The 72,089-nt window shown below is 41.0% G+C and overlaps 1 protein-coding gene and 1 long non-coding RNA gene across 3 annotated transcripts; both read right to left on the minus strand.

Moving 5' to 3' along the window:
* Positions 1–24,298: 24,298 nt before the first annotated feature.
* On the minus strand, positions 24,299–26,110 carry LOC147890283 (uncharacterized). The gene is made up of 2 exons (XR_015542791.1): positions 25,280–26,110; positions 24,299–25,161 (listed from the first exon to the last, which is right to left on the minus strand). It is a non-coding gene; the product is annotated as an uncharacterized LOC147890283 (long non-coding RNA).
* Positions 26,111–26,864: 754 nt separating this feature from the next.
* Positions 26,865–28,030, minus strand: LOC147890284 (glycine--tRNA ligase, mitochondrial 1-like). Of its 2 annotated transcripts, none has more exons than XM_087391121.1 (3): positions 27,734–28,030; positions 27,212–27,612; positions 26,865–27,099 (listed from the first exon to the last, which is right to left on the minus strand). In XM_087391121.1, the coding sequence occupies exons 2-3, from the start codon at positions 27,278–27,280 to the stop codon at positions 26,941–26,943; spliced, it is 228 nt and encodes a 75-aa protein (XP_087247247.1). In that variant the 5' UTR covers positions 27,281–27,612; positions 27,734–28,030; the 3' UTR covers positions 26,865–26,940. The 2 variants fall into 2 exon arrangements, with proteins under 2 accessions (XP_087247247.1, XP_087247246.1); XM_087391120.1 differs by having other exon boundaries at positions 27,212–27,635.
* Positions 28,031–72,089: the final 44,059 nt, after the last annotated feature.

Raw genomic sequence — 72,089 nt, forward strand, 5'->3', positions numbered from 1 at the left:
GAACAGTGGTTGCACAGCAAAAAAAGGGCCTTTTCCTAAGTGCGTGCGGAGAACTTCTGCCTCCAAAACGGGCCTCGAAATGGCCTCGAATCAGAAAAATAAAGTCACTAAGACCTTCGCCCTTCCCTGCAGCATATACTGCCCTCTCGCCACACCACGAAGGGCGTCTCAATCTGAGACAATGCACTCTTGCACTTTCCCGCTGTGCTACCTGCAGAGATTTGCTCCCAACTCGAGAAAGGAAAGCAACACTGGTCCTCTTACCAGGACACTGTGAACTTGGTTTGCTTTCTTGAGCTCCTTACCATGAACCAGGCTCTGATGAGGCTCTGATACCATGTGAAGATAGTGAGAGAGAAGGAAGGAGTCTCACTTGCGGCTTTCTCACATACACAATGGGGGAATACACACAAAGGTGGAGGCTAAAAACAGTTTTCCTCTTCTTAGTTGTGAAAGCCAAAAAAACTCTAGTACAAAGAAGTAGAAGAACCCTATATGTGGGTCCCAAACCAAACTCAGCTAACTAAGGTGGCATACTAACTGAGCCATGAACTAGAGTACATAAGGATAGCTGTCATCCAGCTATTATTCATGGGCGGTGTACCAACCGCATCTGCAGCTAACAAGTCGGCAAAATAAATGCACAATGGTCACCCTGGAATATCACGAGTGGAGCTCAATATCTCAATAGGCAGGGCATGTCCATGTGCCACCCTTCCAAGTAAGAGGACCCATAGGTGTGATGTACATAGTACATGGTACAAATAATATAGTATGGTGAGATAGCATGGAATCTCCATGTGCCACCCCTCCAGCTAGGCGGTCCCATCAAGTGATGTATGGCCAAGGCCAAGGGGACATATTGTATTTAATTGGTAGAGGTGGAAGACTTTCTCATCTATGTGGGCTAGACCCATGTGGAATAGTCCAAGGGACAATATTTTTATAAAGAGAAAGTAGGTTGAGGTGGCAAGAGTCATTTGTGCCAGCCCACCCGTGTGAGTATTTAAATGAGGGAAAAATCAAGTGCATTCTGCACTAGAGATATGGGGCTTGTAGTATGTGGAAAATGCATCCCTCAATTTTTCAATTGCAATTGAGGGTGCACACCACCTTCCACCCACATGAAAGATGCACTATCCATACCATGCATGTGGGAGGATGCATTTATGGGAGAGAGCCCCCTCTTCTTTGTTATAAAAACAGGGGCTATTACTTTGATGCGACACGCTCATTCTTGTATAGCCACCATGCTCTAGCCTCTAATATATATCGCCATATATTCCATGACTCTCTCCCTTTGTTGTCTATACCATCATGCCTCTTCCTACTCCTTTGTTCTCCACACTCACCTCCGGTTGATGTTCATACCCTTCCCTTTCTCCCTCCTCCTTCTCCTTCCTATTTTTCCCTGTACTCATGTTGCCACTCCCACATCTTCTTCACCTCTTTTCATTTTAGTCCCCCCATGTTGCCGCTTAATTCATCTTCTTATCTCCCTCTCTTGGTTGTGGGAGTTGAAGGCCTTTGACGAGTGTTGATTGATGAAGCTCAAACTCCCACAACAACGGTTAAGGCAGACATTGCCTCTTTTCGAACACCAACAGGGTACATGCATTGCTTGAAAGGAGCATTTTCAAAAAGATATCTCCATATCCAGCATCAAGAATGCTAGGGTGGACTTCATTGAAGCCGTATGCTTGCTTGAGAAGCACTTTTCCTCAAGCATTATGACAACTCCAGTGCACTTGCTTATGCACATAGTTGATGAGGTGGCCATTGCAGGTATCGTTCATAGTCAGTGGATGTTTTTTATCGAGTGGTTTATGAAAACTTTGAAGGGATTTGTAAGGCAGAGAGCAAGACTGGAAGAAAGCATGGCAGAGGGATGTCTTGTGCAAGAGTCATTAGTATATATCACAGAGTTTCTTGCATCCATGCATCTCGATATGCCACAAGCTTAGCATAACAAGGGTGATGATCGCATTGTTGGTGAGGTTCCCCATGGAAAAGGGATTGAAAGAAAGATGATCGAAGAGAAAATGGAGAAATTCAATAAGTTTTGTATACTCAATAGCAAGGAGATGCAGAAGTGGATTGAGAGACAAGTGGAGCATGTGTTGATTTTGTGCATCATCCTGGTTGTCATGTGTGTACTAGCCATGGCTACACTACATGGTAGTTAGACCCAAAGAAACTCCACATTATGTCTAGACTAATCAAGGATTTGAAATTTGAGACAAAGTAGAATCCATAGGCTGATTTCAATTGAGAGGAAGCACCATATCTGACCACACTCAATAATGCTTTAAATTTTCTATAGGGGGATCTTGTTTTTTCATTCATTCCCAATGCAGTAGAAAAGCGTGCTTGCACAAATAACTTGTCATGTTCCCTATCATCTGTAATGTGGAAATGGTATGTGCGTTGCACTAACCAGGAATCCTATGAGTCAGCAAGCATATGGCATAAGTCATAGAAGAATCAAACAAATGACTATATGTGATATGCACAATAATTGTTATCTTCTTGTTATAACAGTGAGCACGTTGTATCTCATCTTGTTCTTGAAATGTATGATTTTGTGCAAAATATGACAGAGACCATAGTGTCCTGAACTGCTTATCCTATCAGTTGGTCGTGAAATTATGAAGCACATATTTTGGGATGGATTGAACCAAGTGACCTCTAAGCTCCCTCGTATGAGTGATCTTATATGATGGTAGCCATATCTTTCTATTGGATCCTTAAACATTCACGTTTTCAAATCTCATCCATTTTAGAGAAGTAGGGTTGTCTTCCCTCATTTCATTTGGATAGACATGAAATTTCCTCTTCTTTAGCTTTAGACTACAATGCTTGCATGTGCCATGAATACATTCAATGTGGTGCCACTCATGGTCTCCCCATTAGGGGAGAATCAGGGTCTCAAAAGGGCCCCATAGGGAATGGATTAAGAAATGGATTAAGTTAAGACCAAGTGAACCCACTATGGTAACCCCTGGGCTAAGGGTGCCCTAGCATTTACTCAACTGACATGGTTACCTTTATTTTGAATTTGATCAACCTTGACTTTTGGATGGATGTGGATGGTGGATGGATCAAAGGCCTAGGATGCTCCAAATGGTTGGAGGCACCTTTGGTGGGGCTCCAAACTGGCAAGAGTTGACAAAAGGGGGGTCTCATAAAGAGGGAGAAGTCGCCATAGCAGACCATTGGATCTTGGACAAATCAAAGGTGGAGATGAAGAGATCAAATCAAGGGCTAAGATCTAGATGCATTTTGGAGGGTGGAGATGAAAGCAATTGATGGAGATGAGATCAAGGGCGGAGATTGAGGTGCATTTTGGAGGGTGGAGATGATGGAGATGAGATCAAGGGATGAGATTGAATCGCATATTGGACGACTCGGATTTCAGCACCTTTTGTATCCATCTCCTCCACTAAATCTTGATGGAATCAAGGGCTCGAATTCTAGTTCCTTTTTCTTGCATCTCCACCCTTGGATCTACCTCTGGATGGATGGCTGAAAATCACCCGCCTTCTATTTTGATCTTATCCATTAGATCCTTCCCTTTTCAAGGGTGTAGATTTAATCCCTTTATCCTTTGATTGTATCCCTTCGATCTAGACCTTGATCTAATGAATGGAAGTGTTGTACGCCAAATTTGAATGTATCCCTTGGATTGTAGATGAGATTAATGGATAGCAATGAAGATCAAGGTCTAAACCATGGGTGAGATGTCTACCCACCCATAAATGCTCAACATGGCCTTTTGTACACATGAACATACCATTGTCCCACACAAAGGAGCACTCTCATTGGTACACCTCAAATCTCTCTCTAACCCCTTGAAATTAGGAAACACTAATTGGAGGCCCTTTTGAGACCCCATTTCTTCCCAAATGTTTGTACAAACCACTAGCACCCACAAAGGCCTTAGGCTACAAAACCTGGTCTCCCTTGCAACACATGATGAGGATCCAAGTGGCCTAGAGATTGCACATTCATTGTGGAGATATGGGCATCGATCACAATAGAGAAATGCTCCAAGACAACCAGATCTCAAGTCATTCATAGCTTGTTGAACTAGGCCAAAGTCTATGTGTGTTTTGTAATAACAAATATTTAGGCCTTTTCGTTTCCTAACGTACTATAGATTACAATGCTCAAATCTCCTTTGCTCAATTGAAATGTCAGGATTTTGATCCCATAAACTTGAGTTATAGCTCCGTCTATTGACCCAACATGCAGGAACAAGAGTACATCGAGCCTTCTTTTTGCACTACTATGAGGAAAACAAAACAAAACATAGTACCTACAAAAACACGATCTAATTAAACTAATCAAACTATGAGAAAACATAATAATTTCAACCCTCGGGTTGGTTCAATACAGTCACATATAATGAATCTAATAATTATACTAATCAAGCTACTAAGAAAACAAAACAATATCAACCATCGTGTTGGTTTAGGACGGTCAGAATTTCAACCACTGGGCTGGTTTAGGACAATCACGATTTAAACCACCGGGCTAGCTTAGGAAACGGTCACAATTTCAACCACTGGGCTAGTTTATGAAACAGTCACAATTTCAACCATCGAGCTGGTTTAGGACAACCACAATTTCAACTACTAGGTTGGTTTAAATTGACTGTCTCAACCTCACATATTATACATTAACAAGTATATTGCTTTTCATTTCTGAATTTCACAATTAGAAAATAACATTTCATTTATGAATTTCACAATTAGACAATACCAGTATATTGTTTTTCATTTCTTTATTTTTGTTCAACCACAATTTCAATCAATAACTACTGTTTTACTTGAAGTAGCACCAGGTTGGTTTAGGACAATGACATTAACTCCAAGCCATCCCAGTCTAGAAATTACGTGGTATATGACCCGAATAATAGGAAATTAAATTCAACTAATTTAAGTTTTAAAAAAATCAGCAATTTCAACCACCACCGGTCTAGTCAACAGTTAATGTCTATTTAACCACACTGATTCAAGACAATCACATAACTGGTGATTGAGCTAAACCAACCACAGTTGCATGATGTTCCAACCATGGAGATGGTTTAGTAAAATAACAATTTATTGTTGTTTTGTTGCGAAAAATATTGTTGTTAATTTATGTTCAACCATGCTGGCTCAAAGACAATCACATAACTGGTGTTTGAGTTGAACCAGCCACCACAGTTGCATAATGTCCTAGCCACTGGGCTGGTTTAGGACAACAATAATATATTTCCGTTCTGTTTCAAATTATATTGATGTTAATTTTTATTCAACCATGCCGGTTCATGACAATCATATAATTGGTTTTTGAGTTGAACGAGCCACGGTTGCATGATGTTCTGACCACCGAGCTGGTTTAGGACAATCACATTAAGTCTAAGCCAACCTTGTTTAGAAATGAAAGAAGTAAAGTATCACAAAGATCAATTATCACAAACAACCACCGAGCTAGTTTAGGCAACCACTGCCTTGTGTTGTACCAGGCATGTGTATGATGTGCTTGTCAAACACCTTGCATCCCGTTCTCTTTTTGCGGATGTCCTTGCTATTCAAAGAAACTCTCGTATTTTTGTGCCAAAATGTCATCACTCTAGCAATGACTTCTGTGCTTATACCGTCTCTCCTTTTCTTGCATTTTGTGGAAGCCCATGGACTTCTCAGATCATGATGATCATGCATTGTTTCCATTCTACGTTCAACCGTTGGAGCCATGCTGGTCCTTCTAATTGACAACATCTTTGACTTTGTGCACCCAAGACATTTCTCCCTTGGTTTAGGGGACACCAACATAGCTAATGTCGCCCTCTTTACAGCTAGTTAATATAATATGTGCACCCTTTTCACTTTCTATGGACCATTTATCAAGTTAGAGAGCATCACCTTTTGGTCATGCATCTCTTGAGGTGCTGGTAGGGTTGTTACTCTATGAACTTTAGGGTGCAAGGTAAATCTTGTGAAGACTCAATTGTCATCTTTCTAGTAAGTTGTCTTCTATTCTTTTTGCTCACCTCAGAAGCTACCTTCTCTATGTTCTGTAGGGCCTATTCTAGACTAATCGTTGCCATGGCATCAATGGCAACATGTGGCTTGCCATATATTGCAAGAGAAACAAATAAAGGCTAGGAGACAAGAAATCTAAAAAGCTTGGTCGAGGAAAAAGGAACAAATTGTGGGTTGAGGAAAGCAATGGCACAGTATCAAAACGGCAACAGAAGACATGTTTGCAATGTGTGCAAAGAAAGAAAAAATGAGAAGAAAGAAGACTCCTTGTTTAGCAGCAGTAAGAAGCAATTGAAGTTGCACACATTCAATCATTGCCATAGGAGCAAATAACATGAGCTATGGTGTCACGATTGGTGGGAGCATTCGAGGCAGCAACATTAGGCCATCCAGGTGAATACCAGTGGTCCGTGTGGGTTATAGGGCATTTGTAGGGTGGAGCCAGGTTTCAAGTACTTAATCTTCCAAGATTCAATGGGGTGGGAGGTGTGAATATTTGAAATTCATGGGAATATAAAAATTTCAACCGCCGTCGGGTGTCCCCCTTCCGACGACACACGCCAACAGAATTGGATATCCCAAATAAGAGCCATGTGGCCTAAAATGCTTCAAGAAACAAATAATCCAAAGGGCATGCTATCGGGTTTGATGAGGTGTATAATGAACTTTAATGACCTTTGGCATGCTTATCAGTCATCTAGCAAGAAGTGCAGGGAAAAATAAATAATTCAAAATTGTAAATAGTGTTGGATTTATTAAAAGATCTTTGCACATGCACAAATTGCGCATTTTCAACTTCTTCCATTTGAGGGTGAATCTATATACGAATATGAACAACTATCAATGTTTTAAGACCACCATGTAGTAGTACCACTAGTTTGGATTCAAAATTTTCAATCCGTTTTGGTTTTCAACAAATTAAAAAAAAGTTATGGAGCATGCCGTCAAATGGGTGTGCATCACTTTAGCACAAAAATTATAGGCCCATTAACCCATATCTAATGTTCTAATTTAGGTATGTACTTGAGATGAGGAGAATCCCAATTAGTGTACTTTTGAATGATTACTTGGTTGCATGTATGTACAGAGAAAAATTTTGATGTTTTTGAATAAATTGTTATTTCCTATACTCATGAGGATGCATGAATCACATGCAGTATAGCACTTGTAAGTCTTTAATGCTCTGATTCCAAATCATTATTCCATAATCTTTTGGCCTCATGTTCAAGTGAGGAATGTGTAATACAACTTGAAGGCAAAGTTTTCCAAATTCCATTGAGCTTCTGCTACCATGTGTGCAATAACCACCACAAAATACACACTCTTCCATCAGTTCCTCTAGCTATACCAATTGCTAAACTGAAATCTACCTGTACATGCACATGTAAGAGCTAAGAAGGACTGAACTTTTGGAAATACAAAAAGTCAACATATCTTTATCTTTCATGTGAAAGGAAAGAAAAATAAAGCTCATATTTGGATCCTCTACATGCCTATGGGGCTGGTAGGAGGATCCTTTGTTTACAACTGGTCTTCACTTCTAAACATGATCAAAGAACACATATATGGTTACAACCTGACTCCCAAAGAGACTTCTGGCATTGAGCCATCACATAGAAATAGATGCCATCACCACCAAAGATGTGGCTAAAGATCATGCCATTGATTTCAGTGCAATTTTTTGCCAGCTTGAAGATGGTTTTGACAACAAATCTATGCTTATCCCAGATCGATAGGAGAGAATAAGTCATGCCATGAGAAGTAGGAATCTAGTAACTGCATGCAATATTCTCATCCAAGTGTGGCCACTAGAGGTTGGAATATCTCCAGCAAGTTTTGTTACAAGATATATTATTTTTCAGCCATGTTGGTTTAGGACAATTAGATAACCAATGTATGGCATGAACTAGCATGATGATATATTACGTGGTATAATTCACTGGGCTAGTTTAGGACAATCACATTAAGTCCAAGCTATTTTGATTTAGAAATTAAATAATTAAACTATTCCAAAGATCAATCATAGACAACCACAAGGATGATTTAAGCAACCACTAACCTGTGTTGTACAAGCATGTGTATGATGTGCTTGTCCCACTACCTACTAACCTGTGTTGTATCAAGTATGTATATGATGTGCTCGTCCCATTGCTTGTGCCATGTCCGTTTTTTGCAGATGTCCTTATTGAAGAAACTCTCGTATTGTCATGCCATTATGTTTCCACTCTATCAATGATTTTTAGACTTAGGCTATTGCTTCTTTTCTTTTGTTTTGTTGAAGCCCACAAAATTCTCGGATCGAGATGATCATGCATTCCTTCTACTCTACATCCAATCACTCGAGCCACCTTGGTCCTTTTGATTGACAACATCTTCGACAGTGTTCCCAAGAAGTTTCTTTTTGGTTTTGAAGATACCAACATAGCTAATGTCATCCTCTTTGCAGCTAGTTGATCTAAGCTCTACACCCCTTTCACTTTTTGTAGCCCATTTCTTCTAGTATAGAGCATTGTTTATTGAGCATGCATCTCTGGAGGTGTTGGTAGGGTTGTCACTCTAGGTGCACGCTACAGCTTTTAAAGACTCAAGATTGGTATTCACTTGAATGGCTTGATGTTGCTACCTAAATGATCCCACCAATTGTGAGACCAAAACTCATGTTCCTCGCTCCGATGGCAATGATGAATCCATGCATCTAAACATCTTCCTGCTCTAAAAGGAGTATTCTTTCTTCTCATTGTTTCTCCCTTTGCAAATGTTGCAAAAGTGTCTCCATTTGCTATTTTGATACCGTGCCATTTTTTTCCTTGCCCCACAATCCATTCTTTGTGCCTTGACCAAGATTTTTTGCTTTCCCAACTAATAGCCTCAATCTAGTGCTTTGGCAATCCACATCTTGCCATTGATGCCATCGAAAGTATAAGTGAACCATCAGAATAGACCCACCAGAATAGAGGCTATCTAGCTTGCGAAGTGAGGAAAGAATATAAGACAACTTACCCTAGTAAAAATGATAATTCTAGAACAAAAGAAGAGGTCATGTCGAGCTAACTCTACATGGTGTAGGTTGTAGGGTGGTAGGAGGAGGATGTACTTTAAAATTTGAAGGTTTGTAGGGAGGGAGATGAAATTTGAAAGTGCTCGGTAATAGAAAAATTTTGAACTACCATGATTTTTTCCCTCTAGTGATATATATCAGCAAAATTGGATATACTGGTTGCCTTTAAGCAAGTGCAATGTGGCCCAAATTGCTTCTAGTAAATACAAAATAGTCAAAAGGGCATCACAACAACACAAATCATCCATAGACGCACAAAATAGTGGGTGTGTCTATAAGTGTAGATAAACTTAATGAAAATATGAGTGCACCTATTAGTGCGGTTATTAAAATGTGTCTATCAGCATGGTTATACATGCGTTTAGTAGCACGTCTACAATGTATAATAGACACGCATTTAGATGTGTTTATAAATGCACATTAGAGTTTAAAATTGTGCTGCATGCTTATAAATGTGCATCACTACATTCCAAACATTGCGCATGATTACCAAAGCACATAATTTAAAAAACATATCAATGCTATGCATGTGTAACACACGATAATATGTTTTTTGCCAAATGCACATGTACAAAAATTAAGTGAGGTGAGGAGAATGAGACAATATATAAAATAATTGTGCCAATATGTAAGAAATTTGGATGATACAATGATGGACTATGGTTCGATCTCATCCTCAATGAGATCAACCCTTGCCAAACTATCTACTTCAATATCCAAACCTATGTGGAGATCTACAAATACATTCAGCCCACTACTACTTGTGCTACTATGCTCATCAAAAATAGCATCACCAATGGCAGGCTCATCCTCATGGGTAATGGCTTGAATATCTATATCTCCTATCTCATGATCATCCTCCTCTCTCGTAGAATGATCATCATCACCTCCATGGCCATGATCACCCTCCATACGCTCCATATTAGTAAATGTACTATACATCACTTTGGAACATGGTGTAATAGGTATGATGTGCCACCACCTATTATTATCCACCATTGGTTGATAGACAACCTATTCAAACACAAATACAAACATGTTATTTTCCTTGCATCAAAGGTATCAAATATAAATAAGTGAGTACTTTTATAAATGTGTACAATACCTATTCACATTGTTGCGGTAGTACTAGTGTGTCCTTCTTACTTTGCCAAAACTTTGTGGAGATAATAGTTACAAAGCCACTTGCATGGCATTTGATTGTTGCATAAGGTCCTCTTTCCACCACATCCTTAAACCACTTAACATCCAAAAAATACAGAAAGAAGGGCCAAAATTCAAGCTTAATAATATCTTGTATTATGCCACAATAATCATCCATGGCTCCATTGGCTCCCTCAAAGCTAGCAATGATGCTACAATATTGTGTGTTTCTCTTATCATCAATCCATTGTGTCTAAAAATGTTTGCCCTCACACCATATAGCATTGAACATAGTACACCACACCAAGAAAAAATCAATTGAATAAGCAATCTAGATTGTTGAGAGATCCTAACTTATGCATAACATTCTATATACCTGGAACCTTTTGCATGCATCCTCTAGCATACTCCCATTCTTCCATTGTGAAATGCATTCCCTCATCTCTCTCTGCTCTCTCCATTTTTTCAAGTAGCCAATCAACATGAATATCCTTTGGAAGTGCCATTAGATGCTCAGGGTATGGTACATGAGATCCATGGTGTGTACAAAAGAGAGCCCTTTCTCCTTGTCTTCTTGCCTTTGCATCCTCATATCTTGTCACCCATCTTTTCATCACATCACTATTAAGCATGGAATAGAGGTTTAGATAATTAAGCAACTCCTTGTCCATTACTTTGCTCCATCCTTTCCCTTGAGGCACAATAGAGGTCATCCTTAGGTCATCTTCATCTCTCCATAGTCGTGGGAGAGAGCTATCCACATCAACAAGAAACTCAGAAATATATACAAGTGACTCTTGTACCAACCAACCCTCAGCCATGCTACCTTTGGGCCTTGCATTTTGCCTCATGAGACCCTTCAAGGTCTTCATGAAGAGCTTGAGGAAGAACAACCATCGTGCATGTACAGTGCCGCATATAGCAATCTCATCAGATCTCATCCACCAAATGCACTATGAGATGTAGTTCACTTGTGAGAATAGAACGTGAAATGGTCTCCTCCACTAAACAAACCACCTCCACTGACATAACTCGAGCATCCTCAAGTGTGGTGGCATCTATTTCCTTTGAGCTTACATCCCTAGAAAGAAAAAATGCACCAAATTAGCAATATGAAAACCTTGCATCATGCATTGATACGCTTCACATTTTGTATAGTGTGAAGTACTTCAAAAGCTCTCCCATCTTGTAAATACAATCCTTCACATCCTTCGATGCACTATGAGAAATGCTAGTAGCTGAGTATGAGCTGAACACATGAGTGATGGTTGATTATTCGCTTCTACACTCACAAATTTGAAAGGAAAAAGAGATTATGCCAAGTCATACTTACTTGGAGCATCTTGTGCCAATCATGAGATTTCAAGACGTATAATTGCTCTACACCTCTTTTCTTGATCTTTGTGAGGGCCCCCTTCAAACACCTCATGCATCTAGTGGGAGTACAAATTGTAGTGATAGCCCACTTCACTGCCACCATCTCTTTCATTGATAACGTCCATGGTGCATGGGGTAAAAAGACACGCCGATTTGGCCTCTCTTGTGGCCAAGCTTCATGCATCCTCCCTATGGTTTGTAGATCCTCCCTTATACTCAAGGAATCTTGTGTCCCATTCAAATGTTCCCAAATGGTAGATGCCACATTCTTGAAGATATGCATGGTATCAAGTGGGTGATTGATGGGACCAATATGGTAGCTAATAAAAGATGGAGTATCTAAAAAAAATATGGTGTTAGCATGCAATCTTTATTTCCATTCAATATAGCACACAATAGAACTTTATGAACCCTTATCAGCTCATGCCACGTGGAGGAGTCGTCGTGCAAAGGTCCCAAATTGGCTTCCAATCTCCTGTAGTGTTGACTGTGGGGGGACTTCATTTGGAGGGGAACTGTAGTGTTGACTGTGTGAGGAGACTTCATTCCAAGGAGTGACATATCTCGAATGATCAGGTGGGAGAAATCGATGGTGATTCTCATGGATGACCTTATTCAAGTCCTCTCACCATGTAGCAACTAACAAAGGACCACAAATAGCACATGCATGGTAACCCGATGTACTGAGACCTAAACAATAGATGAAATTACATAAGCAAGGCAAGCTACCAATGCCACATAGATTGCCTACTCATAATTAAAAGTTCAATGCTTACTTGGACACTTTTATAGCCTAGGAAGTCATGCATCGTCCACATCAAAATTGCCTTACATGTGAAGTCTTGTGACGAGGGAAACATTGTCAATCAAAGGCTCAAAATAAACATCCACATTCTTGACTTTATGTTTCCTTGGAATTAGAAGGGATGACATAACATGTCCTGTCTTAATCAACATTGAGGGTGGAAGATTATAATTCACCATTCTCATTAGCCATACACTGTAAGAGGTGCTTTTGAGACCAAATGGGTTCACACCATCCATACCCAATCCAAGTCTCAAGTTTCTAGATTCTTCCTTGAAGCTTCGCCATGTGTCTTCAATATGTTTCCATGCAGGAGTTTCTGTATGAGATCTCCACTTGCCATTGGTTGATTGATGGAAGGAATGCCATGAAATGAGCTCTGCAATGGATTTGCACTTACACATATGCTGGATGCAAGGGATTATGGGAAAATGTCACAAAACATTATGAGGCACATCCAAAGTTTTGAGATCTGCTCTATGTCTTGCCTCGCCACAAGTAGGACACTCTCAAGCCTCCTTATGTGCTCCATGAAACATTGATACACGCATGGATGCACTTATAATCCAACTCTCCAAGAGATGTCACATGTTGCCTCACCACCTCTCTTGAGGTCGGTAATTTATTCTCCCTTGGAAGCATTTTAGACAATAGCCTACACGTTGTGTGGATAAAAAGGAAAAATATTTTTCACTTGTTGCATGTTGCTGGGTGAGTGTATAGCTATGTACATAGCTAGTTGGTTGTGGAAATGAGCTGTGGGTAGCCTCATGATGGACTCCACACTGATGACATATTGTCTTGAGATGGAAGACGCTTCTACATGGACTTCTGGGAGATGATGAAAAGCAATGTGGGCGCATCAGGCACTTGAGCTTCATGAACTCGCGGTTATATGTGGCAATCAAATAATAAAAATTTGCTTGAAGGATATGTGCAAAGGTGGAGTGCCTAAGGTTGGATAAGGTGCACTAATTGCCTTAGTGTAAAGTTTGAAGGGAAGGGGGAGAGTGGTGAAAAAGCAAAAGGTGACGTGGCCATAATCAAAAAAGCATGCATGCAGGTGGCTACGTGATGAGGAAGAGAAAGCTTCTCGACGACGAGCTGGCAGGGAGTCACGTACGCGGAGAAGACAGCTAGCAGGAGAATTCCAGAGGGGATCGATCGCTCTACGGAGGGAGCTGCTGGAGTCTAGAAGGGGGGATTATGCCTCAGAGGTGGGGGGTCTCTACGATGGAAGCAGGAGGAGGACTTTTGTCGATGGGGGCCGTGGCTCTTGCGGAGAGAATCTCAAACGACGAGAGGTCATGAGCTCCGTGTGTTCTGTGTGTAGAAGAGCAGCATCAATGGCTCGTCGATCCTACGGGAAGAGTAGTTGATAGCGCAGGCTGGGAGCTTTTGGAATCGAAGGAGCTTGACGACTACGCAGGTCTAGAGATTCGTGGAGGTTTCTGGTCGATGGGCGAGGAGGTGCGTGAGTGAACATGAAGCGGGGAGGCCAAGAATATACGAGGAGAACGGGAGGCCTTTGGGTGAGGATTGCGACAGAGGGGGATCCCTCAGAGGACGCAAAAGGACCAGGTAGAGGGGAAGAAGAGGATGGAATGGAAGCTCGGTGGGAGACGTTGGTGTGGGAGAAGGAGTACATGAGGAACGCAATACGCTGAGAGAGCGCAGGAAGGATGGCCGAGAGCTGGAACATGGCCAGGTGAAGGATTGTGCTATAAGCGGGGGGTAGGTCCCAAGAGCGAAGGTTCTGCTGGGGAGGCTGAGTGCTACCGGATGTAGCTTAGGCGTGGCTACTGTGTGGAGGTGATGGGAGAAGCAGCTTGGAGAGAAGGTGGACTACGCGTCACTACTGCAGGGGAGATTCGTCAAGGAGCCTTGCTTTCATGTCTTTGAGCAGTTCGGGATGGGCTAGTTAGTCGTCAAGTGAGCACACAACTGCTTCAAAGCTGAGGGCAGAGAGGCTTTTGGTTAAGCGGGTGCTTTATGAAGAGTAACAGAAGTGTCGGGTGTTGACAATGGTCACGTATATGAAGGGTTGTTGCTCTTGTTGGGAGGTGCAGAAACTTGGCCCTAGGTGTCACTACTATATAAAGTGGATAAAGAGTGAGCACGAGAATAGCTATGAGGTAGCTATTATAGATTGAAGGCAGAGATGAGCAAGAGATGGCAGGCTGCATCATTTCGAGTGCTTGTGATGATCTATGGGAAAGATGAAACAAGATTTCTAACTGAGGCCACTTTGTGGGTGGTTGCCCGATGAATTGTGGGTTGGATGCATTTGAAGCTGAATGCTTTCAGAGTTATTGAAGGAAGGAGTCTGCTTGTGATGGGCTGTGTGGTCCACTGCATTTTTGTTTGAGGTTGTCTGGCTCTGGAGAAAATGTATCCAAGAGTGAGTTGTCTCAGGAGATCTATAGAGAGGAAAATGTTGATTGAATGCCTTTTGCCTTGTGATTGTGTTGTTCGGGTGTTTTGAACGTGGATGAGTGTGGCTGTGAAGGCGAGTTAGGCTCTACTCTTTTTGTCCATCCACGTTTTGGTGCCTCCACGGAGGCAGTTCACTTCAGTTTACAAGATTGGAGGAGCAGGTGTTCTGAGATGTGTTGCAAGCAATGGGGAGAAATCCACACATGAGAGTGATACAGTGTGAGTGGTGTGGAGAATGTGGTCACAGGAAGGACAGATGTATTGAAGTCCAGCTACGTGTGATCCGACTCCGAGCCAGAGTGCAGAAAGCTTTGAAAGTGCTTGCCCGTAGGAAAAAGAATGCTCTTCGGATGCAAAGTGAGCTTCTTCAGTAGTGTGTTTGTTTTGTTGCCTTCCAGTTTTGTTGCGGTTGAGAAAGCGAGGGTGTGTGACAGTTGAAAGATTGTGAGGATGGCAGAGGACTTTCCAGAGTTTTGGGGGATGCCATATGAGAATGCAGTGAGATTCTTGGAAAAGATGGAATTCACAGCACTTATGAAGGATAGGGCAACCCCTCAAATTTTGTTTCAGATCATGAATTATTGTTTGCAGGGAGATGCAAAGGCATGGTTGCAGACTCAAGTGGCTACCTTCAGGACTGCTCATCCTAAACAGCAAAATCCGGAGTATACAGTGGTGAGAGCAGCTTTTATTGCACGGTTTGCACAATCCAGGAGTCCTAATGAAGTATGGAAGGAGTTGTGCAAAATTCAGCAAAGGGATGGTCAGGATGTGGATCAGTATCTGATAGAGTTTGGTAGACTGTGGAGTCTATGGTGTGAGGCTTTGATTCCTGAAGTACCCCCGCAGATGATAAAGAGAGACCGGTTTGTGGCTGGTCTGGAGTCTACCCTCCGTCTAAAGGTGGAGCTGAAGAATATTGATAGTTTTGAGGATGCAGTCAGAGTGGCTAGAGAGAAAGAATGGAAGGTCAAGAGACTGAGGCAGCTTGGCATGCAAGAGGAGCCTAAAGACCTGGTCAGTAGGCCAGAAATGATCAAGGCATATGTAGAGAGAGAGCCGGTGTCTTTTCCTATGCAGGATGATTCCCTGAGAAAGGAATTGCATGAAGCTGTGGAGCTAATGAAAACATTCAGCCTAAATTGGGTGGAGACTGCAGGGAGAAGCAGAGGTCAAAATAACAGCGGAGATGCTATGGATGGAGGAGAAGGAAGTTCAGCTGATGCAAGGAGAGTACCGGATTATGTGATGAGCTGTAGACTGGAATTGGAAGAGGAACTTGAGGAGACAGTCACAGATGAAGAGATAGATTTTTTGAGTGAGACAGAGGAAGAGAGCATTTCATCAGAGGAAGAGAGTCAGTTGTCTTCACTGCTGAAGAAACCGGATGTTGATGATGTAAGGGAGCTGGATATCATTACACTTATGAGTGGAGGCTTGTCACTTGCTATGGAGGAGGGTGTTGCTCAGCTAGATCTGTGCGAGGTGGCAGAGGAGAGCCCGAGAGAAGGGGTTGCTGCCATAGATGGCAAAGAGGTTGAGAGCCCATTAAAGGCAGCTACGGATAAGTCTTATGTGTAGATGATGATCATGCTCCAGTGTTGAGTGGTGATGATGTGCATATGATGGCTGAATGCAATCAGTTTGTGGTTGACACTGTGATTGTGCATACTGAAGAAGCAGAGATTTCAGGTTCAGCAAATGAGGAAGAGAGGTGTGAAATTAGTAGTGAAGATGAGAGCTCGATCATGTGTGACAGTGATGAAGCTGATGTGGCTATTACTGATAAAGTAAAAGACCTACAGACAGCAAGTGTTGATTGTGTGCATGCAAATTGTGATGAGTATGATGAGGTTAAGATTCAGTGTTTACAAGATAATGGTGATTCAAAGGATGAGATGGATTGTGTTCTTGATGATGCACTGAATGATATGTTAGCATTGATCTCTTCAAAAGAGAATGAAAACACCAGTATGCATGTTGAGCTAGATGGCAGTGATAGTGTGATTGATGATCAGCTGGATGTTTTGCTTGATGATACCCTTGTGGATTTTGCATGTGTGGTTGCTGATGATAAGATGTGTGTTTCTTATCATGCCCAAGAGAATGAGTCAGATGTTAGTGAGGACAAAATGCCTGTAAGATCTGTGTGTGAGGTTGTAACCTCAAAAGATGTGGCTGATGTGAAGCTGAGAAAGACTCATGATACAAGTGTGATAGCTAATAGCCAATGGAGTGGTGTAATATCTTGGCAGGATAAGATATGGGATCCTGGAGGCTTAGTGAAGATGAGGATACATGGAAGGAGCTGGTGGCTACATCAAATTGGTGTGCTAATGATTCCATTTGATCCAGGAGGATGGTGGATTATGCATATCTGGCAGTGGAGGGTTCAAAGTTATCCTTTTGATCCGGGAGGAGGAAAGCAGAGGCATAGCGCACAAGCTTGCTTTGTTTTTGATCCAGGTGGTTTGCTGATGTTCTTCTTTAGCTGTTGGACATGAATGTCACAGCAGAAGAGTAGGGGTTGCTAGAGATGTGTGGATAAAAAGGAAAAATATTTTTCACTTGTTGCATGTTGCTGGGTGAGTGTATAGCTATGTACATAGCTAGTTGGTTGTGGAAATGAGCTGTGGGTAGCCTCATGATGGACTCCACACTGATGACATATTGTCTTGAGATGGAAGACGCTTCTACATGGACTTCTGGGAGATGATGAAAAGCAATGTGGGCGCATCAGGCACTTGAGCTTCATGAACTCGCGGTTATATGTGGCAATCAAATAATAAAAATTTGCTTGAAGGATATGTGCAAAGGTGGAGTGCCTAAGGTTGGATAAGGTGCACTAATTGCCTTAGTGTAAAGTTTGAAGGGAAGGGGGAGAGTGGTGAAAAAGCAAAAGGTGACGTGGCCATAATCAAAAAAGCATGCATGCAGGTGGCTACGTGATGAGGAAGAGAAAGCTTCTCGACGACGAGCTGGCAGGGAGTCACGTACGCGGAGAAGACAGCTAGCAGGAGAATTCCAGAGGGGATCGATCGCTCTACGGAGGGAGCTGCTGGAGTCTAGAAGGGGGGATTATGCCTCAGAGGTGGGGGGTCTCTACGATGGAAGCAGGAGGAGGACTTTTGTCGATGGGGGCCGTGGCTCTTGCGGAGAGAATCTCAAACGACGAGAGGTCATGAGCTCCGTGTGTTCTGTGTGTAGAAGAGCAGCATCAATGGCTCGTCGATCCTACGGGAAGAGTAGTTGATAGCGCAGGCTGGGAGCTTTTGGAATCGAAGGAGCTTGACGACTACGCAGGTCTAGAGATTCGTGGAGGTTTCTGGTCGATGGGCGAGGAGGTGCGTGAGTGAACATGAAGCGGGGAGGCCAAGAATATACGAGGAGAACGGGAGGCCTTTGGGTGAGGATTGCGACAGAGGGGGATCCCTCAGAGGACGCAAAAGGACCAGGTAGAGGGGAAGAAGAGGATGGAATGGAAGCTCGGTGGGAGACGTTGGTGTGGGAGAAGGAGTACATGAGGAACGCAATACGCTGAGAGAGCGCAGGAAGGATGGCCGAGAGCTGGAACATGGCCAGGTGAAGGATTGTGCTGCATAAGCGGGGGGTAGGTCCCAAGAGCGAAGGTTCTGCTGGGGAGGCTGAGTGCTACCGGATGTAGCTTAGGCGTGGCTACTGTGTGGAGGTGATGGGAGAAGCAGCTTGGAGAGAAGGTGGACTACGCGTCACTACTGCAGGGGAGATTCGTCAAGGAGCCTTGCTTTCATGTCTTTGAGCAGTTCGGGATGGGCTAGTTAGTCGTCAAGTGAGCACACAACTGCTTCAAAGCTGAGGGCAGAGAGGCTTTTGGTTAAGCGGGTGCTTTATGAAGAGTAACAGAAGTGTCGGGTGTTGACAATGGTCACGTATATGAAGGGTTGTTGCTCTTGTTGGGAGGTGCAGAAACTTGGCCCTAGGTGTCACTACTATATAAAGTGGATAAAGAGTGAGCACGAGAATAGCTATGAGGTAGCTATTATAGATTGAAGGCAGAGATGAGCAAGAGATGGCAGGCTGCATCATTTCGAGTGCTTGTGATGATCTATGGGAAAGATGAAACAAGATTTCTAACTGAGGCCACTTTGTGGGTGGTTGCCCGATGAATTGTGGGTTGGATGCATTTGAAGCTGAATGCTTTCAGAGTTATTGAAGGAAGGAGTCTGCTTGTGATGGGCTGTGTGGTCCACTGCATTTTTGTTTGAGGTTGTCTGGCTCTGGAGAAAATGTATCCAAGAGTGAGTTGTCTCAGGAGATCTATAGAGAGGAAAATGTTGATTGAATGCCTTTTGCCTTGTGATTGTGTTGTTCGGGTGTTTTGAACGTGGATGAGTGTGGCTGTGAAGGCGGGTTAGGCTCTACTCTTTTTGTCCATCCAACGTGATCCATTAACATAATTCACCATGTTTACAAAATAGAAAGCTCACTTGAGTAATGCATTCAAACTTGCATTGCTCCATCCATAAATGGTCTGCAAGTTTAGTAAATTGCTTGTTTTTATGTTTTCATATGTGCTTAGAAGAGTGAGTTTTTTCTTAAATTTTAGCCAAAAACTAGTCCAAAAGTATATGTAAAAATGAATTTGTATATTGATAAGTCCAAAATTAATGAATTAAGTGTTAAGAGTGAAACCATATTAATTTGAAATTAGATTAGAACTTAAAGAATAAAACAATTTAAAAAGTGAGATTACAAGTAGGAGGAGATTAATACCATGCAAGCAGTCACCTCAGTCCAATCAATGTCGCTCCCAGCACCTCCTGCTTAATAAACGATAGCTTCACTCCTATGCGGAATGCGCATCTCATCTCTTTGTCTGTGGGAAGGTGACCCATTACCAGGGATGTTTTTATCGAAGGTATAGAAATATAGTATTATAATATACTGGCGAAATTTTTCATAAATTATTTTTAAAAGTTTCAAAGAATTGGCGAATTATATCTTTTGTTATAATTTTTGTTTCAAAACTTGGCTAAATATTCTAAGGCATTTAAAAAACTTTCAATTTTCACAAATATACTAAAAACTAGTTATATTGAAAACTCTGTCTTTTCCGTTTTACATAATTTCAAAATACATGAAATAGCTAGCATTTAGGATACTGTAGAGTATGCAAAACATAAAATTGTTTAAGGATAATGAATTTCCTTCAAATCCAATGGGAAAAGAAATTTCTCAAAGTCTAGTTTAAGTAGTCCAAAAAAGCTAATTATAGCCTTTTGTTTTACAGCTTGACTTCTAGAGTGCTAATGCTCTATCATACGGAAAGCTACTAACATCATAAGAACAAGAGTATAATCTCAAGCTAAGATCTAAGTTATCATCTAGCTTATTACGAAGCTTATTCTTCAAATAACAGAGAGTACTAAAACGCCTTTCATCCTCAACTGATGAGCCAAGAATAAAGGTTTGACATAAATTTGCAAGCTTGAAGTACTCAGAAATGTTATCTTGTAAGAATGTACTGCGAGAGAGCTCGTTCCAAAGCCGAACCATCGAACCTTGCATTTGAATATTTTTCATTAAATTACTTTGTTGGTGCATGACTTCTTCAAAAAGAGAAGACTGTGAATAAAGCTTTCCAAAATCCAACAAATCATTGTACTTTATATTGTCCATGTCAATGTCCCATCCAAAGTGTTTTTTGAGGGCATCCAAATGATTCTTTAGACCTGCTTTGATACTTTCAAAAGATCCATTGACCCAAAAATGTGAAAATATGATGATAAATGCTTCCATTAGGTCATTTCGTGAAAACCTACTTCTAATCTCATCTACCACTGCACTTGCAACTTCACTAAGAGCATTTTTCACTATTTGTACTTTCTTTAAAAAAGCCTCTTTTTTAATGTATTGTAGTCTTTTGTGTCGTTTGTTTCCTCTCATCATCCTGAAAACCTGATTGTTTACACGAAGGCAAACATATCCTTCCTGGTCACATGTTAAAAGTGAGGAATCCCCATCTAGGTCTATTAAACTTTTCCAATCTTTAAACAATTTCTCGTCTTAAAAACTGGAGCTTGACTTCTTATCATATGCTGTTGTTATACTCAAATTAGTGAGTTTTATTGCCTTGACATATTCATTGATATAAATATCCTTCGATTGCGACATTTTACTCAACATATTCATTTTTTTTAAAAGTAAAATAATTCCACACAATCCCAATATCGGATCTATGTTGGTCTGTTTATGATACAAAATATTTACATTTTCAACCTCTTCTTCTACCTCCATGTGCATTAAATAGACCAAAGTCTTGTATTCATCCCATAATCTTTTCACTGACTGAACCAAAAATATCCATCTAGTATCCACATTCTTCAAAATCTTCCTCCCTTTTGTACCCAATGCTTCTGAAATAACTCTAAATTGATTGTATCTTTTTGGACTCTTGCAAAAGTAAGAGTAGCTTTTTTTAACCAACGTCTCGATTCGTTATACTGATGGAAATGTGGACACAACTTTGTAAGCTAGATTTATGCGATGAGCCATACAATATATCCCAACACAGTAAGGAGCATATTTTGTTTCTATTTATACAGAGACCATTCCGACAACCTTACAAGACTGAAGCACCATCACATGCAAAACAAACAAGTTTCTTGACCATCTCAAACTCTATCACACCTCCATACTCTTTTAAAGCTTGGATCAAAATTTGCACTAAGTTATTAGCATTGGATTCTGAATTAAGTTTGTGTACATGTAAAAAATATGATTCTCTTATTGTTTTCTACCACGTTCAAATGCATTCCCAACCATGATGTAGTATCCACAGCTGTGTCCTCATTAATATCATTTGCAAATGTTGGGTTCCTTGCGCATGCTTCATTAAACCGAGCCAAGACATTCCCAATGTTACTCTCTACCCATAGCATAACATCACTATCCCATTTTGTGATCCCTACAAGGTGTTTCTTGCTAGGATCCAATTCTACTTCACGCCTTGTATTCAAAACAACTTTGCTATTTAGAGTATGCAATCTAAAAGTGCTTTCTATGGTCATCCCCATCTCCTTTGTACTCATGTTATTTATCTCTACAAGCTCATTTCGAAGGACTTGATTGACATACTTCCGTTGTCCTTTAGATAACTCAAAATCAATAGCCTTACGCTTAGATCCTTCCATCCCTAAGCCATATGTAGGATCAAAACAAAAATAGTTCTAAATATTCACACTTTGATAGCCATATGGACTAGCATGCAGAGTCCTTCACGGGCAACCTCTTCTAGGAGGACTATTTTACTTTGAGTTTGAAGGGGTTCTCCCTTTTTCTCAAAGGTTTCTATCGGATTGAGATGGCACTATCAGCCTCAATCCTTTCTTTTTGGCTCTTGAGCTTTTCGTGAATTGCATGATCTATCCCGTATGGAGCTTGCTCTAACGGTTTTTCTTTAATACTTAATAGAAGTCTCTTTTTACCCAAAAAAAAAAAAAAAAGGTTCTAAATCTAAGAAATGGAACAACTTTATCATAGCCCAATATACATGAAATTGATATCAACTTATTAAAAAAAGAAGGATCACATCACATCATGCATACCAAACAATAATGCATATGCATATTCACAACATAAACTTTAAAAAAATAAATAAGCATATATTTCTACAAGTTGTCAGCTAGAACTAAGGAACTTGGTCCTAAGTCGTGGTGCCTCTTAGCCCCCTGCCTTGTGAGCGCAGGAACCAGACACCACTTCCTGAACCAAGCCCTTCTTTCATGTTTGAAATCATAATGCTACACTACATAAAGCATACCAAACCAATTTTAACTTACTCTATACAATGCACCAATAAATACATTAAAAAAGAAAGAGCACATCACAACTTGATCCTAGGTCGTGGTGCCTCTTAGCCCCCTGCCTTGTGAGCGCAGGAACCAGACACCACTTCCTGAACCAAGCCCTTCTTTCATGTTTGAAATCATAATGCTACACTACATAAAGCATGCCAAACCAATTTTAACTTACTCTATACAATGCACCAATAAATACATTAAAAAAGAAAGAGCACATCACAGACAATGATGCATATGCATATTCACAACAGAAACTTTTAAAAAATAAATAAGCATACATTTCTTCAGCTTGTCAACTAGATCTAAGAAACTTGATCCTAGATCGTGGTGCCTCTTAGCCCCCTGCCTTGTGAGCGCAAGAACCAGACACCACTTCCTGAACCAAGTCCTTATTTCATGTTTGAAATCATGATACTACACTACATAAAGCATGCCAAACCAATTTCAGCTTACTCTATACAATGCACCAATAAATACATTAAAAAAGAAAGAGCACATTACAAACAATGATGCATATGCATATTCACAACAGAAACTTTAAAAAAATAAATAAGCATACATTTCTTTAGCTTGTCAACTAGATCTAAGAAACTTGGTCCTAGGTCGTGGTGCCTCTTAGTCAACCTGTCTTGTGAGCGCAAGAACCAGACACCACTTTCTGAACCAAGCCCTTATTTCATGTTTGAAATCATAATACTACACTACATAAAGCATGCCAAACCAATTTCAACTTACTCTATACAATGCACCAATAAATACATTAAAAAAGACTTGCTACCCATGTGACAGCAGATCTGCTGCCTACATGTCAACCTTAATTCTTTCCCTACTGTAGTCAATCCTCTACAGCTACTGGTTATGGTGTATGAAAGACCAGATAGAGATTACACATACCAATTTTTAGTAGCACCCAAGCTTTAAGGCATCTCCTTCTGGAACCATGGATGTTGGTGATGGACAAATTCTGCTACTTGTGCCGATGGTTGTGGAATTAGTTCACCTTGCTTCCCTATTCCTTGGCTAGATTGAGAATGTTATGGTTATGTGTTGTGTTTGCCTCCATGGTACCTCTTGCAGACATGAGAAACTAGGTCCACACAAAGGCCTAAGATTAATCCTTATACATGCAAGGGAGATAACCATTTGAGAGGGTCTATCCTATTTTTTCTAAACCTCGACCCTTAGGCACTCTTGCTAGCATGTGATCCTAGCCATAGATTTATCCTTGACCACCATGAGATGGCATGTGAAACTATGTGACTAGATGTATCCTTGACATAGCATGAGGCAAACCCTTGAGGGGGGGTATGTTAGGAGCGTGGGGAATCGCGTTAGGAGCTTGGAGATTTAGTGCTACAGACGAATCTGCAAGGTCGGTGGAAGCTTAGGACAGATGGCAATGCAGCAACCTCCATCTCGAAGCACGAGCACTCGCACACATAAACACACACCATTATGCACGCACGCACGCGCACACGTACACAGACATGCACGTGTGCATGCACATGCATGCACTCTCGCAGGTGTACATGCACACCGGCACATTAAAGATGCATTCAGTTTTCTTCAATTGACTTGCACATACAGACAAAACTTGAATGTGCATCCGCAGTGCTCCTCTCAATAATTCACAATTATGCCATGCCAAATCGTTTTTAATCCCCAAGCATGACCAAATGAACAGGATTAAAGAAAAGCATACATTTTTATCAATGAAAAGTCAAACATAGAAAGTAGAAAAAAGAAGTTAGTGCGTGTACCTCTTTATAGTCTTCGTTTTGCTTTTGATCATACAAAAGAGGAAGAACGAGAAGAAATGTTCATGGCAACAATCAATGGCTTAACACATGCACACACATGCACACACATACACACACATACCTTACATGTATATTCATAGTTCTTATATATGCAGAGATGCTAATGAAGAAACAATTCCATACCCTGCAGCACCGTTGCCCACTCTCGTTTTGTGGCACTCCGTTCTTCTGGACATCCAAAGCAAGATTGAGTGTGCCATCAATTAAAGAAGTACATTTTGATTGCAAAGACTTTGTCTCTAGATTAACTGTTTGAGCACCATCTTCTACAATCTCTCGCATTGTTGCCAAAAACCCAGACATCTGTTGCGTAGGGATTTCTGGCCAAGTTGAGGAAAGGTTTTTCCAATCTTGGTTGTGACCAAATGAGGATTTCTGGTCTATTCCCATTGACACAGAAGCAGGAAAACATGTGACCATTTGAGCAGAATCCAAGAATTGCTCACATTACTGGAAAGATAATATGGAACATGACGACAAAGCAAGTGAATTTCACATTTTTCTGGCAATTGAGATGTTTAACCTGAGATAATCATACCAGTCCCTTGTTTCACTTCCTCTGTAGAATTGGCTGCTACCGACAAATCCTCACCATCCCAGCTTGGATAGATGTGAAATCTCACATCCCCTTTGCAAGCTTGCTCATTGGTTTCTGTATCAGAAAAAAAATGTGGCAATTTGGTCAGAATCCAATGATTGCTCATGATTGCCTTAGATGCTCAACTAATTAGTGATTGAACTTTTGATTTTATCATGCGGTGTACTGATACCTGTGCTTTGGCGTCTGATTGATTTAAATCCGTCTCCAGAATTGTCTGCTAATAGATTCTGACCAGTTAAGCTTGGATATTCCCGACATCCCATGTTTTCTTTCGAAGGTTGGTTGTCAGCTGCTGTGTCTGACTACAACAAGTGGTTATGAATATTATCTCCACTCTCCTGCGACTCATTTGAACTTGAGTCAGCTGCACACACTAAACGTGGAAGAAGCTTCTGTGTGGCCAACAGACGCGATGAAGGCTTTTTGGAGACACCCATTTCAGGATCTGATAAATGCTCCAAATCCATGTTTCCTCATTTTGAAACCTAGTAATCTGTGCCCATTGATAGCCTTTACATATCAAAGATTAAATTGTTTCTTTGTTATATGTAAAAGGATCCACTGTGGTCACAGCGGGCACTGGTACAAGGAGAGTAAAAAGGGATTATGAAGAGTAGACTGTGTGCAGGGTCACTAAATGCAGAGCGCAAGAGGATGTATTGAACTGCAAAATGATCAAGTGGCGCTGGTACAATTGGGTATTACCCAAAAACCTAGCCAGTTCTAATGTCCTTACCCGAAAAAATCATGTCCTCAAATTCTGACTGTCAGACTAGCAAGAGCTCCAGTAACAGAGAATGAAAACCCCCATGTATTACATAGCTTGAATCTGAGCCTGCACAAGGCCGGATTAAGTTTTTTTAATATAGGTAGAACAATCCTAAGTGATCTTCTCGTTTGGAAGGATTCTTATCATCTGGTAAGCCCTTGCATTTGAAAATGTCATCATGTCTAGTCAATGGAGAGTTGAATCTGGGCATGCTGACAAAAGATTGTTGAGCATATGTTGTCTTTCAATTAAATCTATGTTGTCTTTCAACTCTCAAACCATGCTCTACATCAGTGCCTGCAAAATCACTATCAGCAAAGCCTTGGGATTAATAAAATTATGGGAGCCGCTGCTGTCCACCAGTATATGATCAAAGTCTTGCTTTAATATGTCTCTGCTTTGAATATAAGCAGTACAATCTCAACAGAGAACGAAGTAGTATGTGCCATCATATCAGTTGTGACTATAGGAAATTACCTGCCTAACTGTCACATCCAAATGACCACCTGCACACAGAAGTCATTATGTACAGCATCCAAGAATCTTATTCTAAATGTGTATACTTGTTTTCCTTTGTAGGATCTCAAGAAGGCACTTCTATTCAAATCAAATAACAATACCTGTCCATCCCACTATCCAGAAAGAGCCCACTTTTGAATACTAAAAAAAGAGGTTATAAAGCATGTTGCGAAACTTAGCTCAGAGTTGCAGTTTGAATCAATTCCCGTACTAGTATGCATTTAAAGAGAAAAAGGAACACAAGAAGAGCAATACACTCACTTGAAATATAAAGAATTATCGCAATACCAACATGCACGCTTGGCAAGAGCATACAGTAATATTTCAACACATTCAAATGGCTTGCGTTGCCTACACCAAAAGGTTCTTTGTCGCAAGAGGTGTGAAAGACTTACCCCTGAAGATTGCCTGTAGGGCCAATTGTGTTTTAGCTTTGCACCCAGTTGTTCTGCATCCAACTCGTCAAGAACTGCAAGCACATGCTTCAACTCCTCCCGCTTCTCTAGTGGCATCAATAAATCTTTCTCCAGATTTTCCTTACATTATTTTTTGAGAAGATGGTCTGCTCTATAGAACTGACCCGTCTCATCCTTCACCATTAAATCGGTAAATTTATCCACGTGCCCAAAAGCCTTAAGAACCACATAGGGAGTGACGCAAGGGCAATCCACTTCCAGCATACCCTCCTCCAAAATGAAATGCTGCAGACAATCCATTTGCAAAACTCGATTTCATCACGGCACATTCATAGCATTAAGGGTGCAGAAATGGGCAAAACACGAGTCGCTTACACAAAGAAGACGGAGGAAAGACCTGGCGCCAGAAGGCCAGCACATTTGCTTTGACCGCGCAGCCCGGAGGACCGTAATCATACAACCCCATGACACCCCCATAAATCCCAAAAAAAGGGAGGATGAAAAGGCGTCTCTCCAATGTGTTGTTTACATCCTTGCAAAACGATTCCGCGCTGCCAACTCCATTCCCCACGCCAGCCTTGGCGGAATACTCCTTGGAAGCATCCTGAAGCTGTAGCTTCAAGTCCTGGAGGAGCTTCACGGCCTCCTAAATGTCAGCAGGGTCAGCCTTAGAAGGCTTGAGAGATCACACAAGGCCCCCCTGCTTCTCGATAGCTGCCTGCTGAGCAACCAAAGAGAGACGCAAAGTCTCGAGCTGGTCCGCCGGAGCACCCATGCGAAGGGGTGGGATTAATCCAGCTGCTAGCCAAAAGAATCAACTCCTACAAATCGAATCAGCGATGCAGATTTACAAAGGGACGCCAGGAGCAAGCAATGAAGCCGAGAGGGGACTCAAACAGAAACTATGACGATCTCTTACGCGAATTGGGGCCAAATCGCTACGATAATGAGCTCCCAGGAGCAAAATAGCTCCGATAAGCAGCTCGAAAGGCGACTGTGGCAATCTGTAGGGGGATGAGGGGAACTTGAAATGATTCTTGTCGGGTAAATTGCTGCAGGAAGATCGATTTGAATGCAAAACTAGCGAGGCGATGCGATGCGATTAGTGCCTCCCTTCCCACAATAGCTCCACCTCCCCTTTGCCGTTGGATCTCACCCTTCAGATCTCGCCGCGTGGACGCTCCAGATAATAGGGTTTCCTCCTTTTTTTTCCCACCTCGCATAGGATTATCCTGGCTAGTGCTGCCCGTCTTCATCACCCACTTGCTCACTCTCATCACCCACACAAGGGTCCATTGGTTTGAAAAATCAATCCTCATCTTGTGCACAATAGCAATGATAATAGAAGCTCGAAAGCTATTAGTTGACCTCACTTGGACTAAATTTTATGCTCTTATGGATTATTACATGTATTTCCCTAATCATGCGACCAATCATGTCTTAACATCATAAAATGCTCAATTACATCATTGAAGAAATTAACCAACAATAGACTATGAGTGAACGGGATTATTTTTATACTAAGTAAATGAATACCAAACAGTACCACTTTTCCTTAACTACAATCTTTGAAAACACACTATTTTAGATTCTTGAGTAAATCACAATAATATGAAACTTGGTGTTGCCCTCTACCACTTTCAATCTCCATTCAGGTTCTCATTATAAAGCATGTGCACTAGAAATGCATGGTATGCTATGAATTTGGCACTTAACAATATTAAACATAATATTTTTTGAAAAGAATTCAAAATTTTATTGATTAGTAGAAAAGGAGAGAAGGGGTGGGGGGAGAGGGAGGACACCCCATCCCTCTTATTTATGAGGGTCAAAATTTTAAAGCTCAATTTATTCACAACATCTCAGCCCATTGTGCATCAATGTTGTCAATGTAACCTACTACAAAAGCTATTGAACAAAAACGATGTGCATTGGCGCATTAGCAAAGGCTTCCTCGCCCATCAGCAAAAATGATGTGCATTGGTGCATTAGCAATGACTGATGATCCAAAGGGTTCAAAAGGGTGGCATTTCCATGAAGATTATGGATATAGAGATCAAGAGAGAAAGGCTAATAAAAAGCTAGAGCACACGTCTTGATAGGACAAAATGATGCCCACACGGGGCTGGATGGCTAATGTGGGTATGGGATTGGGTTGGGAACGTGGGTGGGCTAATATAGACATGGTAGAAGAGGGGGCTTCTTGATTCTTCCTTTCTTCCACTGTCACCCTTTGCTCATTCATCAATGTGCATCCCTAAAGCGAGCTGGGAGAGAGGGGATTACAACATGTTATGTATCCCCACAGACATTGGATTATATTAGGACAATCTCTAGGGACATATCTTACCTTCCTTAGCACTCCACGAGGACATCTAGAGGTGCAAGTAGCTAGGAAAGGTCTTGCTCATATGGGACTTCAATGCCAAGACCAGCAACATGTGTGTGTATGTGTAAAAATAGAAAGAGAGTATGTCCCCCTATACATTGATACATACATTTAAGTATTTGCATGTGGCATTTTAGTTTAGTTCATTTCTTCTTATTTGTTGTCATAAATCTATAGAATCTTCCACTATAGAAGATTGTGAGACTGGATAGATGGCTTAAGTGCTTGAGGGGTAGATTTATATTTAAAGCCTCTATTGACTGGCAAGTTCTTTGCATTGTGATAAATTTCTAAATATATAAATGTATAGAAGTACATGATGAAATTAAAGTTAGATTTTCACACACACAACTAAATATGTGACTTATTGCGTATTCACTACTCTAGCTCTATTCATTAATTTAGTTTAATTTTTACCTACTTTTCGTGATCATAAACTGAGACTAAAGAAATACTTAAAATATCTAACAAAACACCTTCTACCAGTCCATTATAGAAAATTTCATTCTTTAATTTTGTGTCATTTTAATCATTTGATTCTTCTTGCTAAGAATCTACTTGTTGTTTCTGTTTACCTATGTATGTAGTGTCCTTTCATGTTCTTGTTGAAGATAGAAGCATGAAGAGATATATCCCTACTATATGACTTGATGAGGGGTAGACATACTGCTAATGATGGGCCTACCATAGGCTTAAGTTAGCCAAATGTGCATTGGATATAAGGGCACAAGTCTTCTTTTGGTGCTTAATTGTATAGATCTAGCCAAAATTTTAAATTGTATATATAATATGTTGGCGAAAGTTTCCAAATATATTTATTTATTATATAAAACTTTGGCGAATTTTCATGGACTTTATTTATAATTTTATAATCTTAAAGGCTAAACCTAGCTCTTTTTTTAATTTTAGTTTCAAATTGTGGCGAATATACTAAGCTTTTATTTTTATAAAAGCATATAAACTTTCACAAGGCATATAAAACTTTCGCTTATTAACAAAACTAACGCAAAAAAATCATCCCTGCCCATTACATCTTGCTATGGGCCCAATTTACGAGAGTTAGATAAAGTGCATGCAATATGTAATAAAACAAATAGAACAATAAATTAAATGAGAAGAAGTAGACTTACCATCCATGCCTCGAACGCAAACTGTCTGCCTGCACCAAAGTGTGAAGTACCTATGGAGTCCAACCATCTTCTTGCAGCCCTCCTCTAACTCTAGAACTTTTCGGGATGGTCCCTGTACTCCTTCTTGAAAAACTTCCAATCATCTTTGTCTCCCTAGCTAGGTTTAGCCTTCCCCTTTGCAATGGAAATACACAAGGTTGACCTATGATGCTTCAAGACCCCACCCATGCACTCTTTCATGTAAGAGTTACTAAACTCCCAATTTGGGGGATTAGGGTATTGTCTTTTCAATTCATCAATGACTGCATTCTTCTTTTCGTCATCCTGGTATCACCAGTCAGTAGCTCAGCTGCTCTTGAAGTGGTGGCTCATCAACCGCCTCATGGTGGCCAGCACTTCTGAGTGCTTTTTATTTTCTATTATCTCTCCATCCCTAGTGATTTCATAGCACAGGTCCTCGGGCGGAAAAGGAGGAGTCATGGGAGTGGCAGAGCTAGAGCGAGGGGTGTTATTGCGAGTGCTTACAGAGCGAGGAGTAGTAGAGGGAGTGGGAGAGGGCCAGGGACTTAACTGGTATTGGATCTCATGACCAAGTGGAGACCTGTAGGGATGTGAGTGTGCTAACTCGTCTACATCTCTCGAGTCAATACAATAGCCTCAACCCTTCCTACTCTTCCTTCCCTTATGATGGGTACGCCAAGGTGATGACCCCTCGGTCGAAGGGGCTAGAGGGGACAGTTGTCGAGTAGGTCTAGCCATCGGTAGGAGAGGAAAGATCTGAGGTCCTTTGGGATAGCAGAGAGAATAATATCATTGCCTCTGCATCGCTCATCTGTGCGACAAACTTGTTGAACTTGTCGGGGCTCCTGGTGAATCCATGGGCTACTAGCAAAGGAGTTCCCTGAGGGGTAGTCGTAGTGCTAGGTCCGAGAGGAGTCGGGCCAGGGGTAGGCCCCTAAGGAGTCACCTGAGTGAAATCAAGGTCCTCTAGAGAGTAGAGATCATGATGTCTCTTCCTAGGAGGGTTTTTGTACTCATCAAATGTGTGATGTGATCCCATGCCTAATTTTGGGGGATTGGACAAACATAGACACAAACACGAAGACAAGAAATAAACACAAGAGCGGGTAAGAAGCAGAAAGACAATTAATTACTTAAGACAATTATGAAATTCAAACTCAAGAAATTATGAAAATACAATTAATCACTTGTGAAAATTATGAAATGACATCAACGTAGAAAGGATAAATATGAAAGGATAATTATTTACTTAGGACAATTATGAAAAGCCAGTATTGAAATGACAAATATTTATGAAAGGCTAGTGGAATCCAAGAAGGTTTTCATATATAAAAAATATCGCCAAAAATACAAGACGATTCTCATGTACAAAAAGAGAGCGTAAAATATGTCTCCAAAAGTATGCTTAAGCAAAATTTGTATCCAAAAGAGACATTCTCCAAAAATGCCAAAATAGTAGAGGAGGTCTACTTCTCTGCATTACTATTTGTGGTACTTTCCTCCTCTGAGGTGCTAGGCGGGTCACTGGGGACCTCATCCTCCACTTCTTCTAATATGCAGTCATGCTCTTCAGGGATTATGTATTCACAATCCACGAAGGCCTCCACACAATCCATTATGTCCTTTATACAATCATATTTTGTGCTCCACCGGTTGTGGCAGTCTCTCCAAAACCTACGGAGATCATGTAGGTTGTGTCATGCATTCCTCAGTCACCCCTGCTCCACTACCCTTCGTCTTGGAACCCACCCATGTGCATGCACCTGGACGTTGTACTTCACCCAGTCGCTATCTTGCACAATCTTCTCTTTTACATGAGCTAGTAGAGAAGCTATGTCTATAATCCGTGTGACATGGGGAACCAGGGGGTTTACGGAAGACACCCATGGGTGAGGGGTGGTTGTTCCATTTAGAATCTGTTTGAAAAAAAAAAGTACCAAATACGGTTAAGGAGCAAAAGAAAAAATAATCGAATACGGCTAAGGAGAAGGAAATAAGGATAAGCATACGTATAAGCATAAGCATAGGAAGAGGGGAAAATAAAAAAAGAGTGGAAAAAAAAGAGGGGAAAAGAAGAAAAAGAGAGAAAGAGAGGAGAAAAGAGAAGGAAAAAGAAGAGAAGGAAGCGATTGAAAGAGAGGAAGAGAGAAGAGGATGAAAGAGTAGTAGGAAAAGAGGGGAAGAGAGAAAGCATACGCTTGTGCTTATACATGGGCATATGAGCATATGCTCATGCATGGAAAGAGAAGAAAAAAGAGAGGGGAAAAGAAGAAAAGCATAAGCATATGAGCATAAGCATACATAAATGCAAGAGAAGGAAAAGAGGAGAAAAAAGAGCAAATGCATATGCGTATGAAAAGAGAGAAAAAGAGAGGGAAGAGAGGGGAAAAGAGAGGGAAAAAGAAGAGAAAGGATTTGCTTATGCTTATGCATGAGCATACGAGCATATGCTCATGTATGAGCATAAGCATACAAGCATATGCTCATGCATCTACTTTAGCATATGAGCATAAGCATACGCAAGAGCATATGCTTATGAAAAGAGAGAAAAGAGGGGAAAAGAGAGGGGAAAAGAAGATGCTAAAAGAAGAAAAGAGACGAAAGAGACAAGAGAGGATGAAAGAGTAGAAGGAAAAGAGAGGAAGAGATGAAAGAGAGGGAAAAATAAGAGAAAGCAAATGGATATGCTTATGAAAAGAGAGAAGGAAGAGGGGAAAATACAAGGAAAAAAGAGAGGGGAAAAGAAGAAAAGAGATGGGAAAAAGAGAAAAAGAGAGAAAGCATATGCTTATGCTTATGCATGAGCATATGAGCATATGCTCGTGCATAAGCTTAAGCATATGAGCATAAGCATAGGCAAATGCATATGCTTATGAAAAGAGAGAAAAGAGGATGAAAGAGAGGAAATAAGAGAAGGGAAAAGAAGAGAGGGAAGAGGAAGGAAAAAAGAGACAGGAAATGAAGAAAAAGAGAAGGAAAAAAGAGGGGGGAAATGAAGAAAAGAGAGGAAAAGAGAGATGGGAATAAGAAAAAAAAAAGAGAAAATTATCACATAGGCTTAACAAAGCAAGGAAAAACATGCTTCAACATTCATAAAACAAAATCTCACAAAAAATGAACCTACATTGATTAAAGAGACACACCTTCTTGAAAAACTTCCTTTCACACGAGCAGAGAGGGAGAAGGGTGGAGAGGGAGCACAAGTGGGACTGGGTAGGGGTGAGGAGTATGGGGAAGACAGAGGAGAAAAGAGAGGTCGCTGAATATAAGGTGGGAGGAGATATTTTTTCTTTTTTTGCAATAGAGTTGTGAAAGACGGCATTGTGCAGGGTTTCGGGTTTTAGCCCCAGGCATCGCTATATAGCGACTCTTAATATGCTAAAAGCATCTCTTCATGGTAATGGAACAAGGCAAAGCGTCGCTATATAGTGATGGTTTAGGGCAGTGAATCTAAGGAGAGAGGAAAGGAGCTCATGGGTGGCTATTTTTTGGATCTTAATAGATTTCCTTCCAGCTCATGTTGTGATTTTGGAGGTGTGCAGATGGAAGGGAAGAGTGGAAGCTCGTCAGATGATGAGCAAATGCCCGAGAGCATAGAGTGGCTTATGGAGAGGTTGTATTGTCATTACACTTATTGCAAGCAAGAAGTACAACATCAATGCCATATTGTCATGTGCCACTTGTAGATGTATGGGGAGGACCCCGAACTAGTACCCACTGTTAGTGATGCATGTGGTGATGGATCATCGGTAAGTCAATGCTAATTGAGTTTGTGATTAATATTGCATGCGTACACGACACGAAACCTTGAGACAAGATACTATATTTACACGAAACCTTGAGACAAGATGAGAAGGGTGGTGACGGTGCACATATACCTTCACACTTTGAGCAAGATTATAGTCTCTTGGAAGTGCCAGATGATGACGAGGATATGGTGGACATGATGGAAAATAGGGCACTACATCACTCCAGTGGAGGTTGTGATTCCCCATGCATATATTGAATCTCTGCTTTTGAGTGTGGGGTAGATGGTGATTCCTTGGGCATAGACTCCTCGGGAGGGTGTGATGTCTGTGGCATAGAATGAGTCTCTACTTCCACTTGTGGACTTTGCGGGTATGCTTTGGGCATAAGACTCCCCAAAATGGTATGATTCTTTGGCTGTAGATTGAGTCTCTACTTCCGCGAGTGGACTCCCTTGTGATGCTTTGGGTTTATACTCCTCAGGGGTATGTTGAATCTCAACTTTTGCGGCAGCTCTCGGGGGGGTCACTCATAAATATGTAATTCTAGCATGTGGGCTCAACAGAAGGAGTTTTTAAAATCGCCTTTTTACACATTTTTTACATACAAAAGGGTATCATATAAAGGGGGTATTCACAGATTGAAAAGAAAAAGGATGTATTTTATTCATGATAAATATATAGATAAGGGGTTTTACAAATAAGCCTTGAATGCACATGATATATAGGATTTATACATAGTGACTCCCCCGAGTGGCGGCTGGAGTTGATTGTGATGCTTCGGGAGTATACTCCTTCAAAAGATGTGATGGATTGGGAGTATATTGAGTCTCTACTTCCTCGAGAGTCTTTGATGCAGACTTGGGTGTCTCAATTATTTTAATTGGAGATTGAGCAATTATGGATCGAATAGTATGAGCCACAAATGTATATAGTTCTACATTGAAATATGTAGACATTGAGGATTGTGAGCCCTTCACATCATTGTAAATCCATTGCTTCTTGCAAGTCACCATCATAGTTTGTGACTTGTTCAATTGCACTTATTAACCTTGATGTGGACCTATCCATCATAACATACAAGGGAATGAATAAGTACATCACAAAAGATACATACCATGAAAGTTACAATGCATTAAGAGTAAGTGTACCATGAATTTTATATACTTACGCTAACACATTGCCATGATATCTTGGCATTGAATTGGCAAAATAGCATTTATTGGCTTGTAGGTCCAAAGCTACCAAACTCCAATGTTTCCTGCCTGACCAATTACGAATCTTTATTATTTGGCTCCATCTTACATCTCGCAAAAGTAAGTATGAGATTGCCATGTCACTTATGTCTCATTATATGGAAAAATGATAACTCGTACGTTGTCCATATTGAGAGTTTGTAGCCAGGTGTAGATATCTTCAAGTGACTTTTTAGTATTGTTGAGCCATGTAGAAAGAAGGGGATCTACGATATATACACACTTTGTAAAATTTACAGGAAACCAAGATATCATTATACTGAATCAAAAAATAACCAAACATTAGCTCATTAGATTTCATCACAATATAAATACTAAGCCAAGATAAAGAAAATAACCAAACATTAGCTCATTAGATTTAATCAATATATAAATACTAAGCAAAGATAAAGTTTGTATCAAACCTGAGGGCGGTCATTATGACTTTATCATTAACCTCTTTTCCTCAAGGATTTGAAACTCTTCTGGACCAAATGATAGATATTGAGGTCGTTATCCAATCACAACCTGAATATCAAAGTTGCTTCCTATTTCTTGCAACTTGGATAAATCTTCAGAATTCTTAAGCGTGAGCTGCACCATCATCATATCCTCTGAGTTCCCATAGAAGTGAAGTAGTTGACTCTCTATATCAGGAAAGTCTGTCCATGATCCTTTTATTATCATAAATATTTCACTTTTAGTTTTTTCAGCAATCACCATATCAATTAAACTTGAAGGTAATATTGTGGCCTTCCTCACTTCAAATCCACGTGAACTCATTTCTTCTTTCTTCCACTCTGCCATCAGTAAAAAATATAAAAGCTTGTGAGATTGATAGGTTATAGTTAAAGGTAATGCTGGTAAAAGAAAAGTAAGGGTCATACTAGGATATGTGTCCATGATTTCTTTGAGTAACCTTGTGAACCAAGAAGATCATCCATGTCATCGTCTGCATCACGTATATCTTTATACAAGGAGCCATCAAGATCTTCCATGTCATCATCTCCAATCCTTTTATGTTCCACCTCTTTCTCATAGCTGACAATTAGATCAGCTTGCAAATGGAAGTGTGCCATGCAAGCCTTTCTTTCAATAATATTAGTGGAATATCATTTTCTGAGAAGATCGTCGAAATATCCCATTCGTAATAGGGTGATCTTCCAATAAGGCAGTTGCAAGTATTGCAGCATAGTAATTCCACTTTTTGTAGGATATTCATAGATTTTGGAGTGCACTTGATGATGAGAGGACCTGTGGATTTCTTTCTCCTCTAGCATGAGACACAAACTCTTGGAAGTCCCCCTTATGTTATGTTGTAGATACTGGTCAGGATATGGATTCCACATGCATAAGAGGAATGATTTGAGGCATTGGATCTTTAATCCACATTCTATCTTGCTTGTCTTGGTTGCATACACACCATTGTAGATCTTGAAATCAGAGGCATAAACTTTCTCCAAAGTGTTATGTATCTCTTCCTTGTTTTCTTTATTGACAAAAATCATAATATTGCAAATTCTAGCTCTACTAATGGTGTATGAATTGGCGAATATCATTGGAAGGAACCTCATCGATAAAGAAAACTTGGGGCTTCTCCCAGCTTGTTTCATCAATTGAAAAGTCCTCATCTGAAATGCCCCTGTACGCTACAAGCTTTCTAGATTCTGAAGTGATGTTGACATTGAATTGAAAGCGGTGGCTGACTACACTTGTTATTCTCAGTTTATGCTCATTCGCAAGCTTTTCAACATATGCAATCACCTGTGGTGGAATTTGGGCTCTCATGAACGAGGTGACTACTTCAGCCGCATCTTCTTGATTCTTCATCCAATTATGTGCCCATGCCTTTTCCTTAGTTGTGGATAAAGCGGCTATATGCTTCACAATATTAGGGTCAATATTGCATTGACCAGTAGGAATCACTTTTTCTATGAGCAAATATCTGATTGCACTATCCACTGCATCACGTTTCACATGTACATTGATTCATCCTCCATGCAACGATCTTTGTCCTTCCTACCAAAAAACCATTCTTTGTTGAGGAGTTTTTCTATTACACAGCTATCTAGCAAATACTTCATGAGCCTCCACATTCTTGCCGTCCCCTCTTTTTTTTCAACCTTTGACTTTTGTGATAGTAACAAAGGACCTTCATAAGTAACATCATCCTTCTCATATGCACTGCAAATAGCACAACTTGCTTAAACACCTCATTAGGTCGAAAAATTACACTTGTGTAGTCAGCATATATATCTCTCACTACCTTGAAGCTTGTGAGAGATTCTTCTCGTTCTTGACTTCCCCTTAGTACAATTGCACTTAAACATGTATAAAAGTTGACTAATGTGTCTACATCTGCTTTTGTGGCAGTTCTTTTCAAATGTGTTGCTGGAGAACCAAGTGTAGTCCATAGATTCCTCGCTTTCATCAGGATTTCTGATGTTGAGGTTATCTTACATCTTGCAAAAATATCGTGATTCAGTCTTTCAGACTCAATCAAATATTTTATTTGATGCTTAAAAATGCATATTGTAGTCATATAAAAATTGAAGGGAAGAACCTTTGACATTTGCTCTGTAGTGAGTCTTCTTGAGTCCCTTGCTTGTCTAGCAAGTTCATTACAGGCATATGCATAATGCTAACCATCAATCGGCTCAAATTTACAATGCAACAAGAAATTTCTCTTTGCCTCTTTCAAAAATTTATCGGAATTTGCCTCTTTACCCTGTTCATGTGGAATTTGTCGAAGGCTTTGTGTGAAGAGTTTGCTGAAAGTCTCCTCAAAATGGGTATGTATATTTGGACAGACCATGATTGGATGTAGGACCACATTAGAGACCATGGGTTTCTTGCCACCCACCAAAGCTTTGAATATTTGCATCGCATAAGATATATCAAGATTTTTATTATTGGTAAAAATAGATGTTGACTCCACATCTCGAGCATTCATAGCATAGCGCTTTTGTCCCCATATATATCAGAGATCATCTACTCTGATCGTCTCATTGAGATGCAGATTGAGATTCTTTATTGACATGAGCTCATCTTGATCTTCCTCAACCTCTTGATTTGACTCATCTTCCTCTATATTTTCTCTGTCTTGCTCTTTCCCTTGTACTTGAAGTTTTTGAGTGGAGGAACGTTGCCTTTTTTTTAAAGTAGCCTTTGGAATTGTGTCCTCTTTATCTTTTGCCTAGACTTTCTGAATGGAGGAACGTTGTATTTTTGTGAAAGTAGCCTCTAGAATTGTGGCCCTTGGAGTACTAATCTTTTCTATTTTGCATCTTTCTTTTCCTTTGATAGGTTGCACCAAAGTGGCCTTGGCTCGTCCTTCCTCTTTCTCTATCTTTTGTATTTCTTAAGGCCGAAATGGTTGTGTTTCTTATTCATTTTTCAGTTGGAACGTAGCATCTGCTTCTTCTTCTATCTCAAAGAGTTTGCGTGCAGAACCTTGATGTGGGGCTCCTTGTCTAGGCTGCTTTTGAGCCAAACTAGAAGCTCTCTTATCCTGCTTGTCTCCTCTTTATTTTTGAACCAAACTAGCATCCACATGATCTTGCTTGTGCCCTCCTTGCTCTTGATTGAATTCATAGTCTATCTTGAGTGATGATGTCTTAAAGTACTCAACCATAATCTTTTGACGCATCCTACTTGCCTCTGCATTTAGAAACTTACTCCATTCATCCATGAGAGCCTGTAATGGAGTTTGTACTTCTGCAAAGTTTGATGGTGGAGGAGGTGGCATTGTGAACCTATTTAGACCTCTTGATAAGAGAAAATGATAACCCCCAATACTAGGTTGTGAACACTTCACAAAAATATCCAAGTATGGGCTGTTTGGTTCTATAGTAATTCGCACAACCATGCTAGAAGTTATATCTTTCTTAAAGAAGCTTGCATTCCATGGATCCTCATCTTGCTCCATATCTTTTCTCGACATCATCAAATGTAGCTCAATTTTTCTTTGAATGAGAAACCAAACTTTTCTTCCCATGTGCATGTGATTCCACTTCCCTTCAAAGTTACCAGGGGCATACTCTTTCGCATTGAAATGTAAGGTGGTGCTAGAGACACAAGCTCTAATCTCTTGAGAGTGCTCCATAATAGTAGAAAACCCTACATGAAAAATAATTCACAAGACTTTAGAAACAAAACTTCAATAAAATAGCCAATAAGGCATTAAAGTACAAAGTGAAAGAAAGTATACTTTGCCCATCATACTGTAATGTGACCAAGATGCATTATGCCCATCATATAATAATGTGTCCAAGCTGAAAGACAATGCATTTTGCCCATAATACTGTAATGTGCCCAAGCTGAAAGACAATGCATTTTGCCCATCATACTGTTATGTGCCCAAGCTGTAATGTGTCCACTGATACAATTAAGTGTGTGTCCATTTAACAAAATCTTGAATGGATGATCAAAAATAGCTCCAAAGGCTTTACAAGGCTCAATATATGTACATAAATTAAAAAATAATAGCCAATAAGGCTTTACAATAAGATGAGCAAAAATAAAACTATGATCCATCATTAACAAATACATTGCGTCCACTGAAACTTTGACTCTGATCTGTCATCTGAATTTGAAACATTGCTCATAGGGTTGTGTTATGAGTGTGGAACTGCACGTGAACGTAGGACTGACGTCGATTAGAAACTAGTCAAGAATTTTTGAGCATGGCTTTGATTGGTTGTTTTGGAGTTCTCTCCTGTATGGATAAACTAATCTATGCTAATCTAAGCTATACCAACCATCGAATCGAAGAAAATGCAACAAATAATTTCTTTTTCATATTCATTTTAATAGGTTACCTGCAAGACAAGAGTTATAAACAAAATTTGATTCTTTTCACATATAATTAAAGTATATTTAATTTAGCAAAATATTTTAAACTAAATTGAATATACTTTAAATATAAATTTAATGTAAAATGAATTAAAAATTAAAGACTAAATAGAAATTACAAACTCATGAAATAGAGAGTATGTAAACACATAAATTATAAACTAAGATATAATAAATAAAAATAAAATGATGAAATGATAGACATAAAAAAATCCTTCATTTTTCTCTCTTATATATACATATATATTCATATATATATATATATGCATTCAAATGATAAGAACTGATAAGAACAATGGCGTCCTCTAGCGATGGCGGTAGGGATAGAGCGTCTCCTTGTGTTGGCGGTGACAAGGCCTGTGGCAGTGACAAAGATAGGTTGGGAGCTCCCCCCGCCAACGTAATCCCTCTCCACTCCATTGAACTAGAGACACTAAATCATGAGGATAACAGTAAAGTAGATCTCATCATGCAAGATCTCGAGAGGACCAAAGAAAATGCTAAAGATGGTACGAAGTCGAGTTTTACATTCCACATGGAAGAATGTGACATGAAAAACACTGGCGGGGCTGTGCTCAGAGATCTACTCAGCTCTTTCAGAAGTGCCACTGACAACAGACCGTCGTCATCAGGAAAGAAGACAGTGGAAAAGCCCAAAAGTGTCATTTTTTCAGCTCCTAAACAAGATAGACAACCCAATGGAGCCAAGCAAAATCCAGTGCAATAGACGCAAACAGGTGCTCCCTTGTTGAACATGTAGAGAGGATTCTATGCCAGAGCAATTCAAAGCAGAGCTCGCAGAATCTTCAAAGCGCCCCAAACACCAAAACAAATAGCGTGGGAACATCTCTCCCTGCGGGCCAGACGCATCTTTGGTGATCACTCCAACGTAGGACTGGAAAAGCTCGCTAGTGCAGACGGAAGTGCTGTCAAAGGTAAAGCTTCCAATAGTAAAAGTTCACAATGGAATGCTTAACGAGATGAAAAAATGGTTGTGCTCATGTGCGGTAGTTGGGTATATCCATGGATGACAACCCCCCGCTATGTTTCTTAAAGGATGGATCAAGAACTTCTGGTCGAGAAAGGGTTTAAACATCACTAGCATTCATTTTTTAAGAAACAGGTATATTGTCTTTATCTTTGAAAAAGTAGAGATCGCAATGGAAGTGGTTCACAAGGGAACTTGGACAATTAGAAATCAACCTTTGTCAGTCCAGCTCTGGGAGCCTTCCTTCAATCCCAACTCACCTCTTCCCATAGGCACCTATTTGGGTTGAGTTCCCTGATCTGCCTCTTTCTCTATTCCCATAGCTGGAGGCTCTCTTCTTGCCCCTTGGCCAGTTTCTAGGTGTAGAAACTGAGAGGTTCATAATCCCAAGAGGAAACCCTCTTGCTTGTGTTTTTATGGACCTATCCATAGACCCCCCTAATGCCATTAGACTTCTAGATGGAGATGGTGCAGAGTTGATTCAAAAAGTTTCTATAAAAATATACCGAATTCCTGTTTCCTCTATGGGCTAGGGGGTCATTTCATCAAGGAATGTCCTTACCAAAGTAATCGTGGCAAAGAGAAGCAACCAGAGAAGATAGCTGAGAAGCAACTAGAGAAACCAACAGAGAAGTGCAAGGAGGTAGGGAAAGGGACCAAGCCAATGATGGGGGCACCTACCCTTCCACTTCAAGAAGAGGAGCCTAAATAGTCCAAGGAGGATATAATTACTCTAGAAAAAGTAGACAAGCAGAGAGTAGAAGCGAGGAGTAGTGAAGACCAGTTGACCAGGATAACAAGTGTCCTTCCAAACTTTGGCAAATTTGGAGTAGGAGAGGATTTTTGCCACCCTCACCTCTCGTGTCAAATCTTCTTTGTGTATGTCCTGAACGTGGCTAGAGATAGGGCATTGCTCTAGGAAACATTCCTCTTGAATGACAATGTGCTTCTTCTCGGTGATTACAACATGGTTGAGTGCAAAGGTGATAGGTGGGAAGGAATAGGTAGCGTTTTGAGAGGGCATGAGCTAAATACATGGTCAAACTTCAAAGATAGGTCTGAGCTTTTGGACGTGTCAGGAGACACCTCCTTCACTTGGACAAACAATCAGGTGGGTTCCCTACACAAAAAAGGGTAGCTGGATAGAGTGTATTGCTCTAAGAGAATTGTGGAGGAGCTGCTATGCATCAAGTGTAGAGCAATTGGCACCCTTCCTTTCTCAGATCACAAATCGATCACTGCAATTCTAGAAAAGGAAGAGAGGAGAATTGGCCGATCATGGTTCAAAGCTAACCCTTTTTTTTTCCAACTTCCTTACGTCAGAGACAAAATAGACAAAATTTGGTTAAATGCCTTTGGGGGAACAGCTAGTGCTACTGACAAGTGGATCAAAGCGATAGTGAGGATATTACCTTTTTACAAGCAATCAAATGGAGAGCAGATAAAGCTAGAGCCCTGAGAACCCATAAGCTCGAAGAACAAATGTCTCTCCTAGAAACCGACCACACAACAAGCGGACAGGAAAAACTAAGTATGTCAGAGCAAAACTTAGGACAGAAGCGGAAATAAATGCCAAACAGGCCAGGATGATCTACACTAGAGATTGGTGGGCAGGAAGAGCAGACAAGACCAACGAAGACATGTTCAAAAGTTTGGGGAAAAAACACACCCAAGAATCCCTCGATTCCATTCTAGTTGACGGAAGAAACATTCAAGATCTGGAGGAAATCCTCGAGGTAATCACAGAGCACTTCAGGCAGATGTTGGGTGAAGAGGAGATCATCATGACGAAAAGGCCATAGCCCGAGGAACGTGCTCAAGAGCAAGGGAAAGAAGAGTCTCAGTGTTTGACAGTATTTATCTTGATAGAGACTTATCCATAGAAGAGTTGAAAGGGGTTGTAGATCAAATGGGGAAAGGTAAGACCCCAAGGGAAGATGGCCTCCCTATTGAGTTTTATCAAGTCTTCTGGGAAACGGTAGGTCCCTGCCTCATGCTACTCTAGCAAGATTCCAAAGAAAAGAGTTCTGCGACCCTCGAATCAACACGGGCATGATTAAACTAATTCCTAAAGGTGGCCCAAAAGAAGAATTAAAAAATTGGAGACCTTTGACTATGCTTAACAGCAGCTACAAATTTTTTGCAAAGGCTCTAGCTATCAGAATCAAGACCAAGATGCAAAGATGGATCAGAGAAGAGCAAAAGGGATTTGTTCAAGGACGCCACATCTTAGAAGCCATCCTCACGCTGTGGGAGGGACTTGAACTGACGGAGGAAACAAAACAAGACATCTGCTTCCTCAAAATTGACTTTGATAAGGTGTATGATAGAATGGAGTGGGGATTCATTCTATCTTTCCTCAAAGACATGGGTGCGGGACCCGGTTTTGTGTCTTATGTGGAAATTCTGCTGTGTCAAGCCAAGAGCAAAGTGGAAGTAATTGGAAAATGATCGCTACCCTTTGTGCTTAGAAGATCCATTAGATAAGGATGCCCGCTGGTCCCCCTCCTTTTTGCCATTGCCATGAATGCCCTGGGTTGGCTCATCAAAAAGGTAGACAAAGGCACTTTAAAAGGAATCCGGGTGGAAGGAGATAGAAAAATTGTGTGTGAGAAATTCGCCGACGACACAAATCTAAAGCCCCTAAACGACGAAGAGTCAGTGAAGACTACTTTCGAATGTCTAAACACATTTTGCACGGCTTCTAGATCTAGGATCAATCATGAAAAAATAGGGATCTTTGGCACTCAGAGCCCCGCCCCCCCTATAAGGGGTGTAAGGAAATCAGGAAGGGAGAAGTCTTTAGGCTCTTAGGGATACCTATGGGATTTGGATCCATAATGCAGGACAGGTGGGAATGGGTGCTAGATAAAGTCAAAAGTAAGATGAACAGATGGCAAGGACTACAACCGACACTCGCTAGAAGAAAATTTTTCCTAAACCATTACATTTACCCTTCTATCATATACTATATCTCCTACTAGTTCCCGACTAAGAAGTTCCTAAGACAGATCAATAGAATGTTTAGAACCTTTTTGTGGGGAGGAGATGAGGTCAATAACAAGGTCCCTAAGGTTAAATGGCAAACCTACACCAAGCGAAAAGTAGTTGGAGGGCTAGGAATAGTAGATGTGGAAACATCAGCGATAAGATTTATGGGCCAATGGATAATAAAAGTAGTGATTAACCTTGACAAAATATGGGCTTACCTAATCCTCAAGAACATAAGCAATGTTAAGATTAACAGGTGTAAGCACTGGAAACATCTTCTGGAAAGAAAGCTTCTTGATGAAGGGCTCAAACCTTTGGAAAGGCATGTGGACAGCATGGGAGGCGCTGAGACCCTACGTGATCTGGAAAGGATTTTCTAGGAAAACGAGCACTTTTGTGGCAAATGACTCAATCTGGTTATCAATCATATGGGAATCCTCCCCCCTTAGGGACAACGAAATTAAAAGCGCCTTGAGACTCAACAAGAAAGTTTATGAGTCTGGGGAGACTTGTGGGATATGGAGCAAAGGAAATGGTTAAATAATGGCCAGATAAAGGTGAAATTTAATCTTAACAGATTTGACCTAGAATTGATAGCTGGGAGACAAAGCTTGTGGGACAGAGATTCGATTGCAAGGATGGGGGGCAGATTGCCACCAATGACCAAAGAATTCAGATGGGTAGGACAATTTGAGCTCTTCCCGGTCCCCATTTTCATTGAAGGGAAGAAAGAGATTGTATCCCAACTGAACAGGAAATGGCTGAGAGAAGAAATGGAAAGACTATGGGCCAACAGGTTCTATATACTATGGGACGGGGAATTCCAGAGAAAGAGGCCTGCCTCTTATGGCTCATTATAAAACGAAGTCTGGACTGCGAAGTGCGCACTAACAATTGTTCAAGGTGACAGAATCTGCCAAAGATGCAATAGAGCTAATGAGGATATCCCCCATCTGTTTCTAAATTACAGGTCCTCATGAGAAGTTTGGGACTCGGTCCACAGATAGTTTGGTTTTTTTGCGATCAATTACGTATGCCTATTGCTAAGTGACAAGCCAACAAGAGACTAGGTAAACTAGAATATCATGTGCAGCGCCATTCTTTGGTCCCTATGGGCTTAGAGGTGCATTAAAGTCTTTGGTAATGTTGTGATCAGTAGTAACGAACTTGTATCGAACATATGTGTGATCACGGGAAAGAGGAGCAAACCGTGAAAAGATGTCACGACTTCAACAGTAGATCCAAGAGTGCTATAAAAAGGAGGAGCTTATTGCGAAAAGAGAGATAGATCTGCTGGCCTAGCTGTAACAATAGGTCGGGAAAGAAGAGATTCGTACCACCACCGCCAATCAGAGAATCCCTCCCCATGGCCTGGCTTCTTCTTTGGCCAAATGCCCAGTATTGTACTATCACGTCCCCTTGGGTCAACTGTTCCCTACCTCCCTTTCGACTCAAATGACCACAACCCCCCTTATGGTGTAGACTTCCATTTCCTCCCCTGCAATGCAGACTTGCATTGCCTCCCCTGCGGTACAGACTTCCATTGCCTCCCCTACGGTTTAGACTTTCATTGCCTCCCCTGCGGTGCAGACTCCATTGCCTCCCCTTCAATGACCCTCCCTACCACCACAGTACCTTAGCCTGCATCATTTGTTACACCCTCTCCACTGGCACCCCCTGCAATCGTTTATAAGAGGCTGGTGGCGACGAACAACCCAGCCCGCGTCTCTTTCAAAGTGCACAATGAAGCTTCTCCCCCCCCAGATTTCAAGCCACCATTGCCCAAGCCTCGAAGTAGAATCCACAGACTGTGCCCATATCCTCGCATCCCTAGAACTATCATCTTACAATTGGTTGCCCACTTGGAGCCAAAGGAAGAACCGTAGGAGGCGGCTTGACACACTTTCCATCTGTGATTTTGTTAACTTGATGTCTGAGTACACTAGTATAGACTCTAGTATAGATTCTGCTAATGAGCATAACTGTCAGATATATGCTAGTCAGTTTTGACTATTGTAAATATTGTTGACTTTTTTCTCTTAATATAAACTTGCATTTTCAAATACTATATATATGCATATATATATATAATGTTTGATTCTTTGCACATATAATTAAAGTATATTTAATTTAGCAAAATATTTTAAACTAAATTAAGTATACATTTAATGTAAAATGAATTAAAAATTAAAGATTAAATAAAAATTACAAACACATGAAATAGAGAGTATGTAAACACATAAATTATAAACTAAGGTAAAATAAATAAAAATAAAATGACAAAAATCCTACATTTTTTCCCTCTTATATATATATATCTATATATCTATATACATATAGCTAAACATTTTAAACTAAATTAAATATACATTTAATGTAAAATGAATTAAAAACATAAATACATTATCTAAGCTAAACTTAAATTTAAAAATATAAAAAAATTATATATTAAATTTATTAATTTTTTATTTAAATAAAAATTGATATACAAACTAATGAAATTAAAACTATGAAATGGTAGACCTCCTTCTCCACTTTACGCTAGATTAACTAATTAACTAATAACAAATTAATTAATAACTAATTAATTAATTAATTAATTTACTAACCCCTCTCCTATAACCCTCCCTTTATTAATTAACTAATTAATTTACTAATCCCCTTACCTTAACTAATTAATTTACTAACCCCCCTTCTCTATAACCCCTCCCCTTAACTAACCCCATTCCTTATAACCCCCCTCCCTTATAACGCCCTTCCGCTTAACGAACCCTTTACTTGTAATCCTCTACCCCTTCCTTATAACCCCTTATTCCCTAGCGGCCTAACCCCCTTCCCCTTAACTAACCCTAATCTTCTACCCCTCACTTATAACCCCCTCCCCCTTATTCCTTGCCGGCCATGGCCACCAAGGAATAAGAGGGAGGGGGTAATAAGGGATGGAACGACAAAAAAAGGAGAGGAATGGACATCTGAAGTGGGAGTCGGAAGAGAGGCAACGGGATGGGGAAGGTTCACTACCCCTCCGTGGCTGCGATCACGAGGGAATAAGGGGAGGGGTAGTGAACCTTCCCCATCCCATCGCCTCTCTTCCGACACCCACTTTGGATGCCCATTGCCTCTCCTTTTTTCATCATTCCATCCCTTCTCTTTCGTCACAACGCATTGCGACGAAGATTGAGATGGAGCGACAGAAGTTTGGAGAGAATAAAGTGTGGGAAGAAGACGAAAGTTTGGAGAGATTAAGGGGTGGGAAGAAAGCAATTAAGGTGACGATGGTGGAGATTAAGATTTGGGAAGAAAGAGGAGGAGAGAGTAAAATTTCTATCTGTTAGGATCGTCGCTATCGACGATGATGAATTAGGGGAGGAGGAGATTAGGAAAAGAAGAGGTGAGGAAAGTGAGAATAGAAATGAGGAGATTCAAATTTCGAGAGAATTTAGGAGAAAATTTGCTCGAGAGATTCAAATTTGAAATATAAACTAAAAGTGCAGGATGATTTGAATTTAAAATACAAACAAAAGATCCGACATTCTCCTAAACAAAAAAACCCGACATTCTCCTAAACATTATTTCATCCTTTCCTCACCGAAAATGGATGACAATCTCTTTCCCAAGATCTCTTACCAACAATAGTACAAGAATAATACATCTTTCCGACACTTTTTCTTTGTTGTATTTTCTAAAAGTATGACACTTCCTTCTCTGCTATTTCTACTTAGTTTTCCATCTCAATTTCTTCCAACCTCTTTCTCTCCCCTCCATCCCACTCTAGAATGTCCGTCAATCAAAATTTCCATCGAAATTAATGTCACCTATTGCCACAACATTGATTTCTTTAGTCCCCATTACTACATCAATTTATTTTAAAAAATTCCATCGTTTCTCATCGCCATCACCATCGCTAGCCCGCCATCGCCATTGTTGTCACCGTCGCCATCGCCACAACCCACCATCTCCAAATTTTCTTCCATCGCTCCACATCGTCAAAAAATCCATCGCTGCCCACTCGTCGGCACAATCGCCACCCGCTCGCACCTTGCCCACTGGTGCAATACCAACCCGCAGACCACCCCCGCCCCACGCATCACCCATGCCCCACACCACCCACGCCCATGCACTGCTAGTGCACCGCCCTTTGTAAAGGGAAGGGGTCTGGAAGAGGGTTTACAAACCCCCTTTCCTTATTTCTTGGCGGCCATGGCCGCTAGGGAATAAGGGACCGCCAAGGAATAAGGGAAAGGATTATCCCTTCCCTTATTTCTTGGTGGCCGCGGCCGCCAGGGAATAAGGGAAGGGATCCTCATACCCTTCCGTCCTCATACTTTCCATCGCAATCATCGCGATCTTTTTTCACTGCATTGCGATCTTTACTTCCATCGCAATAGATCTTTTTGCATCGCGATCTTTACTTTCCTCATGTTTAATCCTTCCGTCGCGATCTTTCTCTTCTCTTACTTTTTCCATCGATCCTTTCTCTCAATTTCAGTTTCTTAAATATTTAAGAAAAGAAAACATGAATATAAATTCTCCATACCTGGCTAAGGTGGCTGAAGGTTTTGTAGATAGGATGTAGACTCGGTTTTGTAGGCTCCTTGATTCTTCCTCTTGCTCCTTCTTGCTCCAATTCACTGAGATAAGAATGAATGAAGAGAAGAAGACCTTTTTGTACTTCTTTAGGGCAAATTAAGACATTCTTTTTTTTACCCCTCTCTTTTCTTTTTCCTTTTCTTTCCTTTCACTAGCCTTTTTCCTTTTCCTTTCCTTTCACCCTTCTCTCTCTTTCATACTAAGAACAATTATTGTTCTTGCTTAATTATACTCAATTACTTTCGTAATAAACATGCCTTTTTTAAAACTATTAACCTCACAAATAGTTTTCTAAAGGTGTCCTAATAAATATCCTACTAAGCATATATGATTTCATAATAATTAGACTCAATTATTTTCTTAATAAATACAAGTTTTTTTAAATAACTAACCTCACAAGTACTTGTTACTCAAAATTGGCTATCCATTGAATCATGCCTTTTTTTAAACCACTATACGAACTCTTAGGTGTGTTATCTAAAGTACTTATTGGATGGGCATGCCACTTTGCACCTAAGTCAATACCACATAGTTTGAGGGGCATGCAAAGTATTGTGTCCATTGGATAAGCTTCGCATTGTCAATCAAGCATTAAACACTATTTTTTCCTCACTGTGATGCACATTCTTAAAAAAACATGCTCTTAGGTGTGTTATCTGAACAAGTACTTATCGGATGGGCATTCCACTTTGCACCCAAGTCAATAACATCTAGGTTGAAACATGTGCAAAGTATTTTTTCCATCAGATATACTTTGAATGGTTGATCAAGAATTAAACACTGTTTTTGCCTCAATGTCATGCACAACCATATAAAAACATGGTCCTAGATGTGTTATTTCAACAAGTACTTATCAAATGGGTGTGCAAATTTGTAACCATGTAAATACCACCTAGGTTGAGATATGTACAAAGTATTGTGTCCATCGGATATGATTTTCATGGTCGATCATGCATTATACAACGTTTTCCCCCTAGTGTTATGCAACATCATAAAAAAACATAGTCGTAGTTGCGTTATTCGAACAAGAACTTATCGTATGGATGAGCAACTTTCAACTCAAATCCATACCATCCAGGTTAAGGTGTGTGCAAAGTATTGTGCCCATTTCATATGCTTTGAATGGTCAATCAAGAATTAAACATCGTTTTTGCCTTAGTGTCATGCACAACCATATAAAAACATGATCCTAGGTGCGTTATTTCAACATGTACTTATCAGGTGGGTGCTCCACTTTGCAAGCATGTAAATACAACCTAGGTTGAGGCATGTGCAAAGTATTGTGTCCATTTAATCAGCTTTCCAGTGTCAATCAAGCATTAAACACCGTTTTTTGTTTCAATGTCATGCACAACCATATAAAAGCATGGTCCTAGGTGTGTTATTCCACAAGTATTTATCGGATGGGTGCGCCACTTTGTAAGCATGTAAATAGCACCTAGGTTGAGATACATGCAAAGTATGGTATCCATCGAAAATGATTTGCATGGTCGATCATGCATTATACACCGTTTTCCCGCTACTGTTATGCACCACCATAAGAAAGCATAGTCCTAGGTGTGTTATTCAAACAAGAACTTATCGTATGGGCATGCAAATTTGCACCCAAGTCCATACCATCTAGATTGAGGTACGTACAAAGTATTATGCGCATCGCATATGCTTTGAATGGTCAATCGAAAATTGAACATCATTTTTTCCTTGGTGTCCACTCTCATGCACAACGAGTGCACAACCATATAAAAACATTGTATTAGGTGTGTTATTCCAACATGTACTTATCGAATGGGCACTCCACTTTGCAAGCATGTAAATACCAACTAGGTTGAGGTGCGTGCAAAGTATTGTTCCCATCGAATAGGCTTTGCATGCTCGATCATGCATTATATACTATTTTTCCCCTAGTGTTATGCACAACCGTCAAAAAATGCGCTCCCAGGTGTGTTATCCAAACAAGTACTTATGAGATGGGCGCACTACTTTGCATGCAAGTCAATACCATCTAGATTAAAATGTGGACATAGTATTGTGTCCATAGGATATGATTTGCATGCTCAATCATGCATTATACAACGTTTTCCTCCTAGTGTTATTCACAACCGTCAATGAAAGTGCTCTGAGGTGTGTTATCCAAACAAGTACTTATGGGATGGGCATGCCACTTTGCATGCATGTCAATATCACTTGAATAGAGACCTATGCAAAGTATTGAGGCCATCGGATATGATATGCATATGACCAAGCACTAAACTCCGCTTTTGTCTTAGTGTCATTCACAAGCGCCAAAAAACACTGTCCTAGGTGTGTTATTCCAACAAGTACTTATCATATTGGCACGCCACACTGCATGCAACCCAATATCACCTAGATTGAGGTGCATGCAAAGTATTGTGTCCATCAAATATGCTTTGCATGCTCGATCACGCATTATATACTGTTTTTTCCCTAGTGTTATGGACAATCATCAAAAAACGCGCTCCCCAGTGTGTTATCTGAATAAGTCCTTATGGGATGGGTGCGCCACTTTGCATACAAGTAAATACCACCTAGGTTGATATGTATGAAAAGTATTGTGCCCATTTGATATGCTTTGCATGGTCGATTCTTGCATTAAACACCATATTAGAGAATTTGGGAAAATCCTAATAATTTGGGAACCTTTGAGGGGTTGTAATTATGTAACATTCAATGTTTTTCATTGATTTTTCCCATAGATTTGGCAGTCCATCCAAATCTCGCAAATGTGCATGGTTTGCATCAACATAAATAAAATGTCAAATGTTGAGGTTTCGACCAATGCATGGTATTTTTTGAGGGGTTACAATTACAATGCATTGAGTGCACTCCATTGACTTTCTCCCTAGATTTTGCCGTGTATATGAAACTCACAATTTGGAGTGTGCCTGTTTTGCATTAGCTGAGAAAAAAACATCATATGTTTGAGTTAAATGAAGCATTTTTTGCCTCTTCTCGAAAAAAGGTGGTGTTCAAAAACACCATTTTTAGTTTAGTTGGAGAAAAAGTAAGAATGCATCACTAGTCCTTGATATTTTGTCGAGTGTGCAGAACTTGCAACCACAAAGCAATGGTCTGCAAAAAAAAAGATAAAGAAAAAAGATCAATGTCATACCTTCCAAATATTTGTCAGTATTCAATTAAATTATTGTTGTGCAAGGAAAAAAAAGTCATGCTTTTCAAGTACCTTCACTCCATTGTGGAGTCAGCATCAGAGTCAGAATCTGTTCTATGAGACAAATTGGATAAAGCTCGCTTGCGTGCAATGGTTGGTATCTTCACCTTGATGGGGAGGTTGCTGCTCTTTGAGGAAACCTTCTTTGAGAGGTTACATTTTGGAACCCATGACCATACAATAGCATCAACAGATTCCCAACGTGGAGGATCACCTTTATTGCACATCCAAACCTTGTTCCAACAATCTGCATATACCTCCTCAATTTGTGCATTGTGTCTTTTGCATATAGGTGCCCAATATTGTATGAAAACCTTCTTGAAATTTTTAGATTTATTATCCTTCTGTACATCAGTTTGAGCAATGCCTAGCCTAATTGGGTAAATTTTTTCTGCTGGTCAGACCAAAAGAAAGTGTCCTTTTTGTACATCAACCATTGGATCAAATGATTGTTTTGGATTTTTCCTTTGAGGTCCACAGTAATGATCATTCAACTCTTCAATTCCTTGAGACTCATCGTTTTCATTATCAACTACTTGCACACAATCAATATGTTGCGTCTTTGGCCAAAATCTCTCATACATGCCCTCTACACTATTGTTTGGCTTATCATCGAGTACTTCACTACTGGCTTGTAAAACTTTGTGAAAGATGCTTATGGACCTTGCAAGTGTGCCCATTTTTGCCAAAAGCGTACATACTCCTTGATACCAACTATCACATCTAAGTGATCCTTCATATACTTGAACATGGTTACATAAGGTGGCTCTCCACTTGGTAGCATTGGATGACCATCCGGATGTCTCTTCCACAACTCAATGCCACCTTCACTTGGTTGCCAATCTAATGATCGTGGATGCACTTTATATTGCATGATAGGAACTTCATTTTGCATAAAGAACTGAAATTGGAGAGGCTTTGAGTGTCCCACTAAAGAATCTTTCCCATCGCATAGGCATCCATCAACATAGCTCTTGAAATTAGGGACTTCCGTTACCAAAAATGGCGTTGGAGAAGACTCCTCACATTGTCTAAAAGTATTTATGAGATGTGCAAATGTCAATGTTTGGCTAGTTCTTAGCCTCTCTGAAAACCTGCTAAACATTGCATCAATATCCTCATGTGTATGCCCAACCATCAAGAATCCCAATTGAATTGACTTGAAAATCCCTCGAGCAACAAGTAATGATAGGTATGCAAACAAGTACCTATTCTTGTTTTCAGAACCACAATTATCCAACTGCAACAATAGGTGTTCGGGTAGTTTCTTATAAGGATTTTCTTGATGGGAACTTCCAAGTCCAAGGTCTTTGAATGTTCCACCCACTGCTCCAAGATGAAGTTGTTGCTTGCCATTAGAAACATAGTGAGAATCCAATGCTTCTCTTGAGGTTAGTGCATTTAGCAGAGCATTGTCAGACCTTGGCATCCCATCATGTACCAAATCTCCAAGTGCATGGTTATAAAATCTTTCAAGATTTCTCAAACACAAAGCCAATGAACCAATTGTGAAGTTAGGATCCGACGGCCACAAGGATAAAGAAAAGTGACCATAACGTCCTTGACCATGTCCATGTGTTATCATGCCAGTCAAAGCCACTGGGAGCTGAAAGGATTTGTCTGTGTCCTTTGAACGATTGCGTAATCTAGGGATGGCTATCTTCTTTTGGTCCATCTTATCATGGATAATGCACAAGTATGTCTGAGGATACATTTCAGAAAATCTGCGCCAAGTGTAGTACACATTTCTACAACTTTTTTGCTGTAACATGTGCTTCCTTCTATCTTCCATCAACTTATTACGTTCATTTTGGCATTTTGTCGCTGCAAGCTGAGCCTTGATTGCACTACATAAACCACATTTAGAGAATTCACTTGTTTTTGACAAAGTTACATGCTTGAATTCAGAGTTCCATATGCGGTTGAATGTGGAAGTTGACATCTCCTTACAACCCAAACTATGCTTTAATTGCATGTTAACTTCATAGAGAATATCAACGTGCTTGTATACATCCGGTACCACCAACTGTGTTTCCCTTGATCCATCCTGAAGTGTTCTACTTTTGTGTGGCATACGCTCAGAATTGTTATCCACAAAATCTTGGATTATGGCTCTACCCAGTTTTGTGTGGTCCCAACCTCTCCGCACGATTCCTTTATTACCATGTATGCACCTTCATATACCAATTTCAAATTGCTCCCTGTATCGATAAAATGCTGTTTTTGGAATACCATGCATTTCATACCATGCTCTATAACAAACTTGAATACCATTCAATGAAAATACATATTTGAACTGCCCATTGTCATCCTTTCGACAAGCAACCCCAAGAGTGTCATATACATAATTGGTGCGAGCCTCCAAACTTTGGCCCCAATACTCTATGCGTAATTTGGATATCATTTGACGATCGGCAAATTGGCAACAATTTTGTTTACAACAATCAATCATAGATACTTTTATGACTGCATCCCTTGTGAGTCTAGATGATGCTAATGGCATGCCATGTTTTTTGGCTTTTCTCTTTATCATGAAGTAACGCCTCTTTTTTGTGGATTTTTCCATTGGGTCCTCATCTTCCATGTGCTTTTTCCCAGAACCACTTGAAGAATTCATGGTGTCATCGATTCTTAATGAAGTTCCATCTAAAAAGGTTATTTGTGCAATGGGCCATTTTATTAAGTGGATGGTATCGATGCCTGATACATCACTATGATACTTTTCAATTCCCACACCTAGATTACCTTCACTAAGCATCTCAAAATTTATAGGTTCAAATGGGTAGACATATAAAACAACACCCTCTGCAATGCTCTTGGTTTTCTGCTCATCCCATATTAAGACTTTCTTGTCCTTCCATGATTCTCGAGAATGGAAAATTAATCATATTCACATAGAGGTTCAATGTCAATGGTATCTAATGTTATATCATTCATTGGTACAATAGCTCCATTGACATTGTCCACACAACTCATTGATCGTGCTTTCCAACGAACAACACTACCCAAAGCCTCATAGACTAAGAATGCATCCATTGTAGGAAATGGAAGAAGTGCACTTTCATCCATACAAATATCGATCGCCACCGATACATTGTTTTCTCCCAAGGGCACACCTTGGCACATGTCATCATGTGATGTAGAGAATATTGTCCCAATGGCAACAATCTTTCCACTGAAAAGCAAGTTGACTTTAACCCCCACTTTCAATGTGGCACCTGCATAGTACATAGCATTTGTTATAGTTCAATATTGATATCTGATGGTGTGACTTAGGATGAAAATGCTTTATAAGATATCATTGCAAGACCAAATCTTCCTAAACCTTGGTGCTTTGAATTTTAGGCAGCAAAATTTGGCTACATGGCCAAATCTTCACAGACCATGGTGCTTTGAAGGGGAGATAGCAAGATTTGTCCACACAACCAAATCTCCCGAGATGCTGGTGCTTTCAAGAAGCCATAAAGATTTATGCACACATCCAAATCTACTTAGACCTTGGTGCTTTGAAAGAAGCCCACAAGATTTGGCCACATGGTCAAATCTCCCTAGACCCTGGTGCTTTGAAAGGAGCCAACAAGATTTGGCCACATGGCCAAATCTCCTAAGACACTAGTGCTTTGAAAGAAGCAATAAGATTTGGCCACACGGCCAAATCTGCTCAAACCTTGGTGCTTTCAAAGAAGCTAGCAAGATTTGGATGCACGGCCAAATCCTTCGAGACCTCCGTGACTTCTTTCAAAGCACTGAGAAGATTTGGTTGTGGCGTTCTTTCAAACTTGGGGAGATTTGGTTGTGTGGCCAAAACTTGTAGGCTTCTTTCAAAGCACTAGGGTATGGAGAGTTTTGGCTGTGCAACCTCCTCTTGCATGCTTCTTTCAAATCACCAGGTTCTGGGAGATTTGGCCGTGTGGCCAAATCTTTCAAAGCATTAGGGTTTGGGAAGATTTTGCCGTGCTGCCAAATGTTGCTAGCTTCTTTCAAATCACTAGGAAGATTTGGCCACATGGCCAAATCTTCTTTCAAATCACTAGGAAGATTTGGCCACATGGACAAATCTTCAAACGTTAAATTTAAAAATTGAAGATCCAGATTTTAAAATTTAAAATTTAAATTTTAAAATTCAAAATTTAAAATTTAAAATAAAAATTTAAAATTTCAAGTTTCAAGTTTTAAATTTTGAAATTCAAATGTAGAGATCCTACTTTCAAAAAAATCGTACATGCTTTTCATGATTCACGCTATTACACTTTAAAATCATACTATTACTTTAAAAGCAAACTAGAAAATCTAAAACTATTAAAAAACCAAAACTTTAAAAGGCAAAGCTAAACAAACCTTTTAAACCAAGCATAAAAAGTAAACCTATGAGAAGGAATTGAATTCGTCTTCATGGGGAATCAAGTGCTAGGCTCACCTTGTTCTCTCCCTTCCTAGATCTCCAATGTGTACCTAGGGTGGTTTGAGAGCTTTAGGACAACGTCTTAGATGGGGTAGTTCTTGGAAAACACTCCTCCACCCTTGCTTAGCTAATTGCAAGCAAAAAAGTTCAAAACTATGTCAAAATAAGAGGTCCCGGGAGGCTCCCCATCCCAGTTTTGTCCTAGCAATGTGTACTTAACTATGTAGGTTTTAAAATTCCATTACCAATTCAACTCTCCATAGATTCCACACACAATAGTTGGATTAGAAAGAGGGCTTTTTTTTTTGTTTTTTTTTTGCTCTTCATGCTTTTGGGGGGATTTCTCCCTCCCCTTTAAAGAAATCTAAAGTGTACCTAATTCTTGCATGTTCTCCATTTTCTCCATTTCGGAACACCACGATTTGAAAGAAAGAGTCTCGTAAAAGTAGGAATCTCAAAGTGTGATTTGAAAGTAGGGTCTTTAGTATATGATTTGACTTTCATATCTTCAAATTTGAAATTTGAATTCTGTATCTAAGATTTTGAATTTTGAATTTTGAATTTTAAATTTTGAATTTTGAATTTTGAATCTAAGATTTTGAAATTTTTAGATTTGAAATTTGAATCTTAAGATTTGAATTTTAAATTTTAAATGGGGAGATTTGGCCATGCGGCCAAATCTTCTGGCTTCTTTCAAAACATACAACATTTGGCCGTACAGCCAAATCTCCCTAGATCTTGGTGATTTCAAAGAAGCTATAAAGATTTGGCATCACAACTAAATCTTCCTAAACCTTGCTGCTTTGAAAAGATTTGGCTGGGGGGTCAAGTGCATCATATGTAACCATATCACGTGAGTTCAACAAAAGGATATTTTTTATTTCTAAAATTTACAGAAATAAATATACATAAGGGACTATTTAAAATAGTTTTAGAAAAAATTTACAGATTTGTATAAAAAAGGGGTACATTTTATTAATGAAAAATTTACACAGATAAGGGATTTTAGAAATATGCCTTAAACGCACGTGGTATAGAGGGTTTGTACATAGTGACCCCCCTGAGAGATTTGGCCACACAACAAAATCTTCCTTGACACTCGTGATTAGAAAGAAGATAGCAAGATTTGGCCGCATGGCCAAATCTCCCTCGACCCTCGTGATTAGAAGAAGCTAGCAAGATTTGGCCGCACAGTCAAATTTCCCTAAACCCTCGTGACTTATAAAAAGCTAGAAAGATTTCGCATCGTAGCCAAATCTCCCCAAACCTTAGTGCTTTGAAAAGATTTGGCTGAATAGCCAAATCTCCCCAAACCTGGTGCTTTGAAAAGATTTCGCTGCACGGCCAAATCTCCCCAAACCTGGTGCTTTGAAAAGATTTGGCTGCATGGCCAAATCTCCCCAAACCTGGTGCTTTGAAAAGATTTGGCTGCACGGCCAAATCTCCATAGACCCTTATGATTACAAAGAAGCTAGCATGATTTGACCACACACAAATCTCCCCAAACCCTGGTGCTTTGAAAAGATTTGGCAGTATGGCCAAATCTCCATAGACCCTCATGATTAGAAAGAAGCTAGCAAGATTTGGCCGCACGGCCAAATCTCCCTAAACCTGGTGCTTTGAAAAGATTTGGCCGCACGACCAAATATCCATAGACCCTTGTGATTAGAAAGAAGCTACCAAGATTTGACTGCGCACAAATCTCCCCAAACCCTCATGCTTTGAAAAGATTTAGCCGCACGGCCAAATCTCCATAGACCCTCGTGATTAGAAAGAAGTTAGCAAGATTTGGCCGCACGGCCAAATCTCCCTAAACCCAAGTGATTTAAAAGAAGCTAGAAAGATTTGACTAATTTGAGAGAAGCTAGTAAGATTTGGTTGCACAGCCAAATCTCTCCAGACCCTAGTGCTTTGAAAGAAGCCCACAAGATCTGGCCACAAGGCCAAATCTCCCCAAACTTTGGTGCTTTGAAAGAAGCCCATATGATTTGGCCACACATCCAAACCTCCCCTTCGAGTGCTTTAAAATAAGCCCATAAGATTTGGCCGCACAGCCAAATCTCCCTAGTGTGGCCAAATCTCCCTAGAATCTAGTACTTTCTCAAATCTACTACTATGTCTAGTGTCAATTCTAGATTCTATTTCAGATATGTTTATCGATAATGTGTTTTGTCTAACATTAAAGATTATAAAGATGATAGTTTGTATATTGCTTGGGTCTTTTATAGGAAAGACACAAATGTGAAGAAGGTTGAGAAAGTTGTAAGTGGATTTGCAGAAAAAAGCATACCTTGGTACTTTGACAATATAGTATTGAGGGAGCACAGTTGACATGAGTTCACTTATTTGTTTTGTTACCTAATAAAAGTGCATACACTTGTGTTGGATTGGTACATCAAATCATTGAAGATGTGGTTGGAAAAGAGGGAGATATTGGATTGTTGATCATTATAAATCAAAATAAGAATTTTCTCTTAAATCCCAGTGATTATGAAGCATCTCGTATGAAGTCTGATGTAGATGACAACATGCACTCAAGAGGCTGGATAAGTGTTGAATCAATTGATGGAAATGAAATTCACACAGTGACAACAATCAGTGAATCATATCGCAAAGTTTCAGCAACATTAAAGAAGCATAAGAGTGGGGAAGATAGTGGGGAAGGAACAAAGAAAGGTAAATCGACTATGGTTCAAGCACCAGGTGGTAGCCCAGAAGGAGTAAAGAAAGGAAAGCTAACTATAGTTTATGTACCACAAGAAGGAACACCTCTAGAGGGTATGCTAGCAGTTGTGGAAAGAAGCAGTGGTAGTGAATTGGAGCCAAGTGGAAAGGTCATAGGAAAAAAAGGGCAAAAGAAACCATCAGGCTTGGTGGAATATGAAAAATACTACCCATTCGGGTTGCATGCAACATTTTCAATTCCAATTGCAAGATGTCAAAAAGCTCCTCCAAGCTATGTATATAGAGGGTTGAACAAAGAGCATGTGGAGAAGCTTGCTGCAGACTTTGGTTATAACTTTAGGCCTCCTGCTGCTGTAGCGGATTTAATGCCTTTCAATCCTGAAACAAAGCAGCCCATGGAAAGGGTAGATAAAAAGGATTTAACCAAGTGCCACTACTGGATACTATCTGGACAACATTCAATATATGATGTTTATGGATAGTTGAGCTGGGCTCTTATTGCCATTGGTTGAGTAGGCATTGCTCATTTGGTTTAGTGCATTTCTTACTTGGATTGCCAGGCATTGGCAGGTTACTGGTGGGCTGCATATATTCTTGTTTATGCCTCTTTATGGTTGAGTGCTTTTCAGCATTGGACAGTTTATTTGGAGCTGATTGGTCTGGACAACACTATATTTTTTGGTCATTTGGGTTGCCTATTGCACTATACTGCTCTTTGGTTGTGAGCTATTGTGCCACAAATATGGCATCTATAGCTGGTACTGCCCTCTTTGATATTGAGAGGTTGGATGGATCAAACTTTCAGTATTGGAAAGAGTAGATTTATGATGTGTTAGTGCAGAAGAGGCAGCATAAGCCCATTCAATGCAAAGGTGTCAAGCCTAATAGCATTAAACATAGTGATTGGGATGACATGGATGAGCAAGCATGCTCTATCATTCAGTCATCACTCTCGAAGTCAGTCTACTTGCAGGTACAGGATGGTGTACAAGGTGTAGACTGCCATGCATATGAGTTCTATACTCGTATATGCCAGATGTATGACCATGATAGTGTTATGTTACAGCATGATGGGTTGAAATGCCCTAATGTGCTGAAATACAGCCTTGATATGCACTCTAGAGGTAGATCAATTAGTAGAAACAGGTCATGTTCAAGGGGGAATTCCAAGAGCAAGTCTAGCTCTCGTGTTAGATGTTTCTATTGTGGAAAGTATGGCCACATGAAAAAGTATTGCTGGAAATGGCTGAGAAAATACAAGAAGAAGAGCAAGGTTAAGAATGACAGGAAGAAGGAGAAGAAGCATGTTGAGCTTCAAGGCGTGGATGCCAGGGTTTCCACTGACAGTAGCAGTGATGAAGGCATTCTTTTGTCTATGTCTGACACCTCCTTCTTGGCCACTGATGTACCCATTCTCGGTGATTGGATGTTAGATCCATGTGCTTCATGTCATATGATCCCTCATAGGTCATGGTTCACTGCATATCAGGAATGCATTATGGAGAGTGGTTTGATGGGCATTGATCATTCTATGGATGTCTATGGTTATGGGGATATCCACCTTGTTATGCCTAGTGGCTCTATTCTTGTTCTACAGAGGGTTAGACATATACCAAGACTTGCTACAAGCAAGATCAGTACTGGATAGTTGGTTAAGGCAGGTTATCATGTCTCTTTGGGTGGTCATGCGTGGAAGATTGCTAGAGGCAATCTGGTTATGGCTAGGGGATCACGGGTTGGATTCTCTTATGCATTGCATGTATCAGGTATCCAAGATAAGATGCTTATGATTAGTAAGCAGCCATCAGTTAGTTTATGGTATGCTAGACTTGGACATATGTCTACTACAGGTATGGAAGCCCTTAACACATTGAGATACATTCCTGTTATGGATGTCTCTCAAATTTTGTCATGATTGTGATGATGATCAGTAGTCAGGATCCTCTTTTGTGAGGAAGACAGTCAGTGAGAGGTATGTTGAGCCATTGCAGTTGTTTCATAGTGCAGTTTGTGGGCCTATGCCTACCATTTCACTGGGTGGCGCCTCTTACTTTGTGACATTTATTGATGCTGCTACAAAGTACATATGGGTATATCTAATTCGTCAAAAGCATGATGTATATGATACATTTCAGTGCTTCTTGGGTAATGCTGAAAATCAGTCAGAAAAGAAACTATTGAGCTTGATGACTGATGGTGATGCAGAGTTTACCTCTCCTAGATTTCAGCATCTATGTGATACACTTGGTATCAGGAGGGTGTTGACCACTCCTCATCTTTCTGCTCATGATGCCTTGGCAGAAGGCATAAATCGGATTCTATTGGATAGGATTGGTAGCATGCTACGATATGCAGGTCTTACCGAATGCTATTGGGCTGAGGCATTAAGACAACTGCATACTTGCTTAACATGTCACCCAGGAGATATCTGAATGGTAGAGTGCCATTTGATTTCTTGACAGGCAAAATTTGATTTCTGAATGGTAGGTGTTAGATATTGTGATGCCAAAAATTGATATTTTTAACTTGCATTGATATTGTTTTTCTCTATGTTTGATAAGAGTTTGAGTATCAAGTGATAGCCTAGCGGCTCTCACTTATTTCTATTTTCTATGATATTGTATGGGATTGAGAGGATGAGTGGAATGTCTCATTGTAAATACCATAGGTATGTATTATAAATACCTTGGTATGGGGTGAGAGTTATTTGTGTATGGGATATTATGAGTTTTTTAGAAAATAGGAAGAGTGAGTCATATAAAAAGGTGGCTCATGTCCATGTGTTCCAATAATATGAGAGAGGCCACATGCCAAGCGTGTGGAAGGCATGTGGAGGAGTGTGAAGTCAAAAGGAATCCTTCTAGAACTCCTATGTGGAATAAGGAGGATGTGGACATGTGGAAAAGAGAGGGTCCCTATGGGCTCCATGTGAGGAGACTCTTGACTTTCTCAATATTTTAAGAGTCTTGAGCATCTTTTGATGGGACACATGGCAAGAGTAGCCAAAAAGGACATGGATGGTGACATACGTGCTTATGTGATTGATGGGGAAAGGAATCTACAGGCAGCAATTGTAAATGGGTGAAGAAGGGTAACAAAATCTCTATAAAAGGAGCCCTCCTCTCCCTTGTTCATCAATCTCTTCCATCATTAGGCCTCATGTTGCTGTAGCTCTAGTCTCCCCAAGCCTCTTCCATGAGCCTTCTCTCCCTCTTGTAGATATTCTCTTATGTAGAATCTTGAGTCCATCTCTCTCTAGTTTATTCTCTCTCTATGAGTAGTCTTGGAGCTTCCGCTCCCTCTTGTATGTATGAAACCTCTTCTTCTCCCTTGTGTTTGTAGTGTTGAGGTGGATTCTCACTCTATTTGTAATGAAGATCAGTTCAGGTTCTCTCTCTCTTGAGTGTATCGTCCCTTTTCTCTTTTAAAGCCTTGAAAGTTCTTTCTATTCGGTCGCTCACTATGCATACATGGTCCATTTGTTTCTTGAGCCACCATGCAAACTTTTTCCCCTCTTTTAGGCGAAATATATGAGGGGTAGATCATCGATGAAGGTGGAGTTTTGAGGGAGCATCCTGCTCAGGCGAAATTAGCCTAGGTAGAGGGTAGTTTTCATGACAGTTTGACCCCTTGTTAGTGTTTTGCTCATAACTTTCTGCTCGGTAATCCGATTGTAATGAAATTTATATCAGCGCAAAGCTATCTTCAAGAAGCATGTTTATATGTGATCAGATCTTGAATCAGATACTGCTGCAAAAAGTTATGAGTCTCTGTGTCTGACAGTCTGTTTTCATGACAGTTTTTACCCCCGTCTAGTAAACTGTCCATAACTTTTTGACCGCTTCTCTGTTTCTTACGAAACATATATCAGTGCGAAGCTCTTTTTAAGGCGCATGTCTTTATGTACTTAGATCTTGAATCAGATACTGCTGCAAAATGTTATGAGTCTCTGTGTTTGACAGTCTATTTTCATGATAGTTTTACCCCTCCTTCCAGTAAACTGTCCATATCTCTTCAACCGTCTGTCTGTTTTCAATGAAACTTATATAAGCACGAATCCCATCTCAAGGCGCATCTCTTTGTGTGCTTGAATCTCTGATATCATGTCTTTACTGAAAGTTATAGGCCTCTATGTCTAATGACAGTTTGTAGAGTGTTTTGAGCTAAGTGTAAAGGTGTCTATGAAGGAGGTGCAATGTTTCCTCGGAATCTACCCATCCGACCCAATCAGCCCCTTCAAACTCCTCGATATATATAAGTTCATGTCATGTTGAGCTGGAACATCTTCTTTCAACAACGTATCGCTCTTCTCTTTGGCGCAGACCGACTCGCTGAGATTATGGCCTCTGCTGATCCTTTCCTTCTCCCTATGCTTGATTACAACATCCCTTGGGATGTTACCATCTTCATTCTCATCTGAGGGAGGAAAGTTTGGTGTGGTATCTTGGCATAAAAGCTTCTTTCTAATGTCCCATTCTCAATGATAAATATCTTTGGCTGTCAGTTCGAAAGTAGCAGGAAGTGAAGAGGTGCGTGAAGTTTATTACCCCCAACTTCATGTCACAGCACCATGTTATGAGCATTTACGTGTGTTTGGCTACGAGGCTTATGCTCATGGTTCCCGATCGAGGAGCTATATCTTCCTTGGATACAGTGAGTCCAGTAGGGACTACAGGTTATGGGATTCTTCAATTAGAGAGTTGATACATAGCCATAATGTCTATTTCAGAGAGGATGCTATGTTTACACAGCCCAGGACTGTGGATAGCAGGAGAGTGGTGTTCCAGGAGGGTGTAACTGCACTGATAACTCCGAATTCTTTGCAAAGGCAGCCCATATCCCTTGGAGTGGGAGGTTTTTCCCACATTGAGCAGGTTATAAAGTTGGGACAGCCACGATTACTTCCTGATTTTGGTCAAAGATGGTCAGATGTCTCAAGTATTCCACAGGTTTATACTCCTATGGAGATTGTTAATGCATCTTCTATGGACAGTTACAGTTTACTCCCAGGATGCAGAGTGCCTCTTGCAGATGAGGATGAGGCTATGCATGGTAAGGAGGATACCTTGGCTAATGATGCCCAGTATGATCCATTGGCTGGTTATGCCATGACCTCGCCATGACAGATGTGGTTTCTACAGTTATTGACTCGGGTCATATTGCGCATGGGCAGGAATCATTGATATGTTTTCTTCGTAAGTGCCTCCATGGCCAGAAGCAATCCCCTCAGGCTTGGCTTCATAGATTTGATACCGTTATGAGAGCTGAGGATGTGATACGTAGTAAGACAGGTTATGGTCTCAGTATTCAGGAGGTTGCTATCCTTCTGAGGTTACTTGCCATATGGTTCCTTATGGACAGGGATGCTTTGCAGTGGGAGCTGCATGGTCTTGATGATGTTTGTCAGATACTTGGTTGTTTCAGTATGGAGAGGGGGAAGTTACTGAGTACTCCATTGCCTACATTGGCTCCATACTTGAAACACAACAGGTTTGACGATCATAGATCACTTAAGTAGCAAGTTATGGTTGACATGGCAGCCATAGTACTTCATGCATCCATGACTGTGTTGAGACTTGGTTCTCACATGTTCGCCATTGGGGCTACATTTCCGGTTCTTGCTTTCGTTGCAGTGGGAGTTGGTAGCATGATTATGGCAGATTTTGGTAGTAGGGAAGTGGTTGTGGACATCAGGTCCTTATGCTTCCAGGAGCAGCATGTAGGTGATGCAGGTTGGGTAGACCAGCAGAGGTCTATTGTAGGTCATGTGCTTATGGTCACAAGTGGTACAGAGACATTTCCTTTGCACAGTGACAGTTCGGGTGCTATGGACTTAGCACTGGAACACGTGGTGGTGAGAGTTCACTCTCCCAGTAAGATTTGGCATGAGATCTTGGTTGACAGGCATCTATAGCTTGTCATTTTCTATCCTATAAACCTGATGTCTGCTAGCAGCTTATCCTCTATGCACTTTGCACATTGTAAAGTGCCGATGGGCATAAGATGACGGTCTGGTCATCTTGTTTTTCAGCCTATGGCTGATTGTATTATATGTGTACTATACTCCCTTAAAGGCACACTGCCTTTAAGTGGGAGGTTGTTGGGGTAAAGGGCAATGTGCCCACCCACTTGTACAATGCCCATATATACTCATATATATATGATAGAGGAATAAGCTAGAGTAGCTTTTGCTCCGCCAATTTTGTTGTCTCCTTATCCCTTTGTGTGTGCTCTCCTCTCCCACACATTTTCGTATAAGAATCTTGCTGTGCTTCTGGCGTCTGCCTTTCTGACTGCTTTAGCTTCAGCCCATTTTGTAAAGAAATCAATGGCCACAATGATGTAGCGTGCCTGTGTTTCTTTTGCTGCTGGATGTATGGGACCCACATGGTCAATCCCCCATTTTTCAAATGGTTTTTGTGCAACAATTGGTGTTAGGGGATTGAAGTCTATGTTGTGGTTTAATAGTCCGTTGGCATACATCACAGCCTTTTACATATTCATAGGCATCTGCCCACAGTGTTGGCCACCAGTAGCCTGCGAGGAGAACTTTTCTTGCTCTGGCTTCCCCTTGAAAGTTTCCTCCTGCAATGCCTTCATGGACTTCACTCAGGATTGGCATGATCTCATGAGGCATTACACATCTTCTTAATATCTGGTCCTTGCCCATCTTGTACAGTTGTCCTGCAATGAGTTGATAGGGTGCAGCTTTTAGAATCAATTTTTTGGCATCTATTGCTTTCATGTCAGGGGGTGGTCTTCCTACCATCAAGTACCCAATGATATCTCCACACCACTCTGGAACAGCATCTATTTGAAATAGTGTGGCATCTAGTAAGTCGTCTTCTACTCCAGTGGCTTCTTCTCCCAACTTGACTCGAGACATGTGATCGGCAATGTAGTGTTGGGCACCTTTGCGGACCACTATTTTGAAGTTGAATTCTCGAAGTAAGAGGAGCCATCTGGTTATTCTTCCTGTGGTACACGGACGGTTCACAAGATAAAGCAATGCTTGATGGTCGGTGTAGAAGACAAAATCATTTGCCAATAGATAGTGCCGAAATTTCTTTACAATATACACCATTGCTAGGGCTTCTCTTTCTGTGGTTGTATAGCTGATCTCTGCATCATTGAGTTGTCGACTGGCGAAGTAGAAGGGGTAGTCTTTCTTATGTTCACCAGGTTGACAAAGCACACTCCCAATTGCATACTTGGATCCATTAGTATGTACATGAAAATCAATATCCCAATTGGGAGATATAAGGATCGGTGCTGTGATTAGGTGCCACTTTAAAAGCTCAAAGGCTTGGTCGCACTCTTCGGTCCATAAGAACTCCACTAATAATTTGTAAAGTGGTCTAGCTATCATGGCATACTGCAATATAAATCTTCTATAATAGCCATCATGTCCCATAAAGACCTGTACACCTTTGGAATTTGTAGGAGGCGGCAATTCCATGATGATTTTGATTTTGTCCATGTCAGTTGCAATCCCATTTTGAGAGACGATGTGTCCCAAAACAACTCCGTGGGTGACCATGAACTGGCATTTTGTTGGATTTAGGGAGATGCCATACTCCCTGCATTTGATTAGTACTTCTTCAAGACATTTGAAGTGGACCTGTTTGTTTGAATGGATGCACAAATCATCCAAGAACACCTGTAAAAACTTACTCAAACATGACTTGAAAGCTGTGAACATGACTCGTGGCCGGGGCATTATAAAGGCCGAATGCATGACTCTATATGCAAAAATACCCCATTCTGTAGCAAATGCTGTTTTTGATTGGTCTTGAGGAGTAATTTGCACTTGGTTATAGCCACTGAAGCCATTCAAGAAGCTATATATTTTGGATCCTGCCACCTTTTCCAACACTGTTTCTGTTAAGGGTAGGGGATAGTGAATTGTGGTAGCATTCACATTTTTTAAGTTTACGCATATTCTGAGCTTCTTGTTGCATTTATGTACATGAGGCCCACATGGGGGCGCGAATGAACGTGTGCTAGGGATGCCAAAATGGTGTGCAATGGGCTGAAAAAATACCCCGTAACGTGGTGTTTTTGTGTGTGAAATCTGGGTTCCAACGGGGTTCAGTTTGGGTCCCAAATGGATGAGCTATGAGGGGTTAAAGTAGGAGGGGGAGATGGAGGGGGAGGGGGGAGGGGGAAATAGAGGGGGGAGGGGGAGGGGGTGGTGGAGACGGAGGGGGAAGGGAAAGAGAGAGAGAGAGAAAGGGAAAGGGAAAGAGGGAGGGGGAGGGGGAGGTGGAGATGGAGGGGGAGGGGGAGGTGGAGATGGAGGGGGGAGGGGAAGGGGGAGGTGGAGATGGAGGGGGAGAGGGGAGGGGGTGGTGGAGATGGAGGGGGAGCGGGGAGGGGGAGGTGGAGATGGAGGGGGGAGGGGGAGGGGGAGGTGGAGATGGAGGGGGGAGGGGGAGGGGGAGGTGGAGATGGAGGGGGAGGGGGGAGGGGGAGGTGGAGATGGAGGGGGAGGGGGAGGTGGAGATGGAGGGGGGAGGGGGAGGGGGAGGTGGAGATGGAGGGGGAGGTGGAGGGGGAGGGGGGAAGGGGGAGGTGGAAATGGAGGGGGGAGGGGGAGGTGGAGATGGAGGGGGAGAGGGGAGGGGGTGGTGGAGATGGAGGGGGAGGGGGGAGGGGGAGGTGGAGATGGAGGGGGGAGGGGGAGGGGGAGGTGGAGATGGAGGGGGAGGGGGTAGGGGGAGGTGGAGGGGGAGGGGGGAGGTGGAAATGGAGGGGGGAGGGGGAGGTGGAAATGGAGGGGGGAGGGGGAGGGGTGGTGGAGATGGGAGGGGAAAAAAAAGAGAGCAAATAATAATAAAAAACTTGACGGATGAAAATTGAAAAGGAGGGAGAAGTGGTCACCTGAATGCTCTCCAAGTCTTTCTCGATGTAACGGGATTGTTGAGGAACAATGGATGGTGGGTGGATGGCTGGGTTATCGCTATGAGATGGGCTCGAAGTTACTTACAATGTGAGGATGGGAGTAAGGTGGTGGTCGATGGAGAGGGAGGAGTGTCTTGCATAGGGCTCGGAATGAAGAAGAGAATGGAGGCAAAAAGTGAAAGATGAAGAATGAGGGGGTGGAGTGGGTTTTAATAGGATTTGATTTTAGGTTTAGGGTTCAACCCTAAACTCTTCCCAAGCCATAACTCTTTATGGATAGCTGAGTTTGCTTTTCTACAAAAAGGTGAAATGATCAAAATTGCAAGCTCTACGCATTCGTGTCCACTACCTAGCCTGATTGTTTATCATGTGGCTTCTATTTAAGAAATAAAGAAAATTTCTTAAGGTAGTATCCCAAGGTTGATGCCTGGGGTAGATATGGATGGCTAGAAATGGGAAAAAAATTTTACTCTCCTTGCCCTTCAGTGTTATGTTCGTGAAAGTTCGAAGTAGTTTGTTGTTTTACACATACCTATGTGTGTTTACTCACTACTTGAGATGCTAGTCTCCTCGGCAATGGTGCCAAATGTTGGCTCTTTCCTACTACTTTCATAGGAAGAGCTGGGTGGTCTCAGTATGCAGGGTTTCGAGGCTTTTTGTCACCTACAGATATATTGGGGTTGTTGTTGGAGTATACGTGTAGCTTAGGACCTCGAGTCATGTTTCAGTGAGAGACGTAGGCTTAAGTGTGGTGAGCAAACAAAGTGCATGCATATGTAAAAGGAACGTAAATCATCTTTGTTGAGGTAATGAAGGCTTTCGCCTTCATTGGGGGTTGTAGGGCTTAGGATGAGTTTAAGGTTCAGAAGGAGGTTCCAGGGTTTAGAAGGAGGTTCCAGGGTTCAGAAGGAGGTTCCAGGGTTTAGAAGGAGTCCAGGGTTAGAAGGAGGATCCAAGGTTCAGAAGGAGGTTCCAGGGTTTAGAAGGAGACCCAAGGTTTAGAAGGAGGTCCCAAGGTTTAGAAGGTGGTTCCAGGGTTTAGAAGGAGGTTCCAAGGTTCAGGGTAGAGTACATGGTGGAGAACTCATCTCCCTTGTAGATCATGGAGTTTTAAGGGTTGAGGAACAAAGGGTTTAGGGGGAGCATAGGAGTGGGAGAGGAAGAAGGTGTAAGAGCGTGGGGAAAAGAAGAGAGAGGAGGGAGGAGGAGGAGGGAGGAGGAGGAGAGAGGAGGAGGAGGAGGAGGGAGAAGGAGGAGGAGGAGGGAGGAGGAGGAAAGAGGAGGAGGAGGGAGGAGGAGAGGGAGAGGATGGGTTGCAAGGTTGGAGGAGAGGGGAGGAGGAGTTGCAAGGTTAGGACATGCTTTTGGACGTGGAGTGCAAGGAAGCATGGACACTTGAGACAAATGCTTGGAATACCAAAGTAGACTCAACACAATGCCCCAAAGAGTGTGGGCTTCATTCCATTATGGGGTATTTATACAAGTTGAAGAGCTTCTCTCTTTGCACAAAGTTGTAACACATTCTCTTTCTACATGTAGAAGTTGTAACACAAAGTTGTAACACAAAGTTGTATCACAAAGTTGTAGCACAAAGTTGTAACACAAAGTTGTTACACGAAGTTGTAACACAAAGTTGTAACACGTTCTCTTTCTACATGTAGAAGTTGTAACACAAAGTTGTAACACATTCTCTTTCTACATGTAGAAGTCGTATGTAGAAGTTGTAACACAAAGTTGTAACACAAAGTTGTATCACAAAGTTGTATCACATTCTCTTTCTACATAAGTTCATGTTGGCACAGAGTCAACACTGGTCCTGGTTGTCTGGGAAGGAAACATCCTCCTCCAATTGATGCGGCTGTTCTGAGAAGACCACATCGTGACTTACTATTACCTTCTTGGTAATAGGATTATAGAGATGGTAACCCTTCGCCTCTTCACTGTAGCCCAAGAAAATACACTTTCGACTCTTCGGTTCCCATTTGGTCCTGTTAACATCAGGGACATGCACAAAATAGTCACATCCAAAAAACTCTGAAATCTGCAGCTGAAGGTTTCTTACCAGAAAAGGCCTGCAGTGGAGTCATCCCGTTCACAGCCTTCGTGTAGTTATGATTCAGAATGTAAACTATCGTGTTACATGCTTCAACCCATAAAGTCTTTGGCAAATCTTTCCCTTTCATCATACTCCTACCCATTTCGCAGATGACGCGCATCTTGCACTCTGCTACTCCATTTTGCTGTGATGTATGTGGCGGGGGTTTCTGCCTCTTGATCCCGTGACTTTTGTAGTAACTTTTGAATTCACTTGATGTGAACTCACTACCTCTGTCTGATCTCAACTTCTTCACCTTCCTCCCCGTTTCTTTCTTGACCATTACATGCCATTCTTTGAACTTACTAAAAGCCTCATCTTTAGTCTTCAAGAAGTATATCCATATCCTTCTACTGTAGTCTTTGATCAGCATCATGAAATAGTAGCAACCACCTAAAGCTTCCATCTCCATCTTTCTTTAGAGGTCCATGTGAATGAGCTCTAGAGGAGCCTTTGCCCTGCTGGCCTCTTTAGGAAAGGGCTGCCGATGCTGCTTGCCCATCATGCAAGCTTCACATACATTAGGCAGATCTGTAATTTCTGGTAGGTCTGCAATCATTCCACTTTTATGCATCTCCTTTAAAGAACTAAGGTTTAGATGACCAAACCTCTCATGCCACAACTTAGTGTTGCTCACATCGGCTCGAGCACTAAAAGCTAAGAGTTCATGGCGCGATGCACCACTGGCAATAATCCAAGGTTCATTTGCAGGTACATGAACTGCCTCCATGCAAATCTCCTCAATTGCTACAAATAGCTCTACTAGTACTACCTGCGCATTGTTGCTGGACTCTTTCTTTACTCCGTTCTTCTCATCTGCAATCTTCTTCTGGCACTCATCCTGCTTGTGCCCTGCCTTGTTGCAATAGAAGCACTTGATCTTCTTCTTTCTCTTTTTATCATCAGAAGAAGATGGGTTACCAGAGTCCTTGCCCTTACCTTTCTTTGATCCAGTCGAGAAAGCCGAATCTTCTTCAGTCCTCGTCTTTTGATGCATCTCCTCCTCCAGAAGCATCACGCTGAAATCCTTAAAGTTGAGGGGCGGATTTCTATTTTGTGTATTCACCGCCGTAACAAGACCATTGTACTTTGGTGGGAGAATCCGTATGGACCTTCGTGCTAGATTCTCGTTGGTGATGGTGATGCCAATCACAGTCATCTCATCGCGTAGATTCTTCACCCTGGTGATGAACTTCTCTACCGTTTCAGACTCATACAGTTTCTCGTTCACAAGTTGAGTCTCCAGATTCTGAATCCGCGGCGTTTGTGATTCATGGTCTTGTACTGATTTTTCAAGACCGTCCATGCCTCCTCCGTTGTGGTGACATGTTGAATTAATGCCATGATAGAATCACTTACACTGCAGACAATAGAACCATCGCATCGGCATTTCTTCTTGTCCATGCAAGAATCTGATTCGCAGTTGGTACTATCTGTTGTCCTGCATTGGCTAGATTCGGTCTCGCAACCGGCTTCACGTCCACTCCAGTAGCAATATCCCAAAGCTCATATACGCTTAGGATGGTCTTCATCTTGAACTTCAAGAGTGGATAGTTAGTGCCGTCCAACTTCTCGCTTTCGCCGAACGGTGGGATTCGCAGTCTTGCGGGCTGGGCCATCTTTCACAATTTGCTTGCAAATAGAAACACACTACCAAATCTTCTTGCTAGAGCCCAAGCTCTGATACCATGTAAGAAAACAATACAACGTCTATGCTCAATAGATAATAGGAACTCATATGCAAGAGAGAAAAGCAGATAGTATGGAGAATAAAAAATTTGATTACTGTAAAATTGATATAATAGATGGCATTGCCTCCCAGCCGTGTGCTCCTATGTGAGAAGCTTCGATGGTGTGCTGAAAACAGTAGAGGACGGAGTCTGGATGTTAAGGAATCAGGGTTGCTGTAGCTAGTGATGATGATGGGCTTCATGGGCTTGCTCTTATATAGCCACCAGTCGTAGCTCAGTCGTAGTCGGTTAGACCCAATTGGGAGACTGACCCAGTCGGCCCAAAACGGCCGACTGGAGGTCGGTCCCAAAATAGGCCACTGAT

The sequence above is a fragment of the Dipteris shenzhenensis genome, chromosome 19 (genome assembly GCF_047967505.1).
Source record: "Dipteris shenzhenensis isolate YYH24624 ecotype China chromosome 19, Dip_SZ_1.0, whole genome shotgun sequence".
NCBI lineage: Eukaryota > Viridiplantae > Streptophyta > Polypodiopsida > Gleicheniales > Dipteridaceae > Dipteris > Dipteris shenzhenensis.

Bases quoted from the DNA above. Each gene is read 5' to 3' on its own strand.
- LOC147890284 (XM_087391121.1), bottom strand. From the start codon at position 27,280: ATGGGGTTGTATGATTACGGTCCTCCGGGCTGCGCGGTCAAAGCAAAT. The intron at 27,100-27,211 runs GTCTTTCCTCCG...GATTGTCTGCAG, and splicing joins TGCTGGCCTTCTGGCGCCAG to CATTTCATTTTGGAGGAGGG.